The sequence below is a fragment of the Diospyros lotus genome, chromosome 6, assembly GCF_014633365.1.
Source record: "Diospyros lotus cultivar Yz01 chromosome 6, ASM1463336v1, whole genome shotgun sequence".
In the NCBI taxonomy this organism is placed as follows: domain Eukaryota; kingdom Viridiplantae; phylum Streptophyta; class Magnoliopsida; order Ericales; family Ebenaceae; genus Diospyros; species Diospyros lotus.
In genome coordinates this window covers 8,927,863-8,998,947 of record NC_068343.1, presented here as the reverse complement: position 1 = coordinate 8,998,947, position 71,085 = coordinate 8,927,863, and the positions used below count along the sequence as shown (strand labels likewise).

General features: G+C 38.3%; 7 protein-coding genes and 1 non-coding gene across 15 annotated transcripts in view; 6 read left to right on the top strand and 2 right to left on the bottom strand.

Annotated features, from left to right (window-relative positions):
• The window catches only part of LOC127804721 (uncharacterized), a 4,652-nt gene extending 4,392 nt beyond the window's left edge, over positions 1-260 (top strand). For both annotated transcript variants that reach the window (XM_052341679.1, XM_052341678.1), the window contains one exon: positions 1-260. This exon is cut by the window's left edge and continues 561 nt beyond it. In XM_052341679.1, the coding sequence (XP_052197639.1) occupies positions 1-38 (38 nt within the window). In that variant the 3' untranslated portion in view covers positions 39-260.
• A 2,037-nt stretch (positions 261-2,297) lies between these two features.
• Positions 2,298-14,680, top strand: LOC127803898 (dolichyl-diphosphooligosaccharide--protein glycosyltransferase 48 kDa subunit). The gene is made up of 13 exons (XM_052340511.1): positions 2,298-2,678; positions 2,778-2,914; positions 5,770-5,895; positions 7,965-8,018; positions 8,163-8,276; positions 8,700-8,755; positions 8,835-8,876; positions 10,527-10,602; positions 10,800-10,871; positions 10,983-11,108; positions 11,202-11,306; positions 14,153-14,236; positions 14,340-14,680. Exons 1-13 carry the CDS (start codon positions 2,408-2,410, stop codon positions 14,385-14,387), a joined length of 1,311 nt encoding a protein of 436 aa, XP_052196471.1. The 5' UTR covers positions 2,298-2,407; the 3' UTR covers positions 14,388-14,680.
• Positions 14,681-18,377: 3,697 nt separating this feature from the next.
• Positions 18,378-20,157, top strand: LOC127804296 (geranylgeranyl pyrophosphate synthase, chloroplastic-like). The gene has a single exon (XM_052341143.1). The coding sequence runs from the start codon at positions 18,713-18,715 to the stop codon at positions 19,844-19,846; it is 1,134 nt and encodes a 377-aa protein (XP_052197103.1). The 5' UTR covers positions 18,378-18,712; the 3' UTR covers positions 19,847-20,157.
• A 664-nt stretch (positions 20,158-20,821) lies between these two features.
• TRNAD-GUC (transfer RNA aspartic acid (anticodon GUC)) lies at positions 20,822-20,893 on the bottom strand. Its single transcript has one exon. It is a non-coding gene; the product is annotated as a tRNA-Asp (tRNA).
• Positions 20,894-21,327: 434 nt separating this feature from the next.
• On the bottom strand, positions 21,328-44,524 carry LOC127804294 (dammarenediol 12-hydroxylase-like). Its single transcript, XM_052341140.1, has 4 exons — positions 44,422-44,524; positions 22,581-23,600; positions 21,913-22,100; positions 21,328-21,795 (listed from the first exon to the last, which is right to left on the bottom strand). Exons 1-4 carry the CDS (start codon positions 44,477-44,479, stop codon positions 21,490-21,492), a joined length of 1,572 nt encoding a protein of 523 aa, XP_052197100.1. The 5' UTR covers positions 44,480-44,524; the 3' UTR covers positions 21,328-21,489.
• LOC127804295 (UPF0496 protein 1-like) lies at positions 25,632-26,972 on the top strand. The gene has a single exon (XM_052341141.1). The coding sequence runs from the start codon at positions 25,658-25,660 to the stop codon at positions 26,837-26,839; it is 1,182 nt and encodes a 393-aa protein (XP_052197101.1). The 5' UTR covers positions 25,632-25,657; the 3' UTR covers positions 26,840-26,972.
• Positions 44,525-51,980: 7,456 nt separating the features above from the next.
• LOC127804676 (UPF0496 protein 1-like) lies at positions 51,981-54,407 on the top strand. Its single transcript, XM_052341600.1, has one exon. The coding sequence runs from the start codon at positions 52,186-52,188 to the stop codon at positions 53,380-53,382; it is 1,197 nt and encodes a 398-aa protein (XP_052197560.1). The 5' UTR covers positions 51,981-52,185; the 3' UTR covers positions 53,383-54,407.
• A 4,032-nt stretch (positions 54,408-58,439) lies between these two features.
• LOC127804775 (pentatricopeptide repeat-containing protein At2g01390) lies at positions 58,440-64,604 on the top strand. Of its 7 annotated transcripts, none has more exons than XR_008023733.1 (3): positions 58,440-60,348; positions 62,885-64,146; positions 64,243-64,604. XR_008023733.1 is itself a non-coding variant. In XM_052341780.1 (3 exons), the coding sequence occupies exons 2-3, from the start codon at positions 59,577-59,579 to the stop codon at positions 63,889-63,891; spliced, it is 1,779 nt and encodes a 592-aa protein (XP_052197740.1). In that variant the 5' UTR covers positions 58,440-59,249; positions 59,485-59,576; the 3' UTR covers positions 63,892-64,604. The 7 variants fall into 7 exon arrangements, 3 of the variants coding, with proteins under 3 accessions (XP_052197740.1, XP_052197738.1, XP_052197739.1); XR_008023732.1 differs by having other exon boundaries at positions 64,234-64,604; XR_008023731.1 differs by having other exon boundaries at positions 62,885-64,164.
• The last annotated feature ends 6,481 nt before the right edge of the window (positions 64,605-71,085 follow it).

Sequence of the window (71,085 nt, the reverse complement as noted above, 5' to 3'; positions counted from 1 at the left end):
CTAGAATCGCTAACATAAAAGAGGTGGAGACGACGTGACCAGGTGTCTAGTAATTTTGTGTCTTGCCGACAAGCTGTGTTTTAATGTAAGTTAACTGATGTTGTGAGAAGTACAGCTTTGAGTTGTGGCTAGCTAGGACGTTATATTGGAGGTTTCCGGGGATCTTTTTTTTTTTTTTAATGAATGTCCTCTCTACTCTTCATAATGAAGTTGCATCTCAGAGACCATTTTCTTAACATAATTCCAGACTTCATTCTTAATGCCTCCCCCCCCCCCCCCCCCCTCTCTCTCTCACACACACACACACACACACACGGGGAATCCTGGCAACTGGATTGATTGACACAAGAAGTAGGATGTAAATGGGTTTTAATGGGTCTCAATAAATTTTATTAAAGTAAAAATACAAAATTTATCAAAACAAACATTTACATAAAGATTAATTACAACTTCAGTTACGTTCCTAAACACAAGAGGTGTCTAAAAATATATATAGAACGAGAGAAGAAGTATCTTTACCACGGCCAGCCAGCCATGGCCTTCCTCATCTCACAACGGATTGGAATGCTCTTGGGTTGCACCCTCAACGGAGCAGCTGCATCATGATTTACATGCTGTGCCATCACAATTTAAGAATATAATTTTTTGCCAGGTTAGAGTATAGAGGTTTTGATTTTAAGTTTAACTACCAAAACAAACTCTCCTTGCATCTCCCAAACCCCATGAATATTAGTATGTGCATGTAACTATGACTCCATTTATTTTAAAATTAAATGTATGTTTTTAGTAAATCAATATTTTTTTTTTCGTTTTCTTGTGTTTTTATAGATAAAAAAACATTGATAAGTGATTTTTAGAACAAAATTTTTACTATTTTGACAAAAAAATCACGTATTGCATATATACATATAAAATATTGACAAATCTTCTAGTGTTTGGTCTTCCTAATATAAATCTTTTACATAAAATGTTTTTCTATAGAAGTAAGATAAAAATTAATTTTTGTATATATAATATATTTTGCTAAAATAGTTTTTCTATCAAATTTGTAAGCTACATATTTTCACCTATATACTTTGTCAACTAGTATTTGCATGCATTTTAAAAAAATGCAACAAACATACAAAATAAGATAAAGCACAATTTTGATGAAATTATTTTAAATTTTATAAAAATATTTTATCTTGTACCGAACAGACCCTGTTTATCTTTTATATGTTTTTAAATTTCACACACACACACACATATATATATATATACATACAGTGATTGATGGTTTTTGATAAATATAAATTTAAAATAAAGTTTATCACTACCAAATATATTATGTATAATTGGTAACACACTTGTATGATATCACCTATGTACACACACAATATTTTTATTGCTCATCTCACACCATATGTATATCTTTTGTTTATAAATAAATATAATACATCGATTAATTTTTATATAAATTGAATTGAGCTGTGGTCAAATACTAAGGTTACGTTCTCTTTATTGTTTTCAAGTCATTTTTAGTTTTCAATTTTCTAAAATAATAAAAACGCGTTCTTTTTACTGTTTTTAAAAATATATTTTTAAAAATAAAAAAAAATTATAAAAAAACTCAAAATAACAAAAAGTTGTTTTGAGTGTTTTCATTCAAAACAAACTCAAAACTCAAAACATATTTATTTATTTATTATTATAATAAAAAAATATTACAAAATTCAATAACTTTAAAATGTAGATATTTTTTAATAATTTATAAACATTAAATATTTTTAATTTATTGAATAATCAAATTTATTGAATAAAATATCATTAAAAAATTATTTTTAAAATTTCAAAGAGAACGCGTTTTCTAATTTTCTGTTTTGAGAAATAGTTTTTCAAAATGACAAAGAGAACGCGTTTTTAATTTTCTAAAAATAAACTATCAAAACAGAAAACTGAAAATGAATTCAAAACTCAAAATTAAAAATTAAAAAATAAAGAAAACGCAGCCTAAAATTTTTTATTCGATAAATTCTTACTCTTTCAACTTAAGTTAAGGCGAGGTTGAGTTTGAAAAGATTGAGACTTTGAAAAAAAAAAAAAATACATTTCATTTTTTTATACAATCTAATTTTATCCTTCCTTAATAATTAAAATAAATTTTAATTGCTCCTATGAAAAACCTATACGGCTCTTCCTTACTTTATATTTTTATATTATTATTATTATAGAAAATATATTTTAACAAATTTATTTAAGAGCGTATGTAAAACGAAGTGACGGACCCTTGCAAAGCAATACCCGAATAACTATCGAGCTGTTACCAAACAGATGGTAATCAGCCGTATTCCATCTCGAGTCAGGGTAGGGAGGGGGCCGACTTCTTCAACTCTCTGTGGAACTCTGGTCCCCAAAACCCTCACTCGCAATGGCGAATCTCTGTATCTCAACCCTCATCTTGCTCTCCCTCCTTCCGATCGTTTGTCTCTCTTTCTCTACCGAAAGCCCTACCGATCGGCGTATTCTGGTACTGCTAGATGACTTCGCCATCAAGTCCTCGCACTCAATCTTCTTCAAGTCTCTGCAGTCCCGCGGGTTCGATCTCGATTTCAAGCTCGCCGACGATCGCCAGATCGCTCTCCAGAGATACGGCCAGTACTTGTACGATGCGCTCATTCTGTTCGCCCCGACGACCGAGCGTAAGTGTGTGGGCTATTCAGCCGTTGGTGGTGTTGTCGTTGATTTTTTCTTTTGGTTTTTCCCCATCAAATTTCTAATGCAAGTGGTTGAAATTTCAGAACTTGGCGGATCTCTGGATTTGGCTGATGTGTTGGATTTCGTTGATTCGGGACACGACTTGATTCTCTCGGCTGATGTCAATGCTTCTGATTTAATCCGGAATATAGCCACCGAGTGTGGAGTTGATTTTGATGAGGTGATTGTGAAAATCCTATGTAGGTTGTTTTTGCTATTTTTCATCTAGTGCACCACTTGTATGTGTGTGGCATGTGTGGAAATGACCTTGCTTTGCATGGTTAAGCCTGTGCACAAAAATGACCCTCACGTTTAGATGGCTCTGATCATATTGCCGTCTTCCTTAAATCTCCTACTGAGAATCATATGCCTCGTCTATCTCTATCCAGGCAGCTGTTTAGATGGAAGTGGAAGGAACTGCCTCCAACTTCAGTCTTGCATTTTTGGGTCTTCTTGTGGGTCTTACATTCCATATCAATTTCCATATCAATCACTTTCTGCCAAGTTTCCTCTTTCGAACGCACCATAGATCATCGTCTCTTCTTCATTCTTTTGCCCCGCAATTGTTGGAATCTAGCTGAAGGATCCAGAACTCTAATACTAAAAATAAGTGGAGCACTCTTTTGGGTTTAGATTATGCAGTGCCACGTGATATCTTCTTCAGTTATGCTCTTGCTACCCTTTAGGATTGCAATAATGGGTAGATTTTTTTGGATTTACTTCAGAGGATATCAACTCGTCAAGTTTAAGTGCGGACCATTATCTTGTCCACTTCCCAGATTCCTTTCAGCTTTTATGATCTTGAATCTTGGTCTTGCCGTGGGACCTTTGAAAGAAAAACCTTCGGCAACTGATGACCAGACCTCACAAACAGACATTTGCATGAATCAGGGAGGAAACTGCATAGAACTCAAATTCAATTTTTTTTCTTATTGCCTCGTTTCCATCTTTTTTCAGTTGCACCAACATAGCCTAAGAGCCAAAGTGAGTTATCTCCAGTACTGAAATGGGCTTGAGTTGGCTTCCAAAGTCAGTTTACCATGAAGGCTATCGATCACTTTGAGTACCTACTATTTTAATTACTTGCATATCTGATGTTCTCCCCTCTGAGAGAAGTACAAGCTAATTGCATCCAGGAGATATCTTCCGCACATTGGTTCCAGAATGCCCATCAATGCTGTGTCATGATCCTAGGGTTTAGATTGGAATTTATGAAGGAACCGAGGGAAAATTAGATAGAATGGAGGGAGAATTATACTGAGAGAGGGAGATAACATCAAGAATAGAGGAGAAATGCAGACAGATCAGAGAAGGAGAGAGATTAGAAGGAAATGAGAGAGATCAGAACAATTGAGGGGAAAATCAGAATTCAATATCATTCAACAACATACATTCTCTAACTACTCTACTGTGCCGGCTTAAGGCATCGACTACTAAGGCCCATGCCTAGGGCCCCCAAAAAACAGGGGGCCTGAAATCATTAATTTTGATACTTCATTATTTAATTTTTTTTATTTTTTGAAATGCAAAATTTCTAATTTTATTTTATGACAGTTTTTTGTTTGAATTCATGTCCTATTTATTTTGTTATTCCATTTGAATGAGAAGGCCCCCCAACCCTCCAAGTTCACGTATCATTTTCTAATATTAGGCAATGAATAGTAAGGTGTCATTAAGATGAGGAGGCTCCCCAACTCCTCAAGTCTACGGATCCTTTTCCAATGTTAAGCAATAAATAGTGAGGTGTCATTTAAATGAGGAGGCCCCCCAACGCCTCAACTTTATGGATCATTTTCCAATGTTAGGCAATGAATAGTGAGGTGCAAACCAATAATTAACACAACCAAAAAAAAAGGGGGGGGGCAAGAAATGGCGTTATTTTATGAGGATAATTTAATAAAACGATTCTTTGAACAACATAAATTTCATTTAGGGAGTCCACACTGATCTAGGTATTAAAGAAAAAAAGAAAAAGCAAATCAATGACTTTTTAATTTGTAGGACTTGGCTGTGCACTCTCTGCATTTTTTATTTATTCAACTCTTACGTTTCCAGATCTTTTCCTTTTGTCTAAATTGTCAATTGAAAAGAATTTTTTTTTAAAATTTGAATTCAAAAATTTAATTAGTGATTATGCATCTCAAAAGTTAAAGAAAGTAAATTTTAAATAATTTTTAATATTTATTTATATTATTAAGGGGCCACCAAAATAACTTTTGTCTAGGGCCACAAATATTCTTAAGATGGCCCTATACTCTAGCCTATTTATAGGCTTAAAAAATGAAGGTACTAACAGCTACATCATAAGAGTACAGCCAAAGGAGAAATACATATAATACATATTACTAATCTATCCTTGGGGATCCTTGGGGTCGTGACATGCTGTTTCTGTAAGAAATTTTTCTTCTGCTGAGGAGCATTTCCAGATTCATGAGAGAATGCTTGGGGCATTAGCAGATTTATGCAATAATTGTTATAGTTATACTGACAATTGTCATATTTGTTTTTTCTTATGACACATGGAATTTTCTTGGTGTGCGAAGCACCAGTTGATGTGCATATATATGGGATGTGTGTGTACTGTGCAAATTTGATATTTACCCAAAAAGCATGTTCAGTAGGTTGATTGATTTGTAAAACTCTGTGAAATTCCCATTGATGCATTTTAATGCTCTTTATTATGTCATAAAATCCATTTCAACCTGGAAAACTAAAGTTAGAATATCAGGAAGGATGGTAACTAATTATTATTTTACTGTTTTCCTGCGTACTTGGATAAAATTTGTAAGATATAGGGTTTTACTTGAATCCACGTTGCTGATTCCACCTAGTGAGGTTGAGGCTTAATATGTTTTTATTCCTGTGGCTAGCATACTTCTCATGTCTAACATATATCTATTGTTTCTATAGTCTTTTATTTCTTATGCATCTCCCTGAAGTAGCCTTACATAGCGAGATTAAGGCTTGATATATTGTTTTTATCTCATTGTTGAATATTCCCTTATTTGGTTTTATGTTGTCAATATAATGATGCAGGATCCATCTGCTATGGTTATTGATCACACTAGCTATGCTCTTTCTGACACTGAAGGAGATCATACACTGATTGCCTCTGATGATTTTATTCAATCCAATGTGATACTGGGAAGTACAAAAATTGAGGTGAGCTTGATAATCAACTACAATGTTTTAGGTTTTGGGGTTTCATGAATTTATTTGCTAGAAGAGTGCTGAATGCAAAATTTATGTTAACTGGCTTTTATATATAGTTGAAAGTTTAATAATTTATTCTAATAGGGTTTACACCTTAGTTATATTGTTGAATATAGGACCTAACACCACACAAGAAACCCCACTCTCTTCACAACCAGCACTTACCCGATAGAACCAGAAATAGAATAACACAAGTTAGAAGAAAAACAAAGCAATAACAGAAAGATAAATGAGACAAGAGACTTATCCTGGTTCAGGCATGAATATGCCCTACATCTAGACTGCTGAAGCCTTTGAGAAATCCACTAGAAAGCTATCAAGATTACGGCACTCCTTCTCACACAACTGGCCATGAATCAATAGCCTCCCTTCGAGAATACTTGACCAAGCAAAGCTCTCTCTCAATACTCTCTATAACCCGTGCAAGACGATTCGGAAAAATGAATTCTGGAATACCCCACCCATAGCCTATCCGCCTCTATTTATAAGAGATAGAGGCGGTTACAAGTCAAGGACCTAAATGCAAATATAAAGAAATAAAAGGACTACTGGTACTAACTCTTAAGGAAGTTAGTTCCGTTACATTTTAAACTCATAAAACATAAAATACAAACTTATTTCTAGCTACATTTAAAATCCTCTATCGAGAATTGATGCTAACTCATGCAAATCCTAACATATATAACTAAACCTAAAATTGCTTGTTTTGCTAATAAATTATTTTCCATTATTTTACAAAAAAGGGATAGAGAAGATGTTGACATGAGCTCTTGGGACAAGTTAGCCTAGAAATAAAGAGATGATGTTTTCACATTTATTGAAAATGAAGCATCCATATCAAGCTTTCCATTATATGCCAAAGTTTTTTGTATCGAATTTAGAAAATTATCACAAAACATGCATCACATTCATAACTACCTTCTTGAAAATATTTTCCAAATAGTTCAGGATATTGCAAATTTTACCATCCAATCCTATATTGTAGTCTGCTGGGAAGATATTGGTTGGTTCAATGAACTCAAGAGTCACCTCTTTAACTAGCACGGGTGAGGATCTATGGTGTTTTCCAAGTTTTATCGGAACCACTACCAAGTGGTGTTAGCCAAGAAAGTGTTTTGAGACTAACTTGAGTTAGATTAAGGTAGGGATTTTGGCCTGGACTGGAATTAAAGGAAGAGAGTCTGTTAGCTCTCAATCCCACATCAGTAGTTCACTGGGGAGATTTGGTTATATTACTTGGCCCAATAAATCAAGAATCAACTAGCCTTTTGGGTGAGGTTGTAGTGTTATAACAAATGCCAAATAATTTATAGTTTTTATACATGTACAGACAAACTCAATTAAACACTAATGGTATGTTCTAAAATTTCTATTATTGGGCTTGATATTTCTTTTATGTACTCTGAAATCATATATATAATATATTCATTTCAAAAATTTCTTTATTGAATTACTATCATTGATAAAACACAAGTGTTTTTACCAAGCATCCAATGGATTGTTCAATTATGTCTAAAGCATTGCTATTTCCAAAAATGATTTTGGAAATAGCAATAACAAGAAGAAAAAAATAGTCAAAAAAATGAACACAATTATCTAAGGTGGGGCTATGGTTGAATTTTAAAAAGCTATATGACTGATGGAAATTATCTGGATCAGTAAGTCTTAAGAGGAAACTTGAGGAGATAGAACTAACAATATTTGTTTGGATGGAAAGGGAGAGGGTTATTCATGGCCTTGCCTGCTGTCATTGGTTCCTTAATGCTTGCATTCAACTGCCAACTCTTATTGTGTCCAAGAACTATTGCTCTATAGATACATGAAACCATATCAGAAATTGCTGAGGCAGTATGGATAACTGCTGTTGATTTAGCAATGTATGAATAGTTCTTCTGATATCTGCAGTTTCATCATCTATTACCTTGAAGTCTTTTTTCTTTTTCCAATTTGGACCTTTGGAGATGATGCCAATAAATTTACGACTTATATTTCTGATATGTATAATGTTGCCTGAACAGGCCCCTGTACTTTTCAAAGGGATTGGACATTCACTAAATCCTGCCAATAGCTTGGTAAGGCCAAAGGTTTCTCTGTTTGTTTTTTGCTTCATGTAGGCTGATGATGTCCCACCCCAAGCATGTGGGCCATTTGACTTTAAATTTTATTGAATTTGTTATCTCACAGATGAACTTTGTTGTGTCTGGTATCCTTTGTAGGTTTTGAAAGTTCTTGGGGCCTCTCCTTCAGCATATTCTGCCAATCCAAATTCCAAATTGTCAAATCCTCCATCCCTGACTGGATCTGCTATATCACTAGTTTCAGTTGTACAGGTCAACTTGTTATCTTCTTTTGTCTCTGGGTTCATTTAAGTGGCATCTGCAATGCTTATCCCTCCCTCGTTTCTGGTTTTTCTTTGATGTTTGTTTTAAACTCAATGGTTCGTTATAAAATCTGCAAAAGAAATAATTGGTAGGGGGATAACTGAACACCTTATTCTTATGACATTCACATTTTTGTGTTTTTGATCATTTTATATTTACTTGGTCACATGTGAATTAAATTCCACATAAGTGGTTTGCATTTGCATGAATTATGTTCTACATTGATTTATTTCTTGTGTTGTTTCACTTTGTAACTTAACTAGGTTGACTATGATTCAAGTCATGGTCAAGCTATTTTAGGTGGATAAATGTTGAGTTTTTGGTTGAGTTCTACCACATATCATGTGTGGTAACATTCTTTAATTGACACAGGCTAGGAATAATGCACGGATAATGGTCACTGGCTCTTTGGATATTTTCAGCAACCGGTATGTATCATCTAGACTTCTTCTAAAGATTCCAGTGTATTTAATCTCATTACTAATATTTGTCCTTTATGTGGTTCAGGTTGTTTAAATCAGGTGTGCAGAAGGCTGGGAACTCAAATAAGTAAGTATCAATTCTTACCATGTATTTCTATTGGCTGTGTATGATATAACTTGTTTTCTGATTTATGATCTCATAATTAAGGTGTGCACGTGCCAAAGCATGCAGAAAAAATGAACAAATGTGGTAAAAGTTAAGTGCATTAGAGAAGAGGGCAACAGGAGCTCTCCTGAATGGGTTTTTGTCTATCTGTCTAAGCTAGGGTTATAAAAAGTTAGTAATTTCTGCAAGTGAATCAAATGTAGTGTGCTGTACTACTATAGTTATTTGAACACTAATCTGGATTTCTTTCATCCTTACTTGGGTTCTGCAATTTCTTTTTTATTGGCCAATATAATACATCTGGGGTGTTTGAAAGAGTTGTCATAGAGTTGGACTGCACATACAAACCCAAGCTCTGGCGTTTTCCTGTGATGAAGAAGTGCCCTGTCATTGAACATGAAGTGTTTGGGCCTACATATTTTATCAAAATTTACACATGATATAGGAACTAAATTAGTTTTGAAGTTGTAGTTGGATTGAGCCATGGAAGAATTATGAAGGCAGTACATACCGTTCCACATTGACCCATCTCAGAGTTACTTGAAATTATAGCCTTGTGAAAGCACCCTTTTGATCGTTAATCAATCCAATCAAGTGGCAGAAATTGGAGTAAGCAAATGTCGAATCCCCAGATTTGACAAGGGCCTGTGCAGGTATATTCAGGAATGAAGAAGAATTTAGAGGGAGGGAGGGAGGATTCATATCATTCATGTCATGATTTCCCATTCTCTTGCTGTGGCCTTATATAGCCTCCCGCTGGAGTACAACCAACCAGGAATGTACACCCGGTGAAGCATGGCTGCTCCTAACCAATACAACCTTCACAGCATAAAAGGAAAATACATTTACTGTCCTACCCTTAGGAATGTGAGCAAATTGTTGGAGAAACATTCATAAAATAAGTTTGATGGAAATTAACCACTATTTATTTAAGGTGGGACTTGAAGACCAACATGTTTCAGGAAATGGTGATTTCAGAAGTGGCTCGACTGTCAAAAGCGATTCAGGAACTTGGTAAATGAAAAAAAGAAAATGATGATATTCCCTTCATTTTCAGTTGGGTTTGTAAGAATTTCAAGATTCCAACTTCCAAGCTGTCTGATATCACTGTATGGAAATCTGAATCTTCATAAGGGTAAGTCAAGATAGCAATACGTAAAGAAATTATTGACATTCCGGCAAATGCACTGTCTTATTTGAGTTCATTTTGGAGGAATATTTTAAAAAATTGCAATGTAAAATTTATACTGCTTATATAAATGGGATCTCTGAATCTAGTAGAGCTGGAGAATGACTGAATAGATTTATAGGAGGTAGCCTTTTTGTTCTAGGTAAGGCCAAGCAGTTACTGAACAATATGACTTTCATGTGCTGGAAACCATAGTTGTGTGAGTGGGTATTATATATGCATTATATATCTTATGCTGCCATGCATCCTGTAGGTAACTTGATTGTGAAGATTAATTTGCTTTGGAGCAATGGAATGAGCTATCCATATCCTTGGCAGTCCTTATTCTTTGTTTCTATCTATCTGTTACTATGAATTGTTCATAGATGCTCTTTAAGAGTGTGCTGAGGGCAAGGACTGATACCCTTTAATTGTAATTGCAGGCATGAAAAATCAGGTAACGAGCAGTTTGTGACTGAACTTAGCAAATGGGTATTCCACGAAAGGGGTCATCTGAAGGTGAGTGACAAACTTTACTGTCTGATATCCTGTCATCTTTTATTTGATTAGACTCTATGGTTTATTAACTTTATAGCTAATTGGAGACATGGATGCTACTATAAAGGAAAGGTCCCCAAGTATTTTGCAAACTTCCTCTTGATTATGATTTATTGCCCAGTCAGGGTATAGTATTAAGCCTTACTCTTGATTCTCAGGCTATTAATGTTAGACATCACAAAGCTGTTGAGACAGATGAGCCTTCAATGTACAGGATTAATGATGACCTGGTAAGGCCAACTACATTTCATTCTCTGATGATCTGATTTCTGTAAGAATAAATCAAAAAAAGAGAAATTTGGGTGCAACAATTTTTCTTTTTTTGAAAAAATAATTTTCAGGAATACTCAGTTGAGATTTATGAGTGGTCTGGAACAAGTTGGGAACCATATGTGGCAGATGACGTCCAAGTGCAGTTCTACATGATGAGCCCCTATGTGTTAAAAACTCTATCAACCAATCAAAAGGTAGTTGCAAAGCCATTGTTGTTGTTTTTCTTGAGATTGTACATGTCATTGATGTCTCTTTCCTAGTATAAACATTTGGTTTGGATCTTGCAGGGGCTGTACCATACTTCGTTTAAGGTGCCAGATGTCTATGGAGTTTTCCAGTTCAAGGTTGAGTATCAAAGACTTGGATACACTAGCTTATCTCTTGCAAAACAGGTAAGCTTTCCATATCATTATCTTTTGCTCTTTAAGAATGCAATTCTGTTCAGATGGCTCTTTGTGGACTATCTCAAATTTAAGTGGGGCTACTTTTTTGCTGGGAATGTATTTACATAAACATGTCAGGTTTGCACATATGTTGAGAATGCCTCAGTTATGAATTGAAGACACCTACTTCTCTGGCTACCTAATATAGAAACCTGACCGAGGTCTTGTTGTAAGGCTAAATCTGTGAGGGAAGGAGCTTAGAGATGTGAATTTATGCTTCCTGGAAACTTCAGTATTTTTCTAAAGGCAGGAGAGTCACTCTTAGAGATGTGAATATATGCTTCACTGTTTTACTAGTATATATTCCCACTTATATCATTTATATTTGTTCACTATTCTTTCTTAAATAGCCAATTGCTTAGGAAAAGCTTTGAAGAGATTTTTTGTCCAGTGGTTTGATGTGATGAGTTCAAGTAATATGTTAGCATATATTAGAGAAGCTTCAATGAATTTCTTGTGTGGAGATATTGAGGGAGATTTCAAGTCTCATCTCATGAGTTGGAACAAGGTCTGTATGCCTGTTAGGAAAGGTGGTGTGGGTATTAGGAAGCCAGCTAGCTTTCTTCAACAAATCCCTTCTGGGGAAGTAGCTCTAGAGATTCTCTATTGATACTAATTGGAGAAGAGTTTTGCCAAGGACTCCTTTTGGGGAGGGTGGTACACTAGTAGCCCCAAGCCTCTGGCTCAAATTGGGGCGTGGAGAGCCATTTTAAGGTTGCATGCACTTAAGCCCCAAACCTCTGGCTCAAATTTGGGATAGTTTTGTTGCACACTTATTTTAAGGTTGAAGTGGGGTCTTGGGTTAAGTTCTGGCAGGATGTTGGGTGCGGTTAGAGGCCTCTTTGTGAAGTCTTTTGAGTCTTTGATAATCTAGGAAGGAGATGTTTCTGTGAAAGATTCCTATACTTCGGATGTGGGTTTTACATGGTTGCCTTTTTCTTAGGTGAAACTTATAGGGCTGGGTTCTAGGCATCTTTATTGCCTTTTCTTTTGTATACTTAATAAGCATTTCTTGACTAGGCAGGAGGATAGTTGAATAATGCCCATCAAGGAGAGCTACCTTTGTGCTGCACTAGGTGATGATAGGGTGTCGAGCTTCCTTTCAAAAGTGAGAATGCCTCCTGGAGCCGCCTCTTCACTTGGATAACTGCATAAAACTCAATTTTTACCATTGATAACTTGTTGAAGAGAAGACTTGTGCCCAACTGAACCTACATGTGTGAGAAGGGTGGGGAATCACTCCACATTCTTCATTGATTGCTCTGTGGTGCAGTTGATGCTTATCAGATGATGCCTGCTGCTGGTTCTTTTGCACACTTGGGCAATAAGCTGTATGAGGAGATTGAGATTTGAATGGAATATTACCCCTCCTTGAGTGATGAGTTGTGTGTGTTGGAAGGAAACACACGCATCCTTCTGCTTGTGTGGTAGAGAGTATGCTTGCTTTTGTTTATCCTCTTTTATATCTTTCATTGACAAGATTTTGTATGGATAATTAAGTTTTGAAAGTTGTGAACCTCCCTTCTGTGGAGGGATTGGCTTCCTAATGAATTTCTTTCTATGATATTCCTTACCAAAACAAGTTATGAACAAGTGTCTTCCTAGGTTCGGTTGGGCTTGGTATTTGGTAGTCATTAACCAAGCTTTCTCAGCGATGGTTGTGGATGTTTCTGGAAACCGGGAATGGTCTTTGGAGGAAGGTGACCATTGAGAAATATGGCCTCTAGGAGGAGGGTAGATGGAGTTGGTTTTCAGATGAAGGGTATTATGAATATTATGGGCATTTTCTCTGCTTTGGGGTTGATAGTAGTGCTAGGGTTCATTCTTGGCTTGATGTTTGGTATACCCAGAACTTGCTTTATGAGATGTTTCCTTCTTTATTTAGTGTTCTAGGGATAAGAACATCATTGTCAGTGATTCTCTTTTAGGTCTAGTAACTTATTTTGGTCCTGTTTGTTCATACGTGACCTTCAAAACTGGGAATTTGATTCTGAAACTGCCTCGTTTGACATCTTGCACGGTAATCTGAATGTGGGGCTAAGTGAGTATAGTGGTGTCAGGTGTCTGTCAAGTGATCCAAGCCTTTTCTGTTGACTCTTTTTATGTGGATTTTTTTTTGTGAAAAAAGTATCGTAGACTTTCCTTGGAAGCCCTTGTGGAAGTATAATAAATCTCCTCCTAGGGGCTTTTCCCTTGTAGACACCTTCCGTTGGTTTCACTCCTACCTTGGACAATCTAAGAAATCTTGGTCAGTTTGTGTTTAGTTGGTATCTTCATAAAAGGGAGGGAGAGTATGTGGATTATTTACTTTTACACTGTTGAATTGCCTGTGTTATGTGGGTCTCTTCTTCTCTATCTTGGGACTCCATTCCGATATACCAGTTTGAGTTACTGACCTCATGGTTCAGTGGAGGTGTGCTGCTTGCCCTTGGCTCAGGTTGAGTCTTATCACTTGCTTTGTTATGTGGCATATTTGACGGAGGAGGAATTTATTGAGAGCTTTTGAAGGGATAAAGAGTTACTGTTGTTGCTTGACTCACTTCACGGGAAACACTCTCATTTGCCTTTATTGGTGGCTGAGGGAGGATGTTCATCATCTCTCTTTGATTCTTTATGGCAGTTTTTATTGCTTTTGGCTTTGATTTTTGGAGTTGGGGGGACCAAAAGAAAAATGTCATTTTATCCTTGGTCAACAGTGTAAAGGAAGTACAAGTACGAATGAGAACTATGGATTCTTAGTTACCTTTTGCTGATTGAAGCACTTATGTATAGCTTTCTGAACTTTTAAATTGCAGATTCCAGTTCGACCCTTCAGACACAACGAATATGAAAGATTTATAACAGCTGCTTTCCCTTACTATGGGGCTTCATTTTCTACGGTCTCTCTCTCTCTCTCTCTCTCTCTCTCTCTCTCTCTCTCTCTCTGCGCTGTATATGGTTAATTATGAACATGCACTTAAATATGTACTTTAATGGTTGCAGATGGCAGGGTTTTTTATCTTTAGCATCGTATACCTATACAACAAGTGAGACCGTTTGGAGGTAACCTTTGATGACGTAAAGATAATAGTTCCTAGACTTATTTTATTGTTATTCTGTAAGCGAAATTGAGGGATCTATCCAGTTTTCCCCTCCTCAAGAGGTATTCTTAAGGATAGATGTTGTCAGGGCTAACCGTACCAATTGTCGTCGGTAGTATCTTTTATATATACTGCTCAAATTATGGAATGTTTTGACCAGTTGACATGCAATCTGGTCCTTGCTACATGAAGCTCCGCCTTTGGGCATTTAGGTGAAATTACATTAATGGGCGTTTCTGAGAACTTTTTAGATTTCTAAGAATGTTAGCTTAGTAATTTATATTCTAAGAATGTTAGCTTAGTAATTTACATTAATGGGTTGAAAAGTTTTTATGGAATCTTTTTATTTTTAATTAACTTTCCTGCAAAAAGATTTTATGGAGAGGGTTGAAAATTTTGGATTCCATGAACTTGGAAAGTTTTTAAATAAAAAGTTTAAAATTTCTCTCTCGTAATAATTTTGGATTCCATGAACGTAGATTATTTGTAATAATTTTTTTTACGAACATATGTATGAATATATTATACAAACGTATAAAATATGTATATATATGCACATATAATGTGCATATATATACACACGTATTTATATAAATATATATTATATATATGTATATATAATGTGTAAAAAAATGATATTTTTTGACTTTTTAGAAGGTTGTTAATCCTAATATTTTATATAAAATTTATTATTTTTAAACAAAAAATTAAATAAGGGTAAATTTTAAAAAAAATGAATTGTGAGAAATGTTGAATTTAAATCAAATATAAAAATATAAGATTTTAAAAAAAAAATACCTGTCGAAAATGTTTAAATTTAACTAAAATAGAATTATATAAATTGTGAAAATTATAGATTCTCAAGAATATTTTTAAGAATTTAAATTTTTTTCTCATACTAAATGTCCTTCGAGGGAATTTTATTTGCAGTTATATATTTTGCTCTCCATAATCACCTTTTAATATATTTGAAATACTTTCATTTAAAAATTCATTTTTACCCTTACTATTATAATCATTTTCTCTCTCAATGAATTACTTGTTGGTTGTCATACGTATGGAGACGATGCGACCCAGAACGTTGAATATGATGTGGCAAAGACAAAAAATGAATGGAAATACAGTCATGGAATAGAAGAAAGATGGTGATGTATTCGAATGCATACATAAACACACACACACATATATATACACATGTCCGAACGTGCACACAAGCACGCATGTACACACACACACATATATATACATATATAAACACACAATTAGAGAATTAGAGATGACTGGGGAAGCAACCATGGGTGCGACCATAGTCATCGTCAGCAATTGCCCTTCATAGCCTCTCGAACCCTAGGGTTCGGGGGCCATCAAGACACCCTGAACCTTGGGATTCGAGTTGGCTTGGGTTTGGGGGCCGCCCTGAATCCCCCCAAACCCAGGCCACCCCGAATCTTGAGGTTCGGGGGCTCACAAAGGGCAGTCGTCAATGGCGGCCATGATGCTGCCTTTGATTTTGCAGAAGCGACCCACACCTACACCTATACAATTTACCTTTAATTTTGTTGTATTCTACCTCTTAGAAAGCTCATATTCGTCACAAATACCGACTGGCGATTAGAGTTGTTGGGGTTTAAGGATGTGTTTTAGGATGACTGTGAGGATGGTTGTGGCCGTGTGATGTTAATAGAAGAGGATATTTTTAAAAAATATGGGTTGTGAAGAGTTATTAATGTGGTTGCAAAGAGTAAAAGGGGAAAAGATGATTTCTACTTTTGCGAAGAGCAAAAAATTTGTTGTAAATAGAATTTTCTTTAGGGTGTGTTTGATTGCAAGTATAGAATTTATATGGAAAAAAAATATTTTCTAAACAATTGAATTGTTTAGAATTAAATTTTAGGAAAAATGTTAATTGAAAATGTTTGACTGACTTAATTTTTTACTTAGAAATTGTTATATTTTTTAAACTTTTGATGTTTAATTGTCATTATTTTTCAAGAAAATAATTACATACACACATAGAGATAATTAATAATTAAATACACAAATCAATAATGAACTATATAAAATAATCAAATATATGCATATTCAAAAAATAAATCAAATATATATATATATACAAATATACATACACCCCTCAGAAATCTACCACAACTGTCATCGCCACCATGGCCACAACCGTCATTGCATGCCCATGGCCGATGCCCAATGCCCGATGGTCGCTAGCTACGATCATTGCTCACTGTTCACTCATGGCTGATGCCCGATGCTCGATGATTGCTGCTCACTACTCGTTTATGGCTAATGGTTGATGCTTGATGCTTGATAATGGTCGGTGCTCATTGCTCGCTGTTCAGCCACAACCATCGTCACTGGCCGCCATTGCCATCTCTCGCCGATGGTCATTGCTCACTGCTCGCCCATGATGGGTAGATTTTTCCATTTCTATAGAAAATGAAATCTAACCCTTCCCTGAGAAAACTAATGCAACAAAAGTGAAAAAATAGTATCACGTAACTACAAGTTAGAAAATATTTTTTATGAAAAATTTGATCAATCAAACAACTCAAAATTTAGAATTTAAGTGAAAAATGATATTTTTTTCATGGAAAAAGAAGGCTAATCAAAGAGACCCTTACATTAAACCATTAATGGCAACATGGAAAATGATGGGCTAGGAGTGTATAGCGGGTAACGCATGTTGCATGATAAATCGTTTTTCATGAAGTGCAATGAATGATGTTGCAGGGTTGTGATTTTTGTTTGCGCGTTTGAACTGGCCAAAAATAATTGGTGATAAATTGCTAGGGTTCACAAAAACTGGCCAGTTTTTTGGTTTGAACCAAATCGATTCCTTTTTTCTTTTTCTGTTAAATTGATTGATCCAATACGATTTGCATATAATTGTTTTAAATCGATTTTGAGGTTTCAACAAGATGAGACTGATTTCGAGTGGTTTGAAGATGAATACTTGATTATTTTTATAAACTAGAAATGTTTCTTGGATCCTGTATTAATGTGATATATTTTATTATGTTATATATTATTAACACTTACATTAATGTATAAGTATTATTAAAAATATTATAAGTGATTGTTAGAGCATCATTTTCAACCGTGTGGGTATTAAACAATCATTTTCGGGGAGGCCCATGTCCATGTCTAAATCTGAAATGAAAGGTTTGGTCACGGATGGAGCGGAGAGGCGACCTTTCTTTCTTTCATATGGTATGTTAGAAGTCAGAAGCAAAAACTTGGTACCCATTAACTGTTGAGAAAAACGTGTTCGCAGGGCGGGGCGTGGCGTGGCGTGGGGTAATGTTTCACCAAAAAACGTGTAGTGGGCTCCGGTGGGTTCATTCCCTCAATACTAGTAGTCTCTTCCTTCAAGTGTGAACAAAACTTGTCCGCCTGGTGATTCACGTTCTCGTCCGGTCCAATGCTAGAGACAGTAGCTAGCACTGACTGCACCTTCTTTCCCACATTTTTTTTGGGGGGGGGGGAGGGAGAGAAAACCTAAGTTGGGTAAGTTGTCTCTGCTCTTGAGTTTAATTAAATGGTATTATGGTATGGCCCATTCATTGGTTCGGTATCTGAAGAAACCGATCTTTCGTTTCTCTTATTCGTCTTTTGCCTCTGTTCTTTGCCCACACGTTTGTGTTTATTTCCTCTAATCATGTATGGAGTAAGGTCAAATACAATTTATGTCTTGGTTTAGCAACACAATAAAATAAAATTTAAAAAAAAAAAAAGAAGAGAAAGAAACCGACAAATTGGTATCCAACAAGCTCTGAGTGAGCAAATTCAATCAAGAGGGGGATTATGCCCTCAAGTCATGTAGTGTCACTCATAATTATCGAAAAGACTTTTGTCTATAAAAGAGACGTCGTGGAGTCCTTCAATAACCCATTGTGTTTTTTAATGGTGATCTCGATATCAAAGAAAAGATGTCATATTTTATTAGGTTATTTTTATTTTTTGGAATCACTCAAAAATGGCACACGTTGATTACCACTCGACCAATGCTGGCTATATATATAGGTGCACTGTACTGTACTGTAATACCATCAAATTTGGCTTAGGAAAGGACCGCCGACCCGGGCACTCACCGACCAACTCTTCGTATCCCATCCAATCTCTTAAACGCCACAAGACTCACGAGTACGATGGATATATAGTATGAAGTTGAAGAAGTGGATCCCTTTCTCAGATATCCAAAGGTTTCAGCTGTTTACGTTCCATTCTTGTTAGCAAAAAACCAAAATTTGTATAGCTTGGACGATGATGAATTCTGTGAATCTTGGCTCTCCTTGGGTCCAAACCCGTTCCATGGGTGGCCTACTTAGTAGATCTGCATCTTCTTCCAAGCAAAAACCTGCTTTCTTCTTGTTTCAGAGGCCGAGATCCCGATCCATCTCTTCTTCTTCTTCTTCTTTCTCTATCTCTGCAACTATTGCCAAACAAGAGACGGCCAAAGGCGAAGAAGAAGCCAGAAGGCAGAGCCATGTGGGAACCTTATCCTCATCCGCCTTCAATTTCAAGGCCTATATGGTCGAAAAGGCCGATTCGGTGAACCAAGCCCTAAACGACGCCGTCTCCCTGCGGGACCCGCTGGAGATCTACGAGTCCATGCGCTACTCTCTCCTCGCCGGCGGGAAACGGGTCCGCCCCATCCTCTGCATCGCCGCCTGCGAGCTGGTCGGCGGCCACCAGTCCACCGCCATGCCGGCGGCCTGCGCCGTGGAGATGATCCACACCATGTCCCTCATGCACGATGACCTTCCCTGTATGGACAACGACAACCTCCGCCGCGGCAAGCCCACCAACCACAAGGTCTTTGGCGAGGACATCGCCGTCCTCGCCGGCGATGCCCTTCTCGCGTTCGCCTTCGAGCACGTCGCCACAGCCACGAAGGGCGTGTCTTCGGAGAAAATCCTTCGCGTGATCGGCGAGCTGGCGAAATCGATCGGATCAGAGGGGCTGGTTGCCGGCCAGGTGGTCGACATTTGTTCCGAAGGCATATCTGATGTTGGATTAGAACACCTCGAATTCATCCACCGCCACAAGACGGCGGCGTTATTGGAGGGGTCGGTAGTTCTGGGGGCGATTTTGGGAGGTGGGTCCGACGAACAAGTCGAGAAGCTCCGGAATTTCGCAAGAAAAATTGGGTTGTTGTTTCAGGTTGTGGATGACATTCTGGATGTCACCAAGTCGTCGCAAGATTTGGGGAAGACGGCGGGGAAAGATTTGGTTGCCGACAAGGTGACTTATCCCAAACTTATTGGCATTGAGAAATCCAGAGAGTTTGCTGAGAAATTGAATAACGAGGCAAAGGATCAGCTTTCTGGGTTTGATCGGGACAGGGCGGCTCCCTTGATTGCGCTTACCAATTATATTGCTTACAGGGGAAACTGATATGTATTTATTCTGTAGGCATAAAGTTCATTCTCAGATAGTAAACCATGAATTCCCTAATTTTCATGTAATTTTCATTCCATCAGTATTCAGTCATGGTGCTGTAACTCAAATAGGCTTTCTTCCTCGGTACTTGAAACTTGGGTTGAGGTTTGAGGAGGAGAAGGGAAAGGAAAGATTTTCTTTCTTTTCCTCATTATTTCCTTTTCCTTTTTTTTTTTTTTGGGGGGGGGTTCTCCCCTCCCCGTAGAAGACACTTTTTAGTTCACTTTTCTACACAAAACTAAACAGAGGAACAATTTCTTGAGTTAGACAGCACTGGGTGAGGTACGAAGTTTATGATTTCTCCAATTTTTAGTTCAGTCCCTTGCCACCGCCCAGTTGGTTCGATGGGCATAATTCCAGCAAGAGCAAGACCGACCAAGAGATGAATCAATCAGCTGTGCTGCACCAATCCTATTTGAGCATATTTTCCTTAATATTCTTGAGGACACAGTTTCTCTTCTATTTGTCAAGAATAAAACAAAAGCAGAATCTGGAGTTTTGACACATGGCAGCTGCTGCATCCCCTCCGAAATATTAGATATTGAAATGAAATAAAATAAATAAGAGCCTTCAGCAAGATATCCTTGTCCCAAATCACGAGTGAACCTGTCATTCTGATGAGTGATTGAACACCACCCTTTTCAGGTGTATAATGTATAGAGACCCCAGGGCCCAGCGAGCAAAAAATCAAACTGGGACTTTTCTGGGTTTGATTGAAGCCTGTTCTGTTCGCTCCAGCAATGGAGATCAGCGTAAAATTGCCATTCTCCATTGCTGCACGAGAAGAAACTACCAGTCAACAAAGCCGGCAGGCAACTCGTCTCTTCAGCCACAGCCAGCTTCCAAGTCAAGTCGGCAGAACCCCGCGCTGTGCATTCGTTGATGAATAAGCATCGGCTAAGATGCCCATCAAAAAACAAAAGAGAGAAACGCCGTTGCCGGGGATCGAACCCGGGTCACCCGCGTGACAGGCGGGAATACTCACCACTATACTACAACGACCAATTAATCATTGGTTCTCCAATAATATGTAATATCTTCTCTGTCAGACGAAGGCACTAGAAGTTTCCAGCATTAAAGCAATGCTCAGGAGAGCTTGCTCCTGAAGATATACATCAAGATAGTGATCCTCAAAAAAACATACACAATACATTGAAAAAATGGGAGATATGCTTGGAATAATGGAATTTGTCCGCAAGTTAACGTGTGCCTGGAGATGAAGGCAGAAGAGGATGCCTATCCTGTTTCCGTAGAAATATTGGACCTCTTTGCTTGCCGCGATTTTTTTGTTAATTTCTTCTTCCTGGTTACTAAATTTTCATGCATCACAAATAGCATGCAAAATCTTCAGCCTCTAGTTGGGCGTCCCCATTGCATCCCCAACCAGCAGCAATAACAAGCACTTGGGGGTTCTAATTCTGCAGTATCATCTTGAATGGAAAATGTGGTAGTCACATTGAACATAAAAACTTATATAGGATAATGTACCGCCATTACCATTTATTTATGTAATTACGAGCCCCACGCGATGAAAATTAAAAGGAGACAAACCCAAAAAAAAAAAAGAAAAAGAAAAAAAGAAACCGAAAAAGGCGTAACTAGAGCAGAAACTTGTGAGGATGGAGCCGGATTGGAAGTCCTCGAGTTGGCCTTGGAAGAGGATCAATGACAACTCTCTCATTAGGAATCACCTTCTCCCACCTGAACTTTGTCACCACATTGTGCATGAACACTAGTATCAATAGCCGGGCGTATTCGTTCCCGGGGCACATTCGAGGTCCCCCTCCAAAAGGCACAAATGTGAATGGGGGCGGTCCATTTCCTTCGAACCTTGCTGGATCAAACTTCTCCGGATTCGGGAAGTACTCCGGATTCTTGTGCGTGGATTGTGCTATCAAATGTAGCTGCCAACACCCATAAAAAACCAGACCAGTCAACAACGATGTGAAAAAACCGGCTACATGAACTTTAGTTGGCATTATTTTTAAAATCGCAGTGCTTTAAGGGGAATTATGGCTTACCTTCCATCCTTTGGGAATGAGATAGCCGGCGTAGGTGAAGTCAGTAATGGCCTCTCTGAATGTTCCGAAAGATGGGGGCCTCAGTCTCAGCACTTCACTTGCAACATTCCATGAGTATTTCATCTTCCTTATGTCCTCCCAGTTGAGCATCTCGCTTGGTTCTTTTGACTTGGCTATACCCATTTGCTCTTTCGCAAAATGTACCAGGAAACAGAGCCTTGTTAGTCATTACATTGAACTTGAAATATTTTCTGTAAGCATAACTGTATATAGATTTAACTCTTCAGTTGTTTGGAAGCTCTTGGCCTCTTCTAAAATGACAACCGACAAGCATCACTTTTGATATTAGTTTTCTCTTTCACGTGGATTCTCTTTGAATTGTTCATCACACACACACACACACACACACATAGCAAGTCCTAAATTTGAATGTTTGTCACTGTAATCCATACCAGGTTTGGACCGTAGTTTTTATATTATACAATACGTTCTCATCCCACCTTATTATATATGCATCTGACTTTACTGCAACAAGAAACTTAGCATTTAATTTTCAAGTGTTCTGATCACCACCTTGAAAATCGTTCTAAAATAGATTTTGAGTGAAAACAATTAATTACGGAATTAAACTAAACGGAAAGAAAAGATTCCCTGGGAATCATGCTTACCTCTAAGCACCTGATCATAGACATCAGGAAGCTCAGCCAGATACATCATGATGAAGGTGAGAGCAACGTTGAGCGTGTGGGTGCCGGCATGAAGAAGACCCACAATATTGCTTGCGATGTCAGCTTCAGTCAAGAACTGATCATTCTCATCGTTCCCCAGCAACATATAAGACAGTAAATCCTGCGTTGCCAATGTCGTCTTCTCCAAAAGATCCATTTTTCTTTGTTTGATCATATCTTCCAGCTCCTTGCGCATCAGCTTTGACGCTTTTATGGCCCGGTTGAAAGCAGTTCCAGGCAGATTTATAGCCATTGACACAGTCCCAGCAGTTATGTCCCCAAATGGCTTGCCAAGTTTCTCAATCTTTATGGGATCTTCGATGCTTAAGAACAGCCGACATGCCAGCATGAATGTGTACTTGGTGACAGCCGATGAAACTTTAACTTCATCGCGATCCCAATCCATCTTCAGATGCTGTTTCATGGCCAAATCCATTGTGCCTATGCATCTTTGAAGCGCATCCGCCTTGAGGAATGGCTGCAGTATTCTGCGCACTTTTGTCGAGTCCTCCTTCATGAATTCCTCGCGCGATTTTGGGAATATCTTGTTGATGGAGCTCGGCCACCATAGATGGACCAGCTTGTTTTCGCTCGAGAACAGAAACTTGTTCCCCTCTGCGCCGCAGAAGACTGCCATGGATTCTCCCAGAAGCGAAGTTCTGAAGATTTTCGTGGAGAATCTGTCTCTCCTTTCGGACACAAACTGTTCTGGGACACAGTCCCTGAGCTTGAGAAAATAATCCAGGCTTTCGCCGATGATAGGCCAGCCAGTTCTTCCTGGAGGGAGAGGAAAATTTGCAGCCGGGACGATCCCAGTGGCTGTTCTGCACTTGTTCCTGCTGATGAGATGGTGGACAAGAAGACATATACAGAGAGTAATACAGGGAAGCAGGGCTAGGGAGAAGAGAAGTTCCACTGCCGTTGGCATGGCCATCCCAATCAGCCAAAGAATCAAAGATACTGAAAATGGTTACAGAATGAAACAAGTTGAGTTGTTTCCTATGATATTGCAAACTCTAATGGAGCACAAATTCACATGAAGAAACAGTTCTTCTGGCCAGATAAGGCAATATATATAATATAAAAGATGGTAAAACTAACACACTATGGATCTGCGGAAAGAATAAATAGAAAAATATAAAGAGTAATGTTAGAAGTTAGTGAATGCATGTGACATAATCATGTTTGCTGACATTACATACCTTAATAGACCGCCTTTAAAATACAGCACACTTGTATTCTAGAAATCTTCAATTATAATTTTTAAATATTCTTAAAATCAGTAATCTACATATATATATATATATAACCACTCAAGAAAATAAGAATTTCTACTTTTTCAGTGTGGGACAAAATAACTTAGATATAAAACTTAACCCAAAAAAAGAAAAAAAGAAAAAACCTTATATCAATTTGCCAACGTGGGACAGCATCATAATCAGTGCTGGTCATCAAGTGACTTACAGCTAATTAAAATTACGTAGATTTGATGGATCTTAATTTCATTCGAAAAGTGCAAACATTCCATGTGAATGGGGAAGCCAACCAGTGATAAACAAATGGATAAGAAAAGGTTTCCACGAGAATAATGCAATAATTTGATCAGCTATATATATATATATATAATTGTGATGAACTGTATGGTTGCTGAGACTGGAATGGGAGCCTAAAGTAAAGGCCATAAAAGCCAACTCATGATTGCATCTTTCAGTTTGTCTTTTCCCCCCATAGATAAGCTGCTTTGAGTGCTTCAAAATAAAAAAAATTTAATCAGGAAAAGCCAGGACGAAAACAAGCTCGGCCAGTTATTCTGTTTTTATGCTATTTTGAAGAGAGGACGAGAGACAAAGAGGCCTACTATAAATCTTATCTTGAATGTGATAAGAACATAGATTTCTCCTCTCCTTGCTTCCCGTTTTCACAGGAAGCAAAGACCCATCTTTTGTTTCCACCCACTCAGTGTTGGCCGGTTTAACATTATCACTTGGATTGGGTCCTCAAAATAAGGGGGGAAACAAAAGAAGAAGACAAATAACACAGATCTTGATAGTGTTGCACAAATAAAAGGCACAATTTTTTTTTTTTTTTTTCGATAGGGCACGGGGCACAAGTATTGATCAATGATGCCAATGTAAAAGTGACTTTAGTACTTTTTAATTTTCAAGATTAAATAATAATTTTAATATTGAAACTCCATTAACTTTTGTTGCGTACTAAAATTGTTATATTTAAATTAATAAAATGGTTAAGAATGAGTTATAGAATACTTTATGTCATAATTTGAATAGAAAAGAATCGAGTTAAATATAATAATAATTGTACTGAAGAGAGATGAGGGTTTTTATATTTACTTGAGAATAAAGTGTTGTAATTTTAAATTTTAATTGAAGACAATTTTGTTTAAAAGTAACATGGTTTTTATTATTAATTCCAACACTCTCCCCCATTAATTTAAGCACAGCGAGACCAGAGAAAGGCCGGATGTTATTGGGCTCACTGTTGATCGGATCTACAACAATTTTCTCTGTACCAAAAGCCAATGGCCCATTGCCATCGCAGGTTCAGTCAAAAGGCCCAAATGATTTTAGAGCTTTTCAATATTTTACTGTTCTTCGGAGTGTTTTTTTTTTAATCATTTTATTTGTTTTCTCTTTGCATTTAATAATAAGGAAAAATATATGATGATGTAAACAAATAAAAAAGTATGTCAACGGGGACTTAAAAAGTGAACCCAAAGATTGACTAGTTGTTTATATTAAAAGATAGCTTCTAGAACGGAAAGCGGGCCGGGCTGGGCAGTGCGGAGGCGTCCTCATCGCCATTTCCCCAGTTCTCCCCCGCGTCGTCGTTTCAGGTCTGGTCTCCTGTCTCTGTCAGACAATCCATCCAACGCGCTTTGTCCTCGCCGGATCCTTCCTCGCTTACTTCCTATTTATCCCCATTTTCATCCCCTCCAATTGCCTTAAATTCACCGTCCTCCTATTTATCTCTGGGTACCAATCAATCGTCGATCAGCAATGGGGTGCCTATTTAGCAAGACAAGTCGTAGAGAGGCTAATAATCGCAGCACTACTGATCTCCCGCCCCTAATTAACTTCATTAATCCCATTCATTCCGACATCGACGGCGATCTGACCTCCTATGAGGCTGCTTGCCGGCTAGACCCGGAGCTCCAGTTCTTCGACTCCGCCCTCCAAGAGCGCACCAGCCGCCTCATCAACACTCTAGCCGTCGGCGTCAGCGTCGATCGGTCGATTTCCTTGGCCGCCTTCCGAGATTGGACCGACTACTGCTTGATCGAGGTCAACCAGAAAGTGGTCCATTTCATTGTCCAGTGCAAGGACGACATATGGAGGAACCCGGAACTGTCCGATCTGGTTGACGATTACTTCAAGAACTGCCTCCTTAACTTGGGGTTCTTCAACGCCCTCGATAGCCGTCTCAAGCGCGCCCGCGAAAGCCTGCTCATTGTCAAGGCCGCCGTGCAGAGTTTCGAGAAAGAAGAAGAAGAAGAAGAGACGAGTCAAACCGAGGTCTATAGGAAAACATTGCGAAAACTGGGGGACTTCAAGGCCTCCGGAGACCCTTTCACGGAGGAGTTCTTATCGCTGTTCCAATCGGTTTTGGAGCAGCAACAGTCCATGCTGTATAAACTGGAGAAGAGAAAGCAGAAGCTTGACGAAGAATTGGGATCCGTGAGGACGTGGAAGAACCTGTCGAACGTAATATTTGCAGCCACATTTGCTTCCATTTTGATCTGCTCGGTGGTGGTGGCGGCCGTCGCTGCACCACCGGTTGTGGCGGCTCTGGTGGGTGCGGCGGCTTCGGCTCCACTGGGGACTATGGGAAGCTGGATTAACTCCTTCTGGAAGAAATACGAGGAAGAAGTGGGAAGGCAAGGGAAAATGAACGATTCAATGAAACAACAGATTTCCCTGACTGTCGGGGAGTTGGAAACCATTCAGGCACGCGTGAAAAGATTGAAAATTAAGATGGAAGCCCTCTTAAACAACGTGGATTTCGCTGTTGCAGAGGATGAGGGAGTGATAATAGCAATGGCAGAGATCAAGAAGAACATCAATCAATTTATGCAAAATGTAGACGAGCTAAGCGAGCGTTCTCATACGGTTAGCCAATACATAAGGAAAGCCAGCGTGGTTATTTTGAAAAAGGTTATTGAACGTCCCAACACGACATGAAAGGGGTGTTTGGCTTACCTTCTTTTTTTTTTTTTTTCTTTTCATAATTTTAAGCTATTTAGCTTTTAAATTGTATAGAACTTAAAATTTGACTAGTATTTAATCTAATAATGTATTTGGATAAATATGTTTTTAAGTTATTAACAGTTATGTGTTTGATTTGAAAAAAATTGATAAACTATTAAAATTTGATAAAAAGACTAAAATAGACATAGTGTTAAATGATGTAAAATTTTATCTTAATAAATTATACATAATTATTAAAAATATATTAATATAATATTATTATATATATTATATATATATACATACATACCCAAACAATGGTAGCGGGGAAGAAAAGCAAAGATGGAGGAGATAAGGGTGAGGATGGCGACGGGCAGTGGCTAATGGGGCAACGGACGAGGAGAAGTTGAAACAAATAGGGGCGATAGCCGACGGAAAAGACTATGGGGGCAGCGGTCAATGTTGTCGATGGGGGTGATGGCCGACGGAAAACGGCCAGTAGGGGCGACAACGATGGTCGATGGTGGCAGTGGGAAGAACTAAGGCAACAAGCAGCGGAAGGCAGAGATTGAAGAAGAAGGGCATGACTGAAAATTTGCAAAAAAAGAGAGGATAAAATGGTAAAATAATCGATCAACGCAACTTATAAATTAGTAGCATTTTGCAAAAATTTCCCCCACCAAACGTTGTGGTAGTAGCGTTTAAGCTACCTAGCTTCAATGCTAGTAAGGTACACCCAAACACCTCATCAACTTTTACTTAATTGTTTATAAGCTGTATAAGCTGTTGATACAGCTTATAAGCGGTCAAACCAATAAGCCAAAAACTCTTGAAATTCAACTTATGAAGAGGTTTACATTCAATATAAAGTTGAGATTTTTTCTTTATTGAAACTAATTTTTACATTTGTGCATTTTACCTACAAGATTTATGGACCGTACTAGTCCAAATCAAACCTATCGAGTGTAGAAGATTCAAAGATAGCTCGGCCCATGGCCCAATCTTGGCTCTACCCTAATTTGTAGCAGCCATCATTAACATTGTTGAATACTTTCTCGCCTACTTCAGATCTCATCCCCATTAATGAGGATTCTATTAATAGCAGATCCCGTCCACATTTAATAAAGATTCCATTGAAACCATGCCACCATTAGGGAGCCCCGTCGATACCGGATATCCAGTCCCACCACCTTGCAATGTTTGAGGCAAACATGAATACAGAAGGACATTTCCTTCTTCCATATAAACCAACTCTATCAAGAGTCGATGTATGTTTTTTTTCTAATCTACTGATATTATGTCACTTTGATCTCTTATTTACTTGATTGTCAGAGTGCTTGTAGATGTCAATCACCTCTCGTGTTGATTACTAGAGTCCATTTTTTATTGCTGCAAGTTCATGCCTGGCTATTCCAACCATCCCTTGGGTTGGAAGGAACAATTTATATTAACCAGTTTCATTTCATAGATATGGGAGAGCTTGCTCATTGACACAATATTTTATGGTTGATTAGCAAAGAACACAAAAAGCAGACAGAAATTGATGCTGATTGATTTTGTCGTTTCGGTTTCTTGGTTGGTTCTGCGTATGCCATTTCATTCTTTATGAATGTGAATTCAGATAATTTACTTGATGATAAGTTACAGGTAATCAAACAAGGAAAATTGTACGAATTTGGTTAATAACAACAGCTGGAGTAATAATTTTATATATGAAGAACATATGAAATGAATAGTAGGCATGCTATTAATTATTTAAATGCTAAAATTTCTCTTAACGAGGTTCGTTACATTTGTATTAATACAAGGTTCGGGTAAGATATAATCTCATTCTCAATAAAAGACATTTGTGTTTAGGGGTGTTCAATCGGTTATAATCGAATCGAACCGTCCAAAAATTACTAACCGAACCGAACCGAACCAAATTATCCCTAATAACCAAACCGAACCGATCGATAATCCTAGTATAACCGAACCGATCGATAATCCTAGTATAACCGAAATAACTGAACAATAAAATGTAATAACCAAACCGAACCGACAATAGCCAAAGAGTTTCCAATCCCCAATCAAAACCGATAATCCTAGTATAACCGAACATGAAACCAAAACGATTTTCCAATCCCCAATCAGAATTTCGAAAACAAATGAACAAGAATTGGAAATAGCCAAAGAGTTTCCCAATCAAAATTTTTTAGAACAAGTGAACAAAAATCACTGAATCAGAAATACGTGTACCTTTGAGTCTTTGATGCAAGAGTTGAGGTCGTTAGGGATCTTGTAGCACTTGGAAAGAAAAAGGGCCTAGTCGACGAGCTTCGAAGTGCACGTTATCGTCGCTGATTGCCTCTCCGCCATTTCGGCAGCCGCCACTGCTAGCACTGCTGCCATGGTCCAGATCTTGGAATAGCCCTCGTCGATCGTCCAAGCGCAAGGAAAAGAAGAAACGAAGGCAAAGGATGGTAGGTTGAGGGTTAGGGTTCGATTCGGTCAAGTGTGGGTTCTGTGTTTTGGGGCCACTGTAATCGAGGTGGGGGGAGAGAGATAGAGAGAGAGAGATAATAGGGGGTGTGGTTATACCCTCAGCACATGAACTTGCAGGCGAGAGTGGGGGGAGATAGAGAGAGAATGGAGGGAGTGTGAGTGTCGATCAGCAGGTTAGGTGTGGGTTTCGTGTTTTGGAGGGAGGGTGGTTATGCTGAACTCACACGGTTAGTTTGGTTAACTAAATAACCAAAAATTTGAAGTATTGCAAACCGAACTGAACCTTCTCATAAAAAAATCGAACTGAACCAACCAATTTGGTCGGTTCAGTTTGGTTAGTTTGGTTTATTCGAACTTTTGCTCACCCTTATTTGTGTTGGTGCACTTTATATTAGGATTTTATTATTTATACACCTTGAACTACACGCTCCACTATCGAAATGAAATAAAATTACATTTTCAAATTTTGTTCCTTCCTTTGCAAGGCCCAATGCAATCCTGCTCGTCTAATGCTATCTCTATCTCTATCTATCTATCTTTTTCTCTCTCTCTCTCTCTCTCTCACGGTCGTTTCTCTCTCTCTCTCTCATGACCATTGCCCCCATCCGTCGGTCGTTAAGGGTGTAGCCCAAGGCGTACAAGTGGTGACTGAGCCACCAAAGTCCTTTAGACTCATTTTGGTCATATCTCTTTCTCTCTCTCACCCATACAACTGCGTCTTCATTGGCCACAATCTACAATGAGGTAAGTCTTATAGTTTTATCAGCAATTATTTTTAGTACAGAGCCCTGATATATACGTATATACGCGTGAAATGAGTTTGGCTGAAAGTTTAAGTTTAGATTTATGGAGATTCGACAATTGAATCTTGCTAGTTTTTAGGTATGTTGGTCAATAGAGATAAGGGTGTCAGGTGGTTGCCTCTGATTGTCGGAAACCACCGGCCACGGTAGCTATTGGCGACTACTAATGCATTTTTCAATTTTATCCTAAAAATTAAAACTCATATCTACGAAAATTCAGCTATTAAATCTAGCATATTTTTGTGTGTTAACTCCCCTTGACTTGGTGTTTCTAATGGTAGACTCTGATTGTGAGAATCTTCAGGCGACAGTGGTCACCGACAGTTGTTGATGGCGACAATTGTGGCTGGTTTAGGTTATTTTTGGAGTTGGCCAAATTGGCAGGGCCTAGTTTGTTCATCGGCTAGCCCATTGTATTTGGGGCTGGGTTTGGCCTAGTTATGGTAGCCCTTGGGTCAGTCCAAAAACCAATCTGTTGATCGATTTGACCTTAACCGTTGACTTTTCTACCAAAGACATTTTAGATCTTGTATTTATTTAATTTTTATGTAATTCTTATGTTGTGTGTGCATTCAGATGTTAAGGAGGAGTTTGGGGTCTCGCTCGCGAATGAAAGGGAGAATCGAGCCTATATGATGAGGCCGACAAACAGAATTCATCCGCTGGTGAATGTAACAGGGAAAGAGCTGAAGACAATGTTGAGGAAGACGTAAACCAATGCTTAAATATTACTTTGTTTGCAATTATCTTAATTCCTGTTATGTGGATGTTGATGTTGATGATTTTGTTTTGTATATGTGAAAAATTAAATGTGATATTTAATTATGTGTTTGTATTGTAGAGGGTGAAGTTGAATGTTGGATCTTTTGATCTTTTGAATGTTTTGAAAGTTAAAATGAAATGATTGAATGAAATTTGAATTTCAAAAAATTGATTTGGTTTGGGTTTGTTCTGTGGACCTTTAAAGTTAAATTATTAGGTTTAACTAAGAATTTATTGTTAAACAATGATAGTTAATTTTATTTGAATTTAAGTATTTATTAATGTGTATATATATTTTAAATTCATATTAAACAAGATAAAAAAATTTATTAATTCAATTTGAACTATATCAATTTTTTTCTATAGCAATTTTATCTAGTTTTTAGTGTTTAAAATGAAATTTTTTTAATTTCAATCTAGCTTAATCAGCCACACACTAACTTAACGGTGGTATTTTAAGTAGGGGTGAGCAAAAGTTCGCTCAAACCGAACTAATCGAACCGACCCGGTAAGTTCGGTCGGTTCGATTTTTCAAAAAGAGTGGTTCGGTTCGGTTATATTTTTTAAAAAAAATCGATTATTCGGTTCGGTTCGGTTATTTTAATAAAAATACACAAAAAACCGAACCAAACTAGTATAGCAAATATCTCGGGCGAACCGAACTGCCCCCCCTCTCCTCACGTGGGCGCGACAACCCATGTGCCATTTCTGTACTCCTCTTTGTTCTTCTCTCTCTCTCTCTCTCTCTCGAGTCTCGTCATTTCTTCTCTTCTCTTCGAGTTTGACTATTCGAGTCTTCACAGATCTGGCGATGGCAAAGACGAAGGCGATGGCGAAGGCTCTTCGATGGCGATGGCAAAGACGAAATCGATTCGATGCTTCGTAGATCAGGCACTGGCCGGGCTCTTCGTCTTCATCTATTCTCTCTCCCTCCACCATCCATTGCCGTCTATGGCCGATGGCGAAGAAGAAGACGAAGGCCGAATCTATTAAAGGCTGGATCTACTTACCACACGTCCTCTTCAGTAAGTTTTCAGCTACTTCTCTTTTACATTGAAAGTTTGAAATGTAAATCTACTAAAATCCAACAATTAGATGATTTTAATTTTTTGATACGTGGGTCACTGTGGTTGGGGGAATCCGATGATTGATTCCGATCATCGGAATCGCTGGCCGGCAACAATAGCAAGGCCGGTCTCTTGCAGTCATCTTAGGCTCCGATTCGATTTTCGGTTCGATTAGTATCGTTTAGATTTTGGTTAGTTCGGTTTCGGTTACTTTGGTTTGTTGGGTTAGGTGGTTCGGTTCAGTTCGGCTATAATCGATTGCTCACCCCTAATTTTAAGTTTAAAAAATTTAAACTTATTATAATATAATTTTTTTTATTTCATATTCAAATATGAAATAATAAGATGTTATTTCAAATAATTTTCATATAAACAATCAATTTATTATCCATTCTCGCCTATTTTTGTTAATAATGTCAGTGTTGTTCTTTAATTCATTAAATTTAATTAATGACAACTAAAAAATCATGTTAATAGTTGTTAACAAAGAAAAGATAATACTTGAGAACAATCATGTTTAATTCATTTTTAATATACATAAAATAAATAAATAAAACTGAATAAACTAAAATTTCCAAATGATACATTAAATTTTTTAAAATAAATTAAGATATAACATAAAAAATCAACACAAAAATACAACAAACAAACAATGTCTTCTTCATCACTATCTTCGGCCCTTTCCCCGCTGCATTCGTAAGGGGTGAATTCTAAAATAGAGAAAGATTGGTGTTTCTTGGCTGAACTTGGTCTCTCTGTTTTTCGGGCTCAATGGCCTTTGCCTCGGTGCACTATGTGACGGGACCCGTGCCTTGGCCGATGCTGTGGCAACCATGTAAGCACTGGTATGAATGGAGCGTAGGTTGGCGTCTAAAAAAAATTGAAGCATAAACCAGATGAATGAATTTAAAAAATTCTGTTGATGATGCGGAGCCGATCACCTTCTTCTGTCTCGGACCAAGTACCTGCAAAAAGGGTGGGGACTTGCTCCCCGTGATCCCTCCGACGCTCAAGTCAGTTCATAGGATTTTTGAGGAGTATAATAGTAATGGAAAAATAATATATGAGTCCCTTAGGAGTCAGATCAGATACCTGTAGAGGTTGTCCTCTATTTATAGATGTCCGTTAGCCTTTCCCTTAGGAGATAAGATATATTTCAAAAAGAGATGTCGATCCCCTTTCCATGGGGAGAAAAGATAATCTTCCCTAATAGAGATAATTCTTGAGATATTTAAAGATATCATTGGTTGACTTAATCTTCCTCTTTATCTCTTTCCAGTTCAAAATCATAATAAATATTATAAAGATAAGCGGAGCTCCTAAGTCTTGACACGTGGCGATCGCCCATTGGCCTTTACTAGCACACATGGCTCCAAGTTAATAGTAACTTCTAGGGGTAGCACAGTAAAATTGCCCCCTATAAATATTCCCTCATCACTTGCCCCTCACTCCTTGAGCTGATCGAGCGAGGAGTTTGAGTAGCTGAAGGAGTAGTCATCATTGTTTTTCTGAGCCTCTGTAAAAAATTCTGCTAAAAATTTGGGTTAGCAATCTTGGATGTTGAATTCGCTTCTTAAGTCTCCCGATGCCTTTTCAGTCTTCCCATGCAAAGGGTGATTAGGTCGCTCGAGGTGATAGTGACGTTCGAGAATTTTCCTGTAGTAGAAAAGGGGCCAGCTCTTAAATTAGTACATATATATATTTTTATTGTTATTTTTGGCCTAGGACCGAGGCTATGCTAGTTGAGGCCGCATTCCTCATCTTCGGGGGCCGCTGGCTAAGGCTGTGGGGGCCGAGGCCGCTTGCCTTATCTTCGGGGCCGTTTGGCCGAAGCTGTGTTGTTCGAGGCTGCGTGCCTTGCCTTCGGGGCCATTGGCCGAAGCTGTGTTGGTCGAGGCCGCGTGCCTTGCCTTCGGGGCCATTGGCCGAGGCTATGGTCCCCTTTGGTCTTCGTTTGGCGGAGGTTCGTAATCTTCGAACTGGTGCCTTAATTAGTAGGGGTGGTCCCCTTTGGTCTTCATTTGACGGAGGTTCGTAGCCTCCGAACTGGTACCTTAATTAGTAGGGGTGGTCCTCTCTGGTCTTCATTTGGCGGAGGTTCGTAGCCTCCGAACTGGTACCTTAATTAGTAGGGGTGGTCCCCTTTGGTCTTCATTTGGCGGAGGTTCGTAGCCTCCGAACTGATGCCTTAATTAGTAGGGGTGGTCCTCTCTGGTCTTCATTTGGCGGAGGTTCGTAGCCTCCGAACTGGTACCTTAATTAGTAGGGGTGGTCCCCTTTGGTCTTCATTTGGCGGAGGTTCGTAGCCTCCGAACTGATGCCTTAATTAGTAGGGGTGGTCCTCTCTGGTCTTCATTTGGCGGAGGTTCGTAGCCTCCGAACTGGTACCTTAATTAGTAGGGGTGGTCCCATTTGGTCTTCATTTGGCGGAGGTTCGTAGCCTCCGAACTGATGCCTTTTGGTCTTCATTTGGCGGAGGTTCGTAGCCTCCGAACTGGTGCCTTAATTAGTAGGGGTGGTCCCCTTTGGTCTTCGTTTGCACATGCTGGCTTGAATTTGTAGTTGATGACAAGATTTTAAAGAATATCCATATTTTATTTTCGCGGTTCGACGAAATGCCTACATCCGCAATTAGAAATAATGTTCATATTTTGTCTCCGCGGTTCGGTCTTAATGCCTACATCCGCAGTCAGAGATAATGTGTGTTTGGGGGTTCGGGGCCCTGCGAGGATCATATTTAATCCTTTCATCATGAGTGTTTGGGGGTTCGAGGCCCCCCGAGGATCATATCTGATCCTTTGTTTTTTAGTGTTCGGGGGTTCGGGGCCCCCTGAGGATCACATCTGATCCTTTGTTTTTTAGTGTTCGGGGTTCGGGGCCCCCCGAGGATCACATCTGATCCTTTGCTTTTGAGTGTTCGGGGGTTCGAGGCCCACCGGGGATCATATCGGATCCTTTACTCTTACGTTGTCGAGGCCTTTCGGACCTTCGGTTTTCATGCGCACATAATGGCTTGGATTATAGTTGATGACGGGATTTCAAATAATATCCTTATTTTATTTTCGCGGTTCGGTGAAATGCCTACGTCCGCAATTAAAGAATAATAATATTTTGTCTTCGCGGTTCGGCGTAACGCCTACATCCGCAATTAAAGAATAACAAATATTTTGTTTTCGCGGTTCGGCGTAACGCCTACATCCGCAATTAAAGAATAACAAATATTTTGTTTTCGCGGTTCGGCGTAATGCCTACGTCCGCAATTAAATAGAGTATTTTATTTTTGCGGTTCGGCATAACGCCTACATCCGCAGGTGTTCGGGGCAAGCCTTTCGTCTGTTAACGTTATTAATCCCGAACATTTTAACAGAATCAATTAAAATTCAAGTCATTGGAGCATATATATCAAGCAATTCAAATTAAAAGCTTTTGCCTCTACCTATATAACTAGCAATTCTCCAATAGATAGTAGTTAAAACACTATAATGATAAAATAAGAGAAATAAGTTTTAACCAAAGCGACATTAACGGAGCTTCCGTCGCCGCCATTATCGCTGCTTGCTGCGGCCATCTCCTGGCTCATCCATGGCGGCTTCTGGGTATATACCCTTTTTCCAGAAAGCCTTCCCCTTTAATATTATAATATAACACCTCTTTTCTTACTTACTCTGCTAGGCTTCTATGAGGAGCTTTTCTCCAACATATATATATATAACATGAATGTAAATGTGTATCATGTATGTATGTGCGTGTGATCCACAATAATGGCAGAATTACGCTTCTTTTATGTGATTGAATATATATATCCATATATATATATGAATCTTTCGGCCTTCTCTTTCAATTATTTTTACATAAAACAATAATTGAAAAATAAAAATCGTAGGAGGCACAAAAAATATTAAAAGAGAAATAAGCGTACCCATGATGCAATCAGCAAATACGTGTAATTGAGTTGAATAGATTTCCTACGGCTTGAAATTGTACTTGGAAAATAGAAGGAAAAGACGAAGGCCCCACGGTGGGCGCCAATTGATGATGCGGAGCCGATCACCTTCTTCTGTCTCGGACCAAGTACCTGCAAAAAGGGTGGGGACTTGCTCCCCGTGATCCCTCCGACGCTCAAGTCAGTTCATAGGATTTTTGAGGAGTATAATAGTAATGGAAAAATAACATATGAGTCCCTTAGGAGTCAGATCAGATACCTGTAGAGGTTGTCCTCTATTTATAGATGTCCGTTAGCCTTTCCCTTAGGAGATAAGATATATTTCAAAAAGAGATGTCGATCCCCTTTCCATGGGGAGAAAAGATAATCTTCCCTAATAGAGATAATTCTTGAGATATTTAAAGATATCATTGGTTGACTTAATCTTCCTCTTTATCTCTTTCCAGTTCAAAATCATAATAAATATTATAAAGATAAGCGGAGCTCCTAAGTCTTGACACGTGGCGATCGCCCATTGGCCTTTACTAGCACACATGGCTCCAAGTTAATAGTAACTTCTAGGGGTAGCACAGTAAAATTGCCCCCTATAAATATTCCCTCATCATCTGTATATATAAATAAATTAATAATTTTCTTGGAACTAACCAAGTTTAAATAAATAAAGAGCTTAAACCAACCATGAACCAATTAGGTCCAATCACAACCACCGCCACCAATAGCTATCAGCAACCATTGTCAGTTAGAGATACACCAAGTCAATGATTTAACATACACAAAAGTGAGTCAAATTTAACGGCCGAATTTTTGTATCTTAGTTTTAATTTTCAATTAGAACTAAAAAACGTACTAGCAGATGCCACCGGCCACAGTGGCTGATGGTTTCCGACGATCAGAGACAACCACTCGACACCCTTATCCCCATCGACCAACTGACACCCTTATCCCCATCGACCAACTGACACCCTTATCCCCATCGACCAATATACCTAAAAATCAGTAAGATCCAACGATCAAATCTCCATAGATCTAATCTTAAACTTTTCGTCAAACCTATTTCGTGCGTATATACGTATATATCTTGGATCTGTACTGAAAATAATTGCTAAAAAAACTAGAATACTTACCTTCTTGTAGATTGAGACTAATGGAGATGCAGCAGGAGAGAGAGAGAGAGAGAGAGAGAGAGAGATGGCCAAAACGAGCCGAAGGGAGTCCGGAGACTCAATCGCGATGGAGAGAGAAAGAGATAGTAGATGAGGAAGAAGCTCTAATTTTGAGCGTGCTTCAATGTTATAACTGATTAGAGAAAGAGAAATGGAGTAGGTGAGGATGAAACTCCAATTTTGGGCGGGCTTCAACTTCATGGTTGATCAATTAAGGATAGATTTATAATTTGTCAATGTTAGGAATCAGTCGACTGTGATTTGTTTGCCCTCACTGAGAAAGTATACACGATTTCAAGAAAAAAGAAAGGAAAAGGATGTACGTAAGAAAGTTTTTATGTGATTTAGCCTAAACGGTGCCTAGTCCATGACTATTTTTTTGGTTATTTCGATAAAGTAACAGTATATTATTGTCTTTCTCCATACAATGGTTTTTGACCCCTATTTATAGTATGGGGTATTTACAATTTGAATAAAATCTAAAATGGAAGGATAATATCATGAAAATAATATTTCCTTATCAGTTTCACCAAATCAGAAACGGATTCCGCATTTGCAGGGATCCGATTTTCCTTAGATTATGAAGGTTGACTTCTTTTCTAACCGTTTTTGATAAATTTGCTATCTCTTCGTGATGCGAGTTGAATAGTTTGACGGCGTTCTCACAGCTTAAGATATTCCGCGATCTGAACCCAATCGAAGTGACCTGCAACCTCGCCCTGATGTCCTCAACTCAGGATTTACTAGGTTTTGAAGGATTGAGCTGATCCACTGGACCATTTCCAGCCCATATAGTGTGGTCTAGAAAATATCCGTAACATAATTAAAGTAGAGAATAGATTTGTAACTGAAGACGAAGCATATTTGAGGGTGTAACCTATGATGTACAAGTAGCATTTTTCTTTTGATTAATAAGGCCTAGATGTAAAAATGATTTTAATAATTTTTATTTTAAGGAAAAATCTCAACTCTACATTACCATTCTTAAACCTCTTAACAAATTGGTATTAATTCATGATGGCCAAGTTGATGTTACTGGCCTTGGCCTGAAATTGGACTTTATCTGGTGGTGCTGTGGGATCTTTGGTAACCTTATCCAAAATCACCATGCTGCTTTTCCTTATGGATTGGCTAACCGAATGGGAATGCTCACCAAGCCGGTCTATACTTGGCACAAATTGTTCCAAATTTTTCTTCATCTCAGCCATTGCCAGTTTCACTGCCTCCTCATCTGTAAGAGCGAAATCCGCGTTGTGTAAGAGGGTGTCCATATTAATTTTCAATCTATCCACCCGTGCCTGAATGCTGTCCATGTCCTGGATAGTAAAAAAATGTTTCATCCGTCATTAAAGCATGCATTTTGCTCCGTCCTTCCAGTTCTTTCGCATATTTCTTCCAGAGGAAGTCAAACCATCCTCCCAGAGGCAGAATTGGACCCGAAGCCGCACCTACCAGAGCCACCACCACCACCGAACAGATCAAAAGGGAAACAAATGTAGCCCCGAATATCAAGTTCGACACAGCATCCTCCACGTCTTCGCCAATTCCAACTTCTTATCAAGCTTCTTCTTTCTGTCCAGTTTATCCAGCATGGACTGTTGGTGCTCGTAAATCGACTGAAACAGCGATAGGAACTCCATCGCGAAAGGGTCTCTGATGCCCTTGAAGTCTTTTAGTTGTCGCGGTGTTTTCTCATAGCCTTGAGCTTGGTTGTTGTTCTCTTCTTGCTCGAAGCTCTGCACAGCGGCCTCGACAATGGGCAGGCTGTCGCGGGCATGCTCGAGACATTCGTCAAGATCGGTGAAGAACTTCAAGTAAAGGAGGCTGTTCTTGAAGTAATCGTCGACTAGATCGGCCAACTCCCTGTTCCTCCATGTGTCCTTGCCTTGGGTAAGGCTGTCTCCAACGGTCACCATTTCCCTGCCAAGTCAAATTTTTAGGGAGGAGATCAAATTTCTCAGCCACCATGGCTAAATTTTCTTGTCAAATTGATAACGATCCACCATCATCTTGCTAGATTTGACAATTGAGCTCATCGACTGCACCCCTCGCTAGATCTCCCAATGGTAAAGAATTTTTGGTGAAAAGTGAGAAGTCAAGGAGAAAATGTAGATTTGGAGAAAAAAAAAATTTATTACTTCTTCATAATTCAATATAAGTCTCCAAAGTCAACTAATTAACTAAAAAATAGAAAAATCACTTCAAATCAAGAAGCTAACAACTCATAACAGCCGAAATTTAGTATGCACATAAAAGACACATTAAAGTTTATTCTAAATGGTGGGATTGTGGATTGGTTCACTGTAACTTCTAAATTTGTTGTGTGGACAATAGTCAAGAATTGGATTTGGTGAGATTTCTTTAATTTTTTTAGTTTTATAAGATTGATTTTGTTGTTTTGTGGACAATTTTGTTGTTGTTATTATTATTTGGCACCACTTAATGCTTACCTAAAGATCTTCCATTGATCATTAACAGAAGAAAATGCATTATTATTTTATTTTTTTGTTCCTTCTTGATCAAAAGAGAACAATCGGAGATGGGGCGCAGACTCCAGCGACGGGTCCATTCAGGGGATGACTGGCACCTACAAGCACTCCGACGCTAGAGTGAATAAGAGAGATAGTGTATCAGTAGATCAGGGATCAGAACATACTTTGGCTTTGAAGAGAGCTGGTTGATATAGGAGGAGGAGATGTCCTTATGTATGCATGTGTCGTGCGTTTGTAGCTAATGAGACTGACTATCCGGCGCCGGTGGAAGTTTCCAAGTGGTAGCATGGTGCCAACGGAACCTTCATTAATGTGGATAGGATCCGCCATTAATGAGGATGGGATCTGAGACGGCCATGCGAATATCTAGTGGGGTTGTAATGATGGCGTGGCAGGTTGGCATTGGGCCAAAATTGAGCCTAAGGAGAGGGTCGACATTGGAGCTAAGGAAAGGGCCAAGATTGGGCCTAAGGAAGGGGGCCAAGATTAGGCCCAGACAATCCACAACCCCCTAGGTCGGATGCTCGAGTAACGAGCGTTCGAGCTAGAAAAAGAGGCCTGAGCAGTTTTTGCTGCATGTTGTAGTTTTGGAGAGTTGGGTTTCTGATTTTTAGGCATGACTTGAGAGCGGAAGTAGGATCAAGGTGGGGCTTGAGGTCCTGTGACGGACCGCGTCGACCTAGGTTTGGAGCACTGCAAAGAAAGGACTGAGGTAGGCTCGAGGTCCTGTGGCGGACCACATCGACCTAGATCCGAAACACTGCAAATGGAGGACCGAAGCGGGCTCGACATCTTGTGGCGAACCGCGTCGACCAAGGTTCAGAGCACAATAAAGAGAGGACTAAGGCGGGCTCGAGGTCTTGTGGCAGACCGCGTCAACCTAGGTCTGGAGCATTACAAATGGAGGATTGAGGAGGGCTCGATATCCTGTGACAGATTGTGTCGACCTAGGTCTGGAGCACTGTAAAGGGAGGACCGAGGCAGGCTCGATGTCCTGTGGTGGACCATGTCGACCTAGGTTTGAAGCACTGCAAATGAAGGATCGAGGCAGGCTCGAGATCTTGTGACGGACCGCGTTGACCTAGGTCCTGAGCACTGCAAAAGAAGGGCCGAGGTGAGCTCGAGGTCTTGTGGCGGACCGTGTTAGCCTAGGTCTGGAACACTGTAAAGAGAGAATCGAGGCGGGCTTGAGGTCCTGTGACGGACTGCGTTAACCTATGTCTAGAGCACAGTAAAGGGAGGACCGAGATCAGCTCGAGGTCTCAGCAAAGGGAGGACCGAGACGGGCTCGAGGTCTCAGCATAGGGAAGACCAAGGCGGGCTCGAGGTCTCAGCAAAGGAAGGACCGAGGTGGGCTTGAGGTCTCAGTAAAGGGAAGACCGAGGTAGGCTCGAGGTCCTGTGGCGGATTGCGTCGACCTAGGTCTGAAGCACAGAAAGGTCCGAAGTACTGCAACGGGAAGATTGAGGCGGGCTCGAGGTCCTGTGACGAATTGCGTCGACCTAGGTCTGGAGCACTGCAAAGGGAGGATCGAGGCGGGCTCGAAGTCCTATGGTGAACCGCGTTGACCAAGGTTCGAAGCACAGCAAATGGAGGACCGAGGTGGGCTTGAGGTCTTGTGATGGACCTTGTCAACCTAGGTCTGGAGCACTACAAAAGAAGGACCGAGGCGAGCTCGAGGTCCTACGGCGGACCGCGTTGACCTAGGTCCAGAGCACTGTAAAGGGAGGACCGAGGCAGGCTTGAGGTCCGAGGTGCCTGTCTGGTTCAAGGCATGATTGGATAGGGCTGTGGCGGACTCGAAGCCTTAAAGCAATGACGGGGTTGTGCCCGATGTCCTGTTGATATTTGTATTGAATGAGTTACGAGTAATAAAATGAAAAATTCGTGGGTACCTTATATTTAGCAGGTTGAGTGAGTCTGAAGTGACCCAAGATCTATTTATGCTGTGCCTGTTTGATACAAGGATAATTTCAAGAAAAGTGGCCAAGGTTACTCGAGGCCGAGGCTATACCGAGGAAGCTCGAGGTCCGCCAATGCTTGTTTGATACAAGGCTATCTTCAAGGAAAGTGGTTGAGGTTACTCGAGGCCGAGGCTAGACTAAGAAAGCTCAAGGTATGCCAATGCCTGTTTGATACAAGGTTAACTTCAAGGAAAGTGGCCGAGGTTACTCGAGACCGGGGCTAGACTAAGGAAGCTCGAGGTCTGCCAATGCCTGTTTGATATAAGGTTATCTTCAAAGAAAGTGGCCAAGGTTACTCGAGACCGAGGCTAAACCGAGGAAGTTCGAGATCTGCCAATGCTTGTTTGATACAAGGCTAACTTCAAAAAAAGTGGCCGAGGTTACTCGAGGCCGGGGCTAGACCGAGAAAGCTTGAGGTAAGCAAATAGTTGCTTAGCAATAATATCTCCGTAGGCTAGCCACGTTCCATTACCAGGGTAGGAGCCTTCCCGGGAGTTTGACCAAGTGGTAAGCTCTGTTGTCGAGGTTATTGGTGACTCAATAAGGGCCTTCCCAATTAGTGCCGAGCTTTCCTTGTGCAGGTTGTTTGCTTGGGCCTTCAATTTTCCTTAAGACTAGGTCCCCTTTCTTGAAATCTTTTGGGTTTTACCCTTTTGTTGTATTTTCGCGCTGCTCTTTGTTTGGCAGCCTATTCATGGATTTGGGCTTAGTCTCTGGTTTCCTGGATAAGGTCAAGGTCGGCTCGTTGTTCTTCATCATTGGTGTCTTCACGAAAATGTTGTTGCTTGGGGCTAGGTTCTTCAATCTCTACAGGGATCATGGTCTCTGACCCATAGGTGAGTCAAAAGGGTGTTTCCATGGTCGAGGTTTGAGTTGTGGTGTGGTATGATGTAACGGCCCGTCTCCCGGAGCCTCCCCGTGCACAAAGAGGATCCGTGAGAAGATCATTACTAAAATGATACCGAACAATAATACAACTACAACTCGCGCACAACCCTTATTTAAGTCATAATCTTTCTTTTATATCACATCACATAATTGTCATTACATAGCTGATCACTATGAGCCCATTTGGCTTCCATAATACACATATATCTCAAACATAAAATATTAACCTTAACACAAGCGCAATAACAACCAGGATCTAGTTTTGGGAGAGCTCTGCACTTGTTACCATGACTCGACGGCCTAGACCCAAACCCCGTTAAACGTACCTGCTATCACAGGCGTTTCTCTTACCTGGAATGATGTAAAACAAACATGAGTCGCGAGACTCAGCAAGCTCATGAAAGGAAGGCTATAGGTTTAAGATAGGACTCTTCCCATGACACCCCATGCAATTCATGCTAATGCAACCACGCCATGTCATGAGCTATACGTACCTTATTTCTAAATGCATAACATAAATTAACTACACATAAAGGGTTCTTAGGGCCCACATAAGCCACACATTGGCACCCAAGTCCCGCATATAACCTGTTGTAGCCTAACATAGGCTACCATTTCATGATTTACTAGGACCTTCCTTTTCTTGATCATGGTCAGCTTTTCCTGACATTCAACGTTTGGCTTTTCCTGATACACGTTACATGCTCTTCTTAATATCTATCATACCCTCATATGTTCTTACTGTCATCCATTACATTTTCATATTCTTCCGCGATCTTGGTCTTCTCTCGGGCCATCCCCGAGCTAATATCTAAGCCGAGCCGAAGCTCACTTGAGTCGGTACTCCTGACACCTGGCACGGTACTCTCGCCCAGAATAACAGTAACAATAGAACCATGCAATGCAACACATAAGAAATACAATGGCTTTTGTAGCATAAACGTGATGACAAGGCCCTCATAAACTAAGCATCAGGCCATACTACACCCACATAGGAATACACACATGCGGAATGCTTTAAATGCACTGGCTCACCTAAAGAACCCAGGTTAGCTCTAGACCAACCGGGTCATGTAGATGCTCACACATCCCGTCACACACAAAGCATGTCCCAACAGTGAATGCAACTCAAGCCCTATATAGCACACACATCATGATATGCACAAGCCAATGTGGGAATCTGACAGTATCAGCTCTTCTAGCCCGTCTAGCGCTTATCGTAACAGCCGATGACTGACGCTCATACATCCAACCATCAACTGCCATGACCTACGGTCGACAGTCAGTGGCTTTGTACCCCATACCCTTAAGACACACATAGACAACATTAAACTCAGTCTCTTAAGCTCAACATTTCTCTCACTTTATCCATAACAACATAGACATCATTATGTCATTCACGTTCTCTTCTCTTCTCAAACATAGGAAACTATTTTTACATTCATAACAAACTATTAACATAATCACATGATCTTGACCATATCCATTTTCTAATAATCTAGCCCCAACGAGTTCGGTATCATTCCCAAGGGAAGCAGAGCGATACGAAACACCATGACTATTGAAAAGAAAGACATCAGGACATCATTGTTTAACTCATTTCATTAACAATAAACTCATTAATAAAATATAAGTCATAGGGTGGTTATCACGCAGATTATTATTATTAATGCGTGGAATCAAGTCACGGTGAGGGAGGGTTTAAAATATGAAAAATAACGAAGACTCTCGCAGGAAATGAAGAACATGAGGAGAGGGTTAGGAGCTTACCTGTAATCAACTAATTCCTGCCTCTTTTGTACTCCCGTTGTGAAATAAAATATTTCTTAATAATTAATATAATCTCGACTTAAATTAACTAATTTTAACTGTGTAAACCGTATAATCTAACCATATAAAATTTATAATTTAAATATATAATATTTACACTAATTTTAGTCATTTACCTGATCACTTTAAATACTGAATATCCTAATATTTTACTCACTTTAAATACTGAATATTACTTACCTAATATTCCGCTATTTCCTTCATTTTTCCTCCCGTTTCTCCAGATGATGTGCCCCATTTCTTCTTCCTTCCATTTCTTCTTCCATTTCTTCTTCTGCCTTCTGCTTCGGAAACGGCCAAATTTGGCCTCAACACTGCTGCCCAAGATTGCATTATGTATACCAACTTCAAGTGGCTTTTAAGCCACAAAAATTAATGGCCAAGACAAGGCCACGCACGCACACATACAAATATATATATATATATATATATTTTATATCCCTCCCAAACTCTCCCTCTCTCTCTCTCCTATGTTTCAATTTAAAAGAAATGGCCACTGTTACACACTTGGCCACCAAGTTCCTTGCGTACATATATATATATATATATATATTTATATTAGTTCATTAATTTAAATTAAGTTTATTTAATTTACATATTTATTATTATTATTAACATTATCCCTATTATTATTATTATTACAATTATTATTATTATTATTATTATTATTATCTCTTTTATTAACATTATTTTTTTTACCATTATTATGATTTTATTATTATTGGTATTATTTTTACTATATTTTATTTTATTATTTTCATAAATACTTCCAATTAATTTAATTAATCACATTAATTTACTACTTCTTCAAAATATCATAGATAAGTATTTTCTCAAAAATATTCAAATATTCTAAAATATCCTCAAACACCCAAATTATTTATTTTTACCTGTTTCCAAATTTTTGGGATGCTATATATGATCACAACACTATGGGGAGTTCTTCTGATCATGCTCCCATGGGGTCGTCGAGTAGCTTTTTTAGGCCTGCCAAAATGACCTTGTTGGCGGGTTCACCTTGGCCGTTAGTCTGGGGTACGGACCAACTCCTTCGAAGTTTTTGTCTATGAAGCAGATCACAGGGTATTGGGCCATTCTTCTTAATTTTTTCTTAGTATCATCTATTGTCATAATCGCATAAGGGTATTGCTCATGTGCCGAGCTTGGCACTCCGTTAGTAAAACCTCTAGAAATGGTGTCAATAACCCCAATTATCCGATTGGTTAGGGGTGGATCGATACAGGAATGGGCGCGAGTAACTAGGTAGTGGTGGTGGTGGTTGTCACTTAATCCTTGGGTACGGGCGTTTCCAGTTCGTGCCATGGTGTGGCAACATGAAGGTTGGTTTGAAAGGCTTTAGTGAACTTATGGAGTATGTAAGTTTTACCGAGCCCCACGGTGGGCGCAGGGCCGGCCCTGGGCCAGGGCTACCAGGGCCACAGCCCAGGGCCCATAAGTGAAGGGGGCACAATTTTCTTTTTTAAATATATGTATATATGTGTATAAAAAATTTAAAAAAAATTAACAAAAGAAGTTGCCACTTACACCTTGTCAAAAGAAGATTTCATTGATATTTTTATTTTGTTGGTATATGTGATGATTGTTTTTATTTCGATTAATCGTAGAGGATAAAAGTAAGGGTGTCAATGGTTCGAATTGATCCGGTTCTATAAGAATTCAATAACCGAACCATTTTTAAAGATTCCAAAAAAATAAGAACCGTAAGCAAACCATTACATATATAAAACCAAGCCATGATCAATCTGTCACTCCAGATCGGTTTCGGTTCGATTTCGGTTTTATCCAATCAACATTTAACTTCTAAATGTTTTCGCAAAATATAAAATTACAAATAAATTTTTTAATTAAAATAAACTCATAACTTCATTAATGCTTCAAGTCTTGAAGTAAAAGTAAAACAAAATAATTCATCGACTATCTCATCAAATGAGATTACATCGACCGTTTAGTATAGCAATAGCGCATAAAATGTTAGCAATAGAAGAGTTCATGAATCTCGTTAGTTTCCTAAGAAGTGATACTATTTATGCATATGTATATATATATATACTCAAAAAATTATAATATATATAAGTATAATATCGGTTCCGGTTCGGTTAGAAACATGGTTTGAAAAAAAAAAATAGTAACCAAACTAAATATATTGGTTCTTAATTTTTTAACACCAGAACCTAACCATTGAACCAATTCAAAAGGTATTGTTCGGTCCGGTTTGGTCTAGTTTACCGATTTTTGGATATTTTTTGACAACCCTAGATGAAAGGAAGATTGATCAAATCAATAAATGCTTACTGAGATTCGGGAGAAAGTATGTAGATTCAAATATGTTGTTTTTGGTTTTTAATACAATATTTACAATGCAAGGTACTCTTTTTCCTTCATTTGGGGTTTTGTACTATTAGATTTTCTTCAAATAAGGTTTTAATAAGGTCTCAAATTATTTTTTGTAAATTCTTATCATTTTAATAAAATTAATTAATTAATAAATTTTTATTTAATTTATAAAAAAAGGCACACTTGAAAAATTTTGCCCCGGGCCTCCGAAAACCCAGGACCGGCTCTGGGTGGGCGCCACATGTTCCTTTTTAACCAAAAGAGGACGATCGGAGGCGGGGCGCGAGTTCCTGCGACAAGTCCATCGGGGGCGCAGCTGGCATCTGCAAACACTCTGACGCTCGAGTGAGTAAGAGAGATAATATATCAGTAGGTCAGGGATCATAACATATCTTGGCTTTAAAGAGAACTGATTGATATAGGAGGAGGAGATGTCCTTTTGCATGCATGCGTCGTGCGTTTGCAGGTGATGGGATTGACTATCTGGCACCGGTAGAGGTTCACAGGTGGTAGCATAGTAGTGACGAGACTTTCATTAATATGGATGAGATTCGCCATTAATGAGAATGAGATTTGAGACGACCGCGCGGATATCCAGTGGAGTTGCAATGATAGCGTGGCAAGCTGGCGTTGGGTCAAGATTGAGCCTAAAGAGAAGGTCAAGATTGGGTCCAAGAAGAGGGCCGAGATTGGGCCTAAGGAAAGGGGCCAAGATCGGCCCGAATGGTCCATTTTCCAAAAAAAAAAAAGGCATAAATTTTCAGCTATAACATTATTTAAACACTGTGTTTAAATAATATTGTTAAAATATGAATATGACATATTACCAATATCAAGGTAAGAGAAGAATTTTGGCTAGAAGATATTTATTAAGAATGCCCATAGCTTAGATATACTATTTGTATTTATTTATGCCGTCTTTTAATAGTCGTGCGTGTATTTGAATTCACTAATTACATAATATTTCTTTTTTTTTATCACACAAATAGTATATATATATATATATATATATATATATATACTGGTCCTCACATCGCATTATTGCGTGTTCATTGATTGTGGATTGACTCTTAAATTGTTAACATCCATTTAATGGACTAGGTGGAGGGGCACTATGGAGTACAGATCCAACAACTCAATGCATACTGATAAATATTATATTTATAAATAAATTTAATAAATAATTTTTAAAAAATTAATATGACATATATAAATTTAGAATAATTTTATTTAAAATTAATAATAAATTTATTCACTATTATAAATTATTATTAATATTAATTTTAAATAAGATTAATATAAATATGTGTGTTCCTGATAATGTAGTGGCCGATCACCATCTTCTGCCTCTGCCTATGCACCTGCAATGGAGATGAGGACTTACTCCTCGATTTATTTCTGACGATCAAGTCAGAACTTCAGACTAAAAATCTAAGAATTATTCCTTATGCTCAAGAAATCAAAAGATGATCGAAAAAAATTCCTTACCTTTCCTTGTTTTCTTTCTTTTATCTTTGCGCTGAGATAAAGATTCTAGATAGAGATCTTCGGGATCTCTATCCCACTCTTCTTGGAATCTTGTTACTAAGGATTCCATAATGGCCACTGCCTTCGATGGGATCAAGATAATCCCTATCCCCAGGATCTTCGACGAGATGGCTGATTCTTGAGAATTCAAAGACTCTCTTATCTATCATCAAGTCAACTGTCACAGAAATATATGTCTGCCACGTGTCTTCCTTGGAGTCAAGCAAGGTATCGTAGCCGAGGTGTTTCTTTAGCAGACACGTGGCACTGCTGTCAATAATTACATGTTCAGGACGTAAAAATAATTATGAATCCGAGGGTATTTCCCTCGTCAATTCCATATCAACTTATAAGAGTTATTTATTAACTTATTTGTAAATATGAATATTAGACTGCTTTATTTATGCTCATTTTTCAATAGGTGCGAATTCAAAAGTATCTATATAATAAAGCAAGAAGGTTTTTGAAATTGAGAGACAAATGTGAGGGGGACATTTTTGGATGGTTGAGATTAATGGCTCAGATCAATTCTTTTTCCCCCCAAAACCATCCCATCCTCCCTCACCTCACGCACACACTCTGCCCAACCCGCTAACACACGCACACACTGCCTCTCTCTCTCTCTCCCTCTCTCTCTTTCTTTCTCTCACAGTCACCCACCCACGCCATCGTCGCCGCCCCCCCTGTCGCGCCCAACCGGCAGCCGCTCAATCGCCGTCGTCCCCCATCGGCCATACTGCCTCTCCCAACTTGAGATCTGGGTTTGCTGTGAAGCTTACTTGCAGCGATGGATGACGAAGACATTCAGTCGGCGAAGGAGGAGGAAGCAGAGGAGGAAGCCGAGTAGGCCATCGGCGATGGCGAAGGTGAAGCGACAGCAAGCAAGAGAAGAACGGCAGCGAGAAATCACGGTCGTCGGTGGCGCTCGATGGCGACCGACGGGTGAGTTACAGGAAGAAGACCGAGCCTGACGTAAAGGACCGCTGGAAGCTCAATGTGTGTGTAGCTTCACTGTGTGTATATATTTTACTGTGTGTATATATTTTATGTATATAGATTTTATGTATGTATTGATTTGTCTCAATGTGTGTATATGCCTGAAGTTAACTGTGTGTGTGGCTCACTGTGTGTATGTATATATTACTATGTGTGTATGCCTGAAGCTCAGTATGTATGTATTACTTATTGTGTACATTTCTTCGCTTGATGCTCACTGTGTGTGTGTATTACTCACTGTGCATGTAATATATGATTCAATTTGATTATGTATGAATTATTTCAGGGATTGATTGGTTCAATTTGGTATATATTGATAGTTCAAATAATATATATTTTTGTAGTCCCTGATTCAATTTTATTCACAATATATTATAAATTAAAATTAATTAGTATATATTTATGTAGTTCTTGAAAACTATTAATTAAATGTAGCACATAAATTATTAATCAAATTTGAGAGATCATACTTTTAAATACACCATAGTTCAAATTTATATGTAAGGAGAATGAGTATGACATTGATATACAGCTGATGCACTTAATTCTAAATTTTGTTTTTCACCTTTATTTCATGTAATATAGCTTTTGTTTTAATTAAATTTATATTATAATACTCTTAATTCTAAATAATTAAAAACAATCTCTTTATAAAATAAAAAAAATACAAAAATAATCCTCATAATTTATGTAGGATGATTTCTCTATTTTTTGATTTCAAATTTAAAATTATACTAAAAATAAAATAATTATTATTATTATCATCATCATCATACCTTAAAAACTTCAAGCACAAGTTGCCCGGAAGCCCACTTAACCCAATATCAATAGTAAATCAAATTGCAAAACTTTAATCTAAATGCTTATTTCACATTATTTTGTAACTAAATTGAGAGTACATGACATCAGTGATAGTTAATGTTGTTATTCGCGATAAGCGTGACCTTAATACTATTTACATTCATGAGATAAGCATAAAAGTCACTTGAACATTGTATATATACTAGCGTATACTCGTGTCTGCGTGTGTGTGTGTGCGCGTTCGCGACTATGAAGGGGGGAAGTGGCCATCAACGATGCTCGGGGGGGCAGCTATCAACGACGGCGGGCGGGGGAGAGGGTGGTGAGCGCCATGGCCGCTAGGGGGGAGGGAGAGAGGGGAATCTAGGTTCCCCGAACCCCAAAATTCAGGGAACTTGGGTTTCCTGACTCCCGAGGTTTGAGGTACTCGGGATTCAGGGAACCTCGGTTCCTCGAACCCTGAAAGTCAGGGAACCTAGGTTCCCCGAACCCAGCGTCCGCCATGGGCGGTCACCAATGCCCCCTTCTAGCCGGGCGTTGATAGCCGCCAACAACCCCCCTCAGCCATCAACGTTCCTCGAACCTAGCGGTCGTCATGGGTGGCCGCCAACGCCTCCCTTCCGCCTGCTGACCGCTAATGGCCGCCTCCCCCTATTGTTAATATTATTTACACCGTGTCTTTTATTTAAATACACGTGCCTCTATTCTAAAGATACATCTATTCCGTGCCTTTACATAATGCATTTTAATTTTAATATTATTTACACCATGTCTTTAAGCATATTTATATTCATTTTTTTATAATTTCATGTTTAAGAACTATACACATTGTCTTCAGATACGTGATATAAGTGAGTTTAGACTTTCAGTTTAGTACGTGTCCAAGTTTAGTGTTTGATTATTTCGCGTTCAAATTTAATATTCGATTTTTTTTAGTTGCACCGTGCCTTTAGGCACGGGTTATCCCTAGTTATTTAATAATAGAGAAAAAAATTGTAATATGAAATTATTATGGGCAACACAACAATTACGTATTAAGTGCAACTAAGTACCTATTAAGCCCCCATTTAGCTTTGAGTTTGCATTATTATATGTAGGGAGGGAGCTGGTTCAGGACGGACAAACGTAATAAATAAAATATTTGATAAATTTTAATTTAATCTAATTAGATGCGGTTGAAGTTTGAAGTCAATTAGAGTAGGTTTTGATGTCAGGTGATTTCAAATGTTTTACTAACTATTTATAATTAAAATTTAACTTAACATTATCGTACAGTTTTATATAATTAAACTCAAATCAGCAGCACCTAAGATCAGATCATTGCTAGCTTCTACGATTTTTTATTTATTTTTTATTTTGTTTAGTTATAAGGATGATACATATGTTTTGTATTTTAAAAACTATATTTAGCTTTTTGTCTCAGTTAACCAAAAAAAAAAAAAAGAAAAGGTAAATCATCATTTTATCCATCAAATATAAATTTTATCGTTATAAATTTAAAGGTTGCATAAGATTGTAAATTGTAAAAATTTTTGTATATACGAAGCAATAATAAACATTTACTTGTATTAATATTTTGCATATATATATATATAATTAAGCGTGTTTAGCCAACGAGATTTATTTTAAGACGTGAACCAGAATAGTAAACGATGAATTAAATTGATTTATATTTTTAAAAATATTATTTAAATGTTTAAGAATAAATATTATTATCATATTAATTAATTAAACACATAATATAATAAGACAAAAAATATCACACTAAATATTATTTTAAATGTCCTGGAAGCATTTCATTGGGTATCTTCAGGATAAGCAGCTTCGAGGATGCCGTCCCGCTCTGCCTCGGTGGTTGGGTGGGTGGGCCCTGGCGGCCTCATCGCCAGATTCACCACTGCTTCTGCGTTGCTTCCTGTTGTTGCCAGGCAAATGCAATCCATCAAGCGTCGTCGTTTACGGTTACGAATTTTTACCCCATCTCCATCGTCTCTCTCATTCCACCGCGGAACTTACCCCTCCCCCCCAGTTCTCGTCCCCCCAATTCTTGTCCTCCCCCCCCCACCACGCGCCCTCCCTCCGCTTTCTTTCTAAAAATCCAAAGGCCAAACGCGTGGGTCCTTGCCTCCGCTTTTGACCAGTGACCACCCACTCCTCGTCTCCGTCTTCTTTCTCCAGTCCTTCCTCATGGAGGACTGATTAGCCAATATCCCCCATTCTAAAAGGGCCTCGCTTTGGCCCATCGATCCGTGGATACACCAGTTGATGGCAATGGGAGGCCAATTTAGCAAGACGAGAAGCGGCCGCGGAGAGGGTAGTCGTAGTAGTGGTAGTGGTAGTGGTAGTCGCAGTTCTAATCGCCCGATCCGATTCAGCTCCGTTCCCCTTCCCGAAATCAACCGCGATCTGAGCTCCTACGAGGCCGCTTGCCGGCGCGATCCGGACCTCCGGTCCTTTGACTCTTCCCTCCAACAGCGCACCAGCAGGCTCATCACCTCCCTCGCCGACGGCGTCGACGGACGGTCGCTTTCCTTGGACGTCCTCCGGAATTTGCTCGAGTTCTGCTTGGTCGAGGTCAACCATGAAGTGGTCGATTTCATCCTCCAATGCAAGGAAGACATATGGCGGAACCGGGAACTCTCCGATCTGGTCGACGACTACTTCAAGAACAGCTTCCTTAACTTGGAGCTGTGCGCCGCCCTTGACAGATCTCTCAAGCGTTCCCGCGACGGCCTACTCGTAGTCAAGGCCGCTTTGCAGAGTTTCGAGCAAGACGGGAGCAACCAAACTGATCAAGGCTACGGGAAAACATTGGGACAGTTAAGGGAATTCGAGGCCATCGGGGACCCTTTCACGGAGGAGTTCCTATTGCTGTTTCAGTCAGTTTACGAGCACCAAAAGTCGATGCTGAACAAGCTGGACGAGAGAAAGAAGAAGCTTGATAAGAAGTTGGAATCCGTTAAGACGTGGAGGATGCTGTCCAACGTAATATTTGGGGCCACATTTGCTTCCGTTTTGGTCTGTTCCGTGGTGGTGGCGGCCATTGCTGCACCGGCGGTTGTGGCGGCTCTGGTAGGCGTGGCGGCTTCGGCTCCTCTGGGGTCTATGGGGAGCTGGATTAACTCCCTCTGGAAGAAACACGCGAAAGAACTGGAAGGACAGAGGAAAATTAACCTTTTAATGCGAACTTATACAGACTTTACGATCAAGGATTTGGAAAGCATTCAGGTACGCGTGGATAGATTGAAAATTGATATAGAAGCCATCTTACACAACGCGGAGTTCGCTCTTGCAGAAGAGGAGGGGGTGATTCTGGCAATGACTGAGATCAAGAAGAATCTCAATCAATTTATGCAAAGTATAGACGAGCTGACCGAGCGTTCTCATACGTTTAGCCTATACGTGAGAGAAGCGAGCTTGGTGATTCTGAAAAAGGTTATTGAACATCCCAGCACCGGCTGAAGATCAAATTCATTTCAGGCCGGTATTCTTAAATTGAAAAGATTTCTATGAAATCTTGCCAATGTAAAGTTCTGATTTTTCCTTAACCGGAGCAGATTTCCATGAAATATTGGTTTATGACCGAAATTGATGGCTATATGGTTATCTGGCGGTTCCATCCGTCCAGTTTCCCTTCCCCTCTTTCCCCCTCCCTCCCCCTACTTCTGCCCCATCTTCTCTTTCCCTTCTTATCCGTGTATTCGGTTTCCGGTGGCTGAAAAGATTTCTATGAAATCTTGCCGATGTAAAGTTGTGATTTTTCCTTAATTGGAGCAGATTTCTATGAAATCTTGGTTTGTGACCGAAATTGAGGGCTATATGGTTATCTGGCGGTTCCATTCGTCCAGTTTCCCTTCCCCTCTTTCCCCCTCCCTCCGCCTACTTCTGCCCCATCTTCTCTTTCCCTTCTTATCCGTGTATTTGGTTTCTGGTGGCCCCATCCGACCAGTTTCCCCCCTCCTCCCTCCCTTTCTCTGCACCGCTTCTCTCTTCCCCCCCATGCCGTGTTCGCGGCCTTTTGGCAGCTCCTTCCGACCAGTTTTCATTCCTTGGTTGAGTTGACCGGCCTAATATCGGGGAATTTGACAGTTTGCTCCTGTTTCAAATTTCATCGCCGAATGGAGTTGTCGGTGGTTGGAGGTTCTTGGAATTGACGGTTCCCCCCTCCCCTCAAAGAAGTTCTGTGGTTCTTTGGTGGCTTCTACCTGGCCAGTTTCCGTCCTCCATTGAGGCTTCCGGCCTAGTATTGTGGAATTTAATAGTTTGCTCATGTTTCAAATTTTATCGCGAAATGAGGGTTGTCCTTAGCGGTGGGTGGTTCCGGCCTGGCCTGTTCCCCTCAGGGCTTCTCTACTGTTCTCTTTGGCCCCTCTTCTTAATGAGGCAGTTGTTGATGTTCTCCTTTGTATGCTGTTTCTTTATTGTATATGGTTTTTTATCTCGCATGTTTGAGGTCTACCCTATTGTTGAGTGTTGCTTCCTCTTTAGCTAGTGTGCTGTTGTAGTGTTTCTTTGCTTTGAGTGGAAACAATGTTGAATTTGTGGTAACAAGGTTCGTGTCAGAAATAATCTCATTATCTCAATATATTAGGTTGCTAAGAAGTAAAACTATATCATCTAGGAGAGTGACACAAGCAGCTAGCATAGGAGTAGCAGTGTGGAAAGGGCCAAGGTTTACCTTTTTGTCTTAGATTTGAAGACTTGGATAAGTACTTCAAGTTTGAGGAGGTCATACTGGTGATCAAATTTGTAGTTTATTCATCAATAGGAGCAGCAGTTCAATTTAACCTTTATAAAGGTTACCCTAACAGTGAGATTAACATCTCTTGTGATTCTTGAAAATAACTGTGAAGTGCCCTCATTGACAAACATTTTGAGGGAATAGATGCATAGCTACGTTTCTCATGCACGAACCCAATCAATCAAGCAGGAACAATATATATATAGATATATATTTTAGGACTGAAAGCCATTTGATTGTACAATCACAATATTGGCATAACTAGGACAGTTTATATAGGAGAGCATGGAGTATGACCAACATCGCTGATAGCTGAGGGACTGCTAGCAGGGTGGCACCATAGGTCTAGCTTTCTATCATGAACGTTTTCAAGAGCTCACCTTCTCTGCACTCAATTATCGGACATGATTCTTGGCTGATGGCAAGTGTTAACTAGATGTTAACTGTAATGCCAAATATCCTCATCCAAAATGCTAACTGAACCTGACTCTTGGGGTCATGAGACAAACCAAGTAGTATACTCAGGACTTCAATAACTATCGATGTGGAACTAAGTTGTGACAGTAACAACTTCCAGACTTGTAACGAAAGGGGTATACTCTGCTTCCAGCTCCAGTGTAGGAATCTGATTAGGTAAAATGCGTTGAAGAGCCAGAACATGACTGGCTGCTTGGTTGAACTAGTGAACAGGCCCTGGACTGCAAACTATGGGTGCTATTTTGCCGGAAGAAAGATGCTGGTTTGGTCATTTTTTTGAGATTTGGCACCTTATTGCAACATCAGAGGATGGTGGCTCGAAGCACTGATCCATAAGGGCAGTAACAATTGAGCCTGAAAGTTGCAGCATATATGAAAGTTGTATTTTCTAGCTATATGATCTATGTTGGCATGCCATACATGTTGTGCATACGTTTAAAGACAATAAAAATGTTTCATTAGAGTAATCACCAAGTTTGCCACACCTCCACATTGAAAGCAATTGACCAAATAGGCATGCATTTGTATAACAAATCATAATTCTATAATTGCTGCCAATTGAACACCTATGAAATGAACAAATGCAGGTGTTTCAATGTAGTCTTCACCGATATATTCGTTGGGATTGGCACTCTCTGGAACCTCTCGCACACTTTTTTGTCAAAAAAATGGTTTGGAAAATTCGGGTCATTCATTGCCTTTGAATTGTGTCATTTGTGGCAAGAATGGCCTTTCTTTGCTTCTTCGTAACTCAACCAACACGGTGTACTGTTCATTCATTGGTTTGTTTTTTTATGTGAACTTTTAGAGAATTTTCAAGATTAGTAGCATCAATCAAGAACATCGGCTTCAAGTCATATTTGTTTTGCTATGTAATTAAAAATATATATATATAATTATAAAAATAGGAATAGGTAGACCAGCGACATCAAGAATATTATTGTCTACGATCTCATTCACACTGATTTAACTTTCGGAGACCTGTCCTGTCCTGTCCTGTCCTGGTAGACTAGCTAGTAGTGGTATTCCCATCAATTTTAACATTCACTTTTTGTTTACAATAATGGAAGGAGGGAGGTCTAATTTCAGTGCGTAGACTTTGATGCAACAGAGGCTGCTTCTTCGTCTTCTTCTCCTTCTCTAGCTCTCTTATTTGTTTTTTTTTTTTTTTTGTTAATACTTACTTCTTCCTCAATTAATCTCCTGTTGCCTTCCTTCTTCCTCAATTAAAAATAATAATCGGCCGCCGGTTCCTCTTCCGCCGCGGTCGCCGCCATCATCATCCTTGCTTCTTCCGTTGTGGTTTCTGAGTTTGCCTTTTTTCCAGCCAAGCTTCTTCCAGAAGTTTCTCTTTTTAATATTTAACATAAAGCCGAACAACTTTGCCTTCCTTGCGACAAATACTATTTATTTACACTGGACTTTTTTATTAAAAAATAAAAACATGTAAAGTAAATATGAATATTTATATAGTTTATTTTCTAAAAAAAATGTGCCAACTAAACATTTATCTCCATTTTAAATAAATAGCATTATCCCTGCCTTTCACTCAGCTTCCACGAGAAACTTTGTAAATTATAATATATATATATATATATATTATATATATAATGCCTCTTAATTTTTTATTTTTTTCCATTTATATACATATAAAGTAAAAAGAAAAAAGTGTCATGTATTAAAAAATGTTGCAGGACATTAATGTGATTATCATATATGTGTATATAATAAAGTCGATTTGCGAATTTGCATCTTCTCAAATTTTGAATGCTATTGTGTTGTCTGCTTCTTGCTTCTTTTATGAAATGTCTTCTTTTCTAATTGATTTGATTTAGTTTCTTATGGCTTAAAATTGTGTGAGAGTTATTGTAATATTTTTAAATTTTTTAGACGTCATAGACAATACCAATTATTGTTGACAAGATATAATAATAAATTTATTTAATTAAAAATATTATTATCAAATTATCTAAATTTATATATATATATAAAAAAGCAATCAGTGAACATGAAGAGAATAATCTATAATTATAAAAGTAAAGTATGTGTTGTGTTATTTTTGAAAACATAGAAAGACAAATTTTAGAACGATAGGTGAAGTTTATCATATTTTATTTTTATTTCTTTTGACCACTTTATTTAAAGTTGGTAAATGGTCGATGGCCCATGGGCCCTCTTAGCCGGCCCGTCTCTCAACCTGGCTTGGTATTGTAGGTATTGTAGCAAACGAGCCAGGCTAGTCCTTAAAATACAAGTCGTATCAAGCCAGTGCTTTGTGGTCTGCGGTCGGCCTGACAAATCCCCTTCTTATTGCAAGCTCTCAAATACCCTGCTTGTAACCCCATACTTCGACTCGGCCGACCTTAGCCAATTTATTAAAAATCATAGGGTTGTGCTAAGCCTTTATTTCCCATTGCCTGACTCATCTCCCTCGAGGGCCAAATTTAGTCTGGCCCACAAAATAGGTAACCCAAGTGAGAAGTAGATCGAGCTGGCCCAGCCCGCTTATTTTCCAACTCTAACCCTATTGCAAGACTTACAATTCAAATGTTTTGAAATCATTGTCACCAGGACGATCTCTTCTCCAATTTTTTAAACTGTCCATCTTTCCGTAAAAATTGTTTCCCTATCTTATAACTAAAGCCTTTTTAATTTTATTCAATAAATTTTGTGTAGTTACTGGTATCAGTCAATTCTTATGTTATCCAATATGAACAAAATGATCAATTCTTATGTTGTCCAATATGAACAAAATGAGATGGAGACATATGCCGCATGAAGGGTGTGAGACCTACACGCCACACTCCCTTAGTCCCTTGCAAGTCTTATGTTGCACGAGAAGGCCTTTATTCAATATAATATCAATTATCTTAATTTGTTATAATATAAAATTAATAATATCATCAAACTGCTATAAACACCCAATCTTGGTTAGCAATTAGGTGTGAGAAACAAAACAAAACCTAAATTGGAATGAACAACTAGTATTGGATTGAGTCAAGTGGAATTTGTGTATCATCAATTTTGATTTAGGGACTAGAGTTTGATTCGGAGTCAATCTAACAAAGCTAGATCACTCGTCTTGGTGGGTTGAGTCATAGAAGATGTATATGTTCAAGTCTTCAAGTCAATTGCTATAGCCATTGGATTCAATAACTGAGTGTGGATGACAATAATTATAATATTTCGTGTTATATTTTAATTTTGAATTACCTAAAGGAAATAAAACTTATGTCCTACACAAAAATTATTTTGTGGAGTTATGTGGTTGATTTACATCTATTATTATTATTGGGGGACATTAACTAATTTAATCTTTTGATTAATTAATAGATAGTGATATATTGACATGAGTTTAGAGACCTAAGTGACAGTAAAGAAATAACGCATTAACTAATACATTAAAGGTGCACAGCGGCACAAGCGCAGGTGCCGGTGTGCCGACTCTCACGAGACATCCTTAAACCAAGCCAACACGTCAGTCCTCCTGTAAACAAAAATCTAACTTTTTTTCACAACTAATTACGTTAGATTCATAACAGAAACTAAAAATGTTAATTTTTCTTGTAATTGAATGACTCGAATGATGAGATTAGCTAGGTTTTGATACCCACCATGTACTCTGCACTGGATGGGATTTCCGTTTCCTCAAACTGGTTGTGATTGCTTTCTTCAGTCTCTTCTTTTCGTTTTCCATTTATTTCTTGAGTTACGGTTCGTGGGTTTAAATTTGATTGAGTTGCGTCCCTTCCCCGTCTACTTTTTCGGCGAGTCAGCTGCTGGTTTACATCTTTTGTTCTTATTGTCTTCATACTGCTCGATGAAATGTCTCGCTGACGGGACCTGGGTTACAGACGACACAGAATAAGAATATTATTTTACACTTAAGTTTTTACATCATTTTTTCAGTGTCGTGTATTCATTGAGGCGGTCCAAACCATCTATATACCAATGAATATCGTGCGTACAGGTTACAGAGATTAAATTTCAATATACAGGCTGATACCTGGTCCTGGGTGGATGTGTGCAGCTGCTGCAACCAGTGCCGCTGCTAGCGGCGCCTTAGTTGCACGGTGGCTGTTCATATGATTTGAATGTCCCAAAGAATACGGTATTCTTTTTTTCTTCTCTGCCATTCTTCCTCTTAGAGCACGTAAAATGGGGTGTGGGATGCAGATAATTATTTTTGATAATTCAATTTTAGGTACACTGAGTATCTGTTGAGTTGGAGTGTCTTAAGAGTTTTTGGCCTTTCCTTCCCGTGAATCTGGACGCTCTGATTCTGGAAAACTTTTAATATATGTTGTTAATGTGTTTAATCTTACAGCATTGTTGCTTGACTTCAGAATCTTAGATGCCCTAATGGTTGCTCCATTTGTTTAGACGTGCTGCTGAAGAAAAACATCAATCTTCATTCGAATTGTTTTGATGGTTCCTTATGTTTATTTCTCATGGTGCCCGGCAATTTTTCAGAAACTGCAAACTCCTTTTTCCTGTATGTAGCAATCAGCATTTTGGGTGTTCTAAGAAAAGTTCCATTAGATGGATATATGCCCATCAACAGTTCCGAAAGAAGAAAACTGTTTATCAAATTAATGGACGGAAGAAGGAAACTCTCGGAACAGACAAGAAAGTGACTTCGGACCAAAAGGTTTATGCCAGGGATATCATCAGAAATATATCAAATATTTTGAGATATTCAACCTGGGATTTGGCTCGGGAAGAGCTGCAAAAACTGTGTGTAAGATGGGACTCTTATACTATCAACCAAGTTCTCAAAACCCACCCACCAATGGAGAAAGCATGGTTGTTTTTCAACTGGGCGTCTAAATTAAAAGGTTTCAAGCATGACCAATTTACTTACACAACCATGCTGGATATTTTTGGAGAAGCTAGGAGAATTTCGTCAATGAACTTTGTCTTTCAGCAGATGCAAGAGAAAGGGGTCAAGATAGATGCAATCACTTACACTTCGCTTCTTCATTGGTTTGCCAATGATGGGGATGTTGATGGAGCAGTCAAGGTGTGGGAGGAGATGAAAGCTAAGCATTGTCATCCAACAGTTGTCTCTTATACCGCTTATATGAAGGTTCTGTTTCACTACAATAGAGTGAAGGAGGCTACTAAAGTCTGCAAGGAGATGCTGCAATCTGGTTTTTCTCCAAATTGTTACACGTACACTGTCTTAATGGAGCATCTTGCTTATTCTGGTGAGGCTGATCCTTATTTGTTTTCAACTATGGCTCCTCTGTTTGTTTGACTTCCTAGTGCTATTTGCAATGTTTATCATGGAAATTATGGATTGCTTGTCTGCTTGGCAATAAGTATGCCATAATTCATAAATTTTTTGATTCTGCATAGCAAGAAGGATTAGTGAAATTAAAAATAAAGCCTGAGATTGGCATTTGATTACCATCACTTTATATGTATGTGGGTACAATTATCTTGCCTGTTAGGTTGTTTTTGCATTTTGCCAATTCTCATTGTGTCAAATAGTTTTTATTTCTTTATTTTTGAAAAATGAATAGGAGAACTATGAATATTCTTCCTCACTTTCCATTGATCCGAAGGGTGAATTACATATACAAAAATATCCTAAGAACTCTCCTAAATTACAGGAATAGATTACCACAAATTTAAATACACTACATTACAAATTTGAATGAATTTGAACTTGGATTCTCTCATCTGTTTTGAAGAGTGCTTCATCCTTTCTTTCCTTTATCCTCTTAGTTTGAATTGTTATGATCTTTTCTCATAACAACCTTATCTCCTTATCTACTCGTTCACAGCTTTGAATCAATATTCCTTTTCTTTTATCTTCTCCAACAATTTTTTCCCCTTCAAGTTAGGTCAGCTTTGTATGTTTATCAATTCTCCAAATTACTACTATTTAGATATAATCATTCTATGTTTCCTTGGTACTTTGTGCTCCATGCTAACATTTTCAGTTTTACATCATTCACTGCTACAGTCTTGTTCTTGTTGTGTTGTGTCATGTAATGGTATATTTGAATCTGGAACTTGAATGTTATTTTATCTAAGGTACACCTGTTCTGGGGTAATTGGTACACAATTCAAATAGAAAAAGAAAGAGCTGGGGCCATTAACATTAGTACTCTTCATCCAATCGTAGCATCAACTTTTCCATCTATGAGTTCATCTTTTCTACCCTGATTGCCTTCTGTTCCTGAAGTGGATTATTTCATGATTCCTGTTGAATAGGTTTTGTGGTAGCTGTTCATTTCCTCCCTCTTTTGTTTTTTTTTTTTTTCCTTTTTTTAAATTTTTATTTTATTTTATTTTTTATCTTGCATGTTTGGCTCTTAATATGCTCTTTGTGACCAACTTTGAATCTAATATTGAGGAGAGAAGTTGTCAAGCAATTTAGGCCCTCAGAAAACCATTCTCTTGTTACAGGTAGGAGCTTTGCTTGCTTATTAATAAAGTTATGCTTGTCCTTCATAACTTCAGGTGAATGGAATTGAAGTTTAGGTGTCTTCTTGTTCCACTGTTGCAATTATACTTGACAATACTTAGTACTTTGAGTGGTTGGTTCTCCTTTTGCTTGAGATGATGTGATTTTATCATGAACTTTAAAGATTTTTCTGAATGATAAGAAATGGTGATCAAAGCAAATATATTGTGGAAATGTGCAGTTGAACTTGGAAAGAACCGAGATGAATGAGTTAATGTATTTATGCAAGGCTAGTGATAGAAACAACCAGAGGCAAAAGGTCAGGAAGTTTGTTTAGGGTGATTTTGAAATGGATAATGAGTAGATGCATCTAAGTTGGTAGAAAGGATTGATGCCAAATGAACATTGCAAAGGGAAACAATAAATATGTTTCAAGGCAATGACTTGTGACTAAGTTTAGTTGAGAAGGTAATTGCGCATGAGATCATTATTTGCTTGAATATGTTAGAGAGGATACTTCAAATACATTTTACTTGTAATTGTCTTTCCTTCCAGCCTAGAATTACAGAATGGCTGGAAACATTTGCCTTATGGTTTGGAAGGGGACCTGTGATAAGTTCCCAAGGAGTGTTGGTGATAATAGTGGTAATTTAGATGGTGTGTTGCCGAAGCAGTGTCATAGTTGCTAGTAGTTATACATGTTGAACAATAATGTATTTAATGTAAATCATTTATAACACAATGTCATAACCAATACCGTTACTGATGAATGCGGAGACTCTGTTTCTGGATTAAGTATTTATTGAACTTAGGATGTATTGATACTTTCACCATATAAATGTGAGAAGCCAACCCCAAATGCTGGAGAAAAGCTTAGTAGAGTTGAATATCTAGATTCGAGAAGTATTTCCTTCAGATGCACATAACCTAGGAAATAATAGCTTTTTCTTAGCTTATGGTGAAGTAATTACATTCTGGATGATTTAATTAGATTAGTTCTTTGCTCCTGATATTCTATTGGCGCAGCTATTGAGCTTTTCATATCTGAAACACTCAATCATCCATACACTGAAATTAAAGAATTCAGATAATCTATGTGGTTTCTGTAGGTAAATTATTCACTTAATTTAAGTTTGCACGTGTGTTATCATTTTGGCTAAAACTACTACAAGTTGCTGCTGTTCATGTTTGGATTTCCCCACCTACCTATGTGTCTCCTTTTCTCAACAATATAGTGTTCATAATTCTAATAATTTCCACTCCACCTATACTAATGAATTGTTGGACTTTCACTAGAATGAGTGATCATATCTTTAAAATGATTTCAGGAAAATACAAAGAAGTTCTGGAGATGTTTAACAAAATGCAAGTAGCCGGTGTCTTACCTGACAAAGCAACTTGCAATATTCTGATTCAGAAATGTTGCGAAACAGGGGAAACATGGGCAATGAATAAAATACTTCAGTATATGAAGGAAAACTCTATTGTCCTTCGTTACCCGGTTTATCTGGAATCCCTTGAAACTTTAAAAGCTGCCAGTGAGAGTGATGTTCTCCTAAGGCAAGTCAATCTGCATTTTTCTACTGAATGTGCCACAAAGGATGACATAAACAACTGCGATGCAATTGTTTCTGATAACAATGCTGTTGTAGATATAGGGCTTGTATTAAGTTTCTTGAGGAGGAAGAACTTTTTGGCTGTTGACAGCTTGCTTGCCAGCATGATGAAGCAGAACACTCAACTGGACTCTAAGACAATCTCCACCATAATTGAGGTGAATAGTGCTCATTGCAGACCAAATAGTGCATTATTGGCCTTTGAATATGGTGTGAAAATGGGTGTAAGAATTGAAAGAACTGCATATCTTGCCTTGATGGGTGTCTTCATAAGAACAAATTCATTTCCAAAGGTTGTTAACGTTGTTGGGGAAATGATTGGGGTTGGAATTTCTCTTGGAATGTCTTTGGGTGCAATCTTAATCTACAGGCTTGGCTTAGCCAAGAAGACTGGTTGTTCAGCAAAGATATTTGATTTGTTGCCTGATGAGCAGAAGAACACAGTGACTTACACCGCTTTAATTGCTGCCTATTTCTCTTCAGGTCAAGCTAATAAAGGACTGAAAACATTCACAGCCATGAGAAATAAAGGGCTCCATGCTACATTGGGCACATATAATGTGCTACTATCAGGTCTTGAAAGAAGTGGCAGAGTTGATGAAGTAGAACATTTCAGGAAGGAGAAGAAGCAGCTGGAAGCCAATGGTCATTCTCAAAACATGGATCTGTTGGAAGAAACACTTTGTAACTGCCTGTTTGCTGGGGATACAATGTTCTAACAGTAAAATTGGACCATAGACTCAGAAGAGTCTTCCAATTGCTGTATGAGATGGTAAAACGTTACTGTGAATATTGGTCTGCCCACAAGACCAGATGGCCTGGATAAAACGGAGGGTGTCAAAATGGAGTAATGCTTTTTTCCATGAAAGTTAAAAACTCTGATGGAAACTTTGTAGTTCTGCGCAGCATTGTCATTCACACTCATTAAAGGTTCAATGAAGTTTAACAAAATGGCTCGCATACTGCAAGAGAAAGTAATGTCTTCTACTCAGGTAGACAACACATAGTACTCTGGGATATTGGTCTCTGAGATTTTACACAGCTAAATATACGATATGCAGTTTCTGTAGGTGACATGTCCATGCATGGAAGTGTTGCACCAGGGATGTTGAGCGGATTTGGGACATTCCTTCTGAAGGTAACAAACAAGTGATGCTTCCTTTTCAAATAAGTCATGAGGTACGAACGAAATTGCTGAAGTGTATTAAAAAAGGATTAGGGTGCAGCTTGTAGTTTAGGAGAGGAGCGACAACTTTCTATCCAGCTTTTGGTGATTTTAATTTGTACTGATTGTTAACGGTTTTAATTTGGCTACAAATAGAAGTCTTAATCATGCTTGTCGGTCAATTGATTATGTTTAGGGTACCACAATTCTGTGTGGAACATGGTCATGTCTTAGCTTGTCGTATATTATGCATATATCAATTTCCATCATCCTTGTCAACACCTTTCGCTGTTATTGTTTAAAGGGGAAATCATGAATTCATGGTCAGATGTGCATTTTTATTTCCACCTTTACAGATTCTTTAGGACTAGAAATGTCATATGAACATGCTATATGAATATTTTTAATATGCCTAAGCCTAATCATAAAGTTTAACATCATGTTTGCAATGGATAAGCTTAGCAACAACCTAAATTAGGTGTCAGTTGTTAGCAAATAAAAAATAATATATCAAATCATTATTATATTATGCCGAGAAAAATTAAAGTGCTACAAATTTTAACTGCAAAAGTAAGATTTCTTGTTTATTTTCCTGGTAACGTAAGGTGATTTAGAATAATTGCAGAGGAAAATGGTAATACAAAGCCATTAATACTACAGATGGCAAGGGTGGACCATGGGATGGCTGATTGGACGCTTCATAGCCATTTTGCCACTGCCAGTATATTCGACAAATTTGCTCATGCTTTCTATCTGTGATAAGCTTGAAATTCAATGTTGATTTTATGCTAATTAATTAAGCCCATTAAAGTTTAAGCTTAGCCGAAGTGCTTATCAATTGCAATGACCTCAAAAGTATTCCAAAAGCTGTTACTACCCAATTAGTACCCTTCAAACAGAAAGCATGACAATTAGAGCCCTTATATAATACTTTGTTGACCTTCTTTAGCAATTAATTGAGGTATTGGTAAAGAATGAATAAATAATAAGCAGTCATTTAAACGTGGGGAAAGATGATTCATGACTAGAAAAGGCAAGATTTGAGAACCAAATATGATGAATTATCAGACACACTGTTGACGTATTTTGTTTCTTGGCCTTTCCCTACAAGGTATAAACTACAGTGCAACAAGGAAAATCACCAATCTTAGAGAGAAGGTTGATAACACGTAGCTCATTAAAAATTTGGGTTATTAAAAAAAAAGAAATCAAACTTGGTTTTGTATTAACCGAATAAATGTAATACACTTATCAAAACAAAAGATAATTGTAATGAAATAAAATAGTTCTTTCAAAGGCGATAAGATTAAGATTGAAAATGAAAAGATGATGCTACCTTCTAATAAATAAGATTGCATTAAATTGAACCAAAGTACAAAATAATCAACATAACCTAATAAGAGATTAGGATTAAAGAAGTTAGTGCATCCATCAAGATTCAGATGACATAAATTGATGATCATCGTAATAGCGTGGCTAAAACTTAATCTTTTACATCTTGTTGTACCACACATGATCATCACTTGTGTATTTGATTTAAGAAAAAATCATACACATGTGTGCCGGCGCGCGAAAAAAAAAAAAAAGCAAAAGAAAAAGAAAGAAAGGTTTTGGGTTGAAAATATCATTTGAAGACGTTTAAGCTTGATGGAGAAACATTTACTAGCCGGTGTGAAGGAAAGCACAAGAATATATCACGAGAATATTAGCTGTATGATAGTCAATAATGCAACCACAATAAATCACCAAACAATAGCATGGGCAGAACATATGCTGTGGAATTCATCAACCAACTTACACCCATTTTTTTTTTCTTTTTTGCTAGACCAGCAATCAGAGATTTGATGTGCACGTCTCTTCTATTATATGAGAAAAAAGAATTATCATTGGATGAGCCTTTATTTTAAGGATTTTACTTTTTTTTTATTTTATTTTATTTCTTGGCTGAGAGGTGTAGCCTTTGTAGCTAGGTTTCTTGGGAGGTGCTTTTTTAAGTGTAGCCACCAATATTCCTTCGACTGCGAGCCATAAATGTATAATCATGAATGGATGATGCTACATCCACTTTTCTTTCAATTATTTCGTGGTGAAAATAAAAAAAAAGATATATCTAATTTTCTACTTAATTATCTATTGTATATCTGTAAAATTATCCATCAAGATAGAAAATAACTCGAATGATTAATATGTAGACATTATATCCTCATTATTTCAACAAAACCTTTCTATATTACCTTAATTATGACCATAAAATTATTAGGGATTTGTGTTTGTTATTTTACTTTCAAGATTAATTACATTTTCCTCTCTTATTTTCACCCACCAAATAAATATTTGTGTAAAAATCATAAGAAGTTATTTATACATATATAACCCTCAAGTCAAGTAATTAACAAATCAATTTATGGTTTCTATCGTACAATTAATTTTCATATGACATTTAGTATCAAACGCAAAGCTTGAGTTAAATAATTTCTGTCGATGTTCAGAATTAACCGACTGTGATTCGTAAGTTCACAGAGAATAATCAAGTCCAAATGCAAAGAGGAGGAATAAAGTGGAAGCAAAGACAGATAAATTTTACATGATTCGACTAGAACGATGTCTACTCCACGACTATTCTCTAGGCGTTCCGACAGAGTCATAGCATATTATTATGGTTGTTCTCTTTTATAATGGTGTTGTTTATCCTTATTTATAGCGAGCGGTGTTTACAATTACATAAAATCAAAAAGTGGTAAAACGACATCATGGAGACAAAATGTCCTTATCAATTCCATGAAATCGGGAGTGGGCTTTGTATTACCAAAGATTTGGTTTGCATCAGATAAAGTATGTGGGTCCCTACTCTAATTATTCAGCAGCAATGTTGTTATACGAGCTGAATAGTTTGACCGACAAGCTGAATTGTTGGTCAGCAAATTAGAGGGATCGCTGGGAACTCGTTGGGTATATCACTGAGAGCTCGCTAGAAACATTGTTGGGAGCTCACTAGGATCCGCGACCTGAGCTCGGGTTTCAGTGATACATGAGCTTGCTCTGAAGTGCTCAGCTTAAGCCTACTAGGCCTCGGGAGATTGGGCCGGCTTGTTGGGTCAAGACTAACTCGCTTAGCTCTTTTTGGGAAATACCCATAACAATTTCCAAGTAAACATCCTTAGGGCTTGTTTGATTGACCATATTTTTCATGAAAAATAGTCATTTTCTATATAAATTTCAGTTTTAGTGGTGTTTGATAGACCATATTTTCTAGGTAATTCAAATTCTCACTTTTGCTCACGTGATGCCCAATTCTAACTTTTGCTGGAAAACCAATTTTTAGGGGGGGTTGGAAAAGAAATTCCAGGCATTTGGAGAAGAAGAAGAAGCATAGGAGCGGAAGCACGAAGGAGAAGAAGAAGGGAAGCACGACCGGCAATCGCGAGAAGAAGGGGAAGCGTGGTCGGCGATCGCAAGGAGGGGAGGAAGCATGGTCGGCAATCGCGAGGAGGGGGGGAAGTGCAATCGGTGGTCGGGTATGGCAGCCACGACCAATAATGGTAGCAACGAACTGAATGAGAGAGAGGGCAAAGACGGTGAAAGCATTCTAAAGCATTGGAAGTGCTCCGGTCAATGCTGCTAGGCTCTCGGTCTCGCGTTGCTCCGCTAGAACTTCCTCAGTTGAAGACGACACTCACATTGTCGCCTCTTCCCTCTTCTCAGCTCTTCTCATATTATCCTAAAATTGGGTGTTTGTATATTTGTGTATATATATTTGGTTTTTTTTGAATATTTCGTGTGGTATATTTAATTTATTTTTAGATAATTTTTAAGTAGAAAATTAAGCCAAGTCTTTAATTGATATTTTTTCTAGAATTTAATTTTAAATAATTTATTTATTTTTTATTCAAATTTCACTCTTACGATTAAAGGCACCGTTACTGTATGTGGTATTTTATTTCTATCCAGGAAGGCTGAGAATTAGAGGCAACATTATAAGGACACTCCACGGAATATATAATGGGAACAAGTTGTTCAATCATATGTATATATGAATAATAATGGCAATCTTCAAGGGATAGTACTGGCGGTGGCAGATACAATACAGTACGCTGGAGGTGGAGGGTCATGGCATCTAATCCTATTAACATTCCTACCTCTAAAATCAGGGGGCACACATATTTATATACATTCAAATATAAATATATATATATATATATAATGCGTTTACGTTATAGTCATTTGAAGTTATTCTACGTGAGCCTCAACACCTATCCCCCGACCAATAATTGTTGGAATTTTTGTCAACTTGATCGATCTCCTTTAAGAAAAACAGTAACGCCCCGTTTGATAGCATTTAGTTTAGTTAGGAAAGTAAATATTTTTTAATTTATATAAAAGAAAATCAACCTCCTTAAATGAATTTTTTTATGAAAAATAGATTAAAATATATTTTAATAATTATATCATGAAATTTAATTCTATAAAAAATTATAATATGTCAAATAACAAAGATAAAATTTAATTTCTCATATGTGTTTTTTATGAAATTTTCACGCTATTAAACAGGGCTAAGAGTGAATTTAATTTCAAGTATAGAATTTATATAGAAAAAAATATTTTTTTAAATAATTAAAGGATTTGCCATGAACGAGCACTCGCCCTCCACTCTCAGATTGTTGTATCTCACTTCCACTCTCAATAATTTCACCCTTACCTTGTGGTTAAAATTGTAATTTCATATTTATGTAAAATAATATTTAAAAATTAAAAAAATAAACGAGAGTCTTGTCAGTTTAGGCAAAAAGCAAAGCACTCACTTGTCGGTTCTTCTTCTTCTCAGCTTCTGCAACAACTCGACGATCGAAGCCACCATGCTTCACCGTGCTTGACATCAAACAGGGACAGCTTGAGTCGTTCAAAGGTTGGCAACGTAACATTCAGTATCGAGCAATAAATAAGAAATATCATAACAATTTATCTTGATGGATCTACGCAAACTTTTTAGGGGTCACTTATCCTTAAGTTTCTCCAACTCAACCACACTTAACCCAAGAGTTCTTTGCTTACATTTAATCCAAAAGATATTTAACTAGTATTATTTCATTCCTTACTTATTCTCGATATATACTACATTTCTCTAGACTCTTGGGGTATTACATTCTCCCCCTTGAGCACATGATGTCATCGTCATGCGACCTTACAACTAATCACATATCTTCTCCCTTTTAGAAGCTGTAATCCTATAAACCTGTTAAGAGCCGCTTCTTGTTCAAACCCTCGCACCTCGGTGCCACTCATTGCCCTCATCGGACCGCATTGTCTAAGAGTCGACTCTGATACCACATGTAACATTCTGTATCGAGTAATAGAAAAGATCGGAGTAACTTATCCTGATAGGTTTATACGAACTTCCCAGTGGTCATCTATTCTTAAGTTTTCCCAATTCAAACACGCTTAACCCAAAAGTTCTTTACCTACATTCAGCCCAAAAGATATCTAGTTGGTGTTGTTTCATTCCTTACTTATTCTTAATATATAATACCATTCTTTGGACTTTTGGGATATTACAGGCAGCCTTTCTATCTCAACCCATTGTAACCCACAAGTTTTATGGTCATCATCAAGATCATCGTCTTTCATGGAGATAAAACCTGAGTTGTTGTCGGCACATCGAGAACTGACAGCGTGGCGACGAAGGGACGATCCATCACTGCCATGGTCATCACCTACGTTTTCTCCAGTCACCGCCCACTGCCATCGTTGCTGCCATGGCTATCGCCTACATCTTCTCTAGTCATTGATCCTTTTTCTTCATTGATGGGCAGTGGTGGAAGGGAAAGGCGAGCGTGGGTTTTCCCATTTCTATAAAAAATTGATTCTAACCCCCCTAATAAGAACCAATTCTAACAAAAGTGAAAAAATAGTATTACATGATCATAAGTGAGAAAATATTTTTCATGAAAATTTTGATCAATTAAACACCTCAAAAACTAGAGTTTAGGTAGAAAATGACATTTTTTTAATAAAAAATATGACTAATCAAACAGACCCTAACTTTGTTTTCTTTGTTTTTTTTTTTTCTTTTATGTTAAAGAGTAAAGTCATGTAATTTAATTTTAATCAGATTTATCTTTAAATAGTAATTTTTTTTTTTATTACATGGGTTGATCACTTGTACAATTTTTTTTTTTATAAACTCTATACAGATACAATCCATTCAAAAATCAAAAGCACCCCGGGCACAGCCAAGTGGTAAAAGAAGAGGTTGTAACGAGTAATGCAGGAGGTTACTAGTGTGGGATTAATTCCTGAGGGAAGTAATTTCTTATGGGGGTGGTCATTGGTAAGTGTTAGTGGACGCAGTCTCTAACTCTGGCCACTTAGGCATATCCCGCAGTTTATCTCTCTTGTGATGACCTAGGGGCAGGTTCGATGAGGGGCACGAGTAACGATGTATAATAGAAAAAAAAATCGAAAGCAATATAAAATTAATGGTACCGTACGTTTTGGATCATGTGTTTCTTTCTTCTAATATTAAAGAATAAAAATTATAAAGCTCCTTTACAACTTAACGTTGGACAAAGTTAATTGGAAAAGAATATTAATTATCATAAATAACTTAAATTCAAGGATAATGCTACACGGAATTACAAGTTGACGTATGGGTTGACGAACCCAAGTTATCGCAAGATTTTAGTGTCAAAATCTTGCGATAATTTGGATTTCAATTTGAGTTAATTTTATATTTACCTGCCTATTTTCAAAC

Coding starts and splice junctions, on each gene's coding strand:
- LOC127804294 (XM_052341140.1), bottom strand. CDS start 44,479: ATGGGGCACATCATCTGGAGAAACGGGAGGAAAAATGAAGGAAATAGC. Junction 22,101..22,580: donor CTATGATCAGGTGCTTAGAG/GTAAGCATGATT, acceptor ATTTTGCGAAAG/AGCAAATGGGTATAGCCAAG. Junction 21,796..21,912: donor TCATTCCCAAAGGATGGAAG/GTAAGCCATAAT, acceptor GGGTGTTGGCAG/CTACATTTGATAGCACAATC.
- LOC127803898 (XM_052340511.1), top strand. CDS start 2,408: ATGGCGAATCTCTGTATCTCAACCCTCATCTTGCTCTCCCTCCTTCCG. Junction 8,019..8,162: donor TAAATCCTGCCAATAGCTTG/GTAAGGCCAAAG, acceptor TATCCTTTGTAG/GTTTTGAAAGTTCTTGGGGC. Junction 8,277..8,699: donor CACTAGTTTCAGTTGTACAG/GTCAACTTGTTA, acceptor TAATTGACACAG/GCTAGGAATAATGCACGGAT.
- LOC127804775 (XM_052341780.1), top strand. CDS start 59,577: ATGTTTATTTCTCATGGTGCCCGGCAATTTTTCAGAAACTGCAAACTC. Junction 60,349..62,884: donor GGAGCATCTTGCTTATTCTG/GTGAGGCTGATC, acceptor AAATGATTTCAG/GAAAATACAAAGAAGTTCTG.
- LOC127804295 (XM_052341141.1), top strand. CDS start 25,658: ATGGGGTGCCTATTTAGCAAGACAAGTCGTAGAGAGGCTAATAATCGC.
- LOC127804676 (XM_052341600.1), top strand. CDS start 52,186: ATGGCAATGGGAGGCCAATTTAGCAAGACGAGAAGCGGCCGCGGAGAG.
- LOC127804296 (XM_052341143.1), top strand. CDS start 18,713: ATGATGAATTCTGTGAATCTTGGCTCTCCTTGGGTCCAAACCCGTTCC.